The sequence below is a fragment of the Glycine max genome, chromosome 1 (genome assembly GCF_000004515.6).
Source record: "Glycine max cultivar Williams 82 chromosome 1, Glycine_max_v4.0, whole genome shotgun sequence".
In the NCBI taxonomy this organism is placed as follows: Eukaryota; Viridiplantae; Streptophyta; class Magnoliopsida; order Fabales; family Fabaceae; genus Glycine; species Glycine max.
Genome location: NC_016088.4, coordinates 50,874,386 through 50,936,301, shown reverse-complemented (window position 1 = coordinate 50,936,301; position 61,916 = coordinate 50,874,386). Strand labels below are relative to the sequence as shown.

Below are 61,916 nucleotides of genomic sequence, written 5' to 3'. Positions count from 1 at the left end.
AACTTTGTTGACATTTTAATTTTCATTAATTTTTTGTCAGTATTTTTAGTCCCTCAATTTTTTGCTCATTTTTAATCCCTTTATTTTTATTACTCAAAATTTATTCCTGTTTAGTCCATTTTTAGTCTTTATTCATTTTATATTTGAGACTAATTTTGAGAAATAAAAATAAATAAGACTAAACATGGATAAAATTTTTTAGAAAGACTAAAAGTGATGATAGAAAATTAATAGACTAAAAGTTGTCAAAAAAAATTAAGGGATTAAAAATTAGAAGCTAAAAAATTCAAGGGATTAAAAACTTAATTAACCATTTATGTTATTAATAAATGAGGGACTAAAATGAGAAAAAATTAGAGGGACTAAAAGTGATAACAAAAAATTAATAAAGGACTAAAAGTTGTTAATTATATTTTTTTTTGAAAAACTAAAAATTGAAAGCTAAAAAAACTTGAGGGACTATAATTTAATTAACCAAAAAAATTAACATATGTAAATTACATAATCAATTATCCTACTAAGGCGAGACCAACTTAACCAAATTCAAAAGTTTCAATGTATGCATAATTGATTATGTTGATAATTGATTACGGATGCAAAAAAGCACGAGGGTATTCTTAAGGTCAATCTTGACAACTTATTATATAGTGCATTGTGCAATCCTCGGTAGCTAGAACTTTTACTCGCTTTCAATCCACATTTTTTTTTTTCAAAACATTCATCTACATTGACCTCCATCAAACACCTTCATCAAAACTTTCATCCCAAATCAATTGCAATTACTTTCAGGTGATTCATCTCCTTAAACCAAACAGCCCCTAAGGGAGTGTTTGATTCTATTGAAAGTTGGAAGGGTAAAAGTGAGTAGCAATGAAATTGAGAGCGTGGGTGTAACTTAATTTAATATAATCAACAATTTTGGGTAGAAGTAGAACTTATCATTCTGGTCCCTCCCCTTGCTAGAATAGCTGATAACTTGATGGCGTGGTTAAGCAGCAAGCTGACACTCGAAAGAGCCGAAAAGTTGAGAATTGGAATCTCTTGAATAATAAAATCAAAAATTAAATTCAAAACTTATTACAAGATAGAAGTTAGAACTCTTAAGAAAAAACATCAAGCTGATTGAAAATTCGGATTGATTCAAATTCAATGCCCAAAGAACACCACAGATACATACACACATACAATAACTTTTCCTCCCCTCAACCTTTGTAGCGTTAAATCATGGGATTTGAAATTCGTAGAGAATTTGCCACAGATCCACAGCAGTAGTTCAATTTTCATCCTCATTCAATTTATTGAGAATGTACTACTTGGTACATCCAGTAAAATATCACATGGGACTCAAAATCCATACAAACTTGTAGTAGTAATAGGAGAGGGTATTTCAATAAATCAAAAACTAAACTACTTCACTTGTGATCGACAACGGTAAAGCCCAATGAAAACACTACCTGCCGACCCAAATTTGAATATGAAATATGGCAAAAGAAAGTTTAAAAAAAAAAGACAGCTAAGATACCTAACAAGAAAGCAAAAAACTGAAAGAGATTGTGACCCTTTCTGCATACCAGACAAATACTTTCAACATAAAAAGCTAATGCACCTAAGCAGTGTCTGCTCTGCCTAATACTGTGACTAGACGAACACGCCCCCAACTTGGATGCAATAGCAATAGGTTTATACAATGCAAGTATTTGATTCAGATTGAGGTTACTCCATTAGGCTCTTAAGCATGCCTGGCCTGAAAATCCTTCATGAAAGCCACCAACTTCTCAACCCCAGCCAAAGGCATGGCATTGTAAATAGAAGCCCTCATACCTCCCACTGACCTATGTCCCTTGAGCTGCACCATCTTCTCCTTAGCAGCCTCCTTGATAAACTCACCCTCCAGCTCTGATTTCTCCAAAGTGAAAGGCACATTCATCAAAGACCTCACAGACTTCTCAACAGGGCACTTATAAAACCCTTTGCTCCCATCAATTGCACTGTAGAGAATCTCAGCTTTCTTCTTGTTCCTCCTCTCAACCTCCCCCAACCCACCTTGCTCCAACAAGTCCTCAAACACCAACCCACACATGTAAATCCCATAGCAAGGAGGGGTGTTGTAGAGTGAATCGTTCTCATCATGGATCTTGTAATCAAACATCACAGGTGTGACACCCTGTGCATTCCCAATGAGGTCCTTTCTGATGATCACAATGGTGACACCAGAGGGCCCCACATTCTTCTGGGCCCCAGCATAGATAACCCCAAACCTTGACACATCCACAGGCTTGGAGCAGAAATTTGAGGACATATCAGCAACCAAAACACCACTCTTGGGAACAGGGTAGTCCTTGAACTCCACCCCATGGATGGTCTCATTGGCACAGATATGAAGATACCCAGAATTGTTGTTCTGCTCCAAATCGTGAAAAGATGGGATCTTTGTGTACTTTTCGGGTTTCCCAGACCAGATCACGGTGGGCTTGCAGTACTTCTGCGCCTCCTTGGCGGCCTTGTCGCTCCAGGAGCCGGTGACGACGTAGTCGACGGCGGAGTCGGGGGAGGAGCAGAGGTTGAGGGGGACGGCGGCAAACTGGGAGGTGGCGCCGCCCTGGAGGAAGAGGACGGAGTATTCCGGAGGGATCTGGAGGAGGGCGCGGAGATCCGATTCGGCCTTTTGGATTATGGAGAGAAACTCTTTGCCGCGGTGGCTCATCTCCATGACGCTCATGCCAGATCCGTGCCAGTTGTAGAGCTCGGATTGGGCGCGGAGGAGGACGTTTTCCGGGAGGGTGGCGGGGCCGGCGGCGAAGTTGAAGACGCGATCTTGGGAGTGGGTGAGGGGCGGAGCTTGGGTGTGGAGTTGGGTGGCGCATTTGATGGATGTGGGTTTGAACTTGAAGGAGGAAGAAGAGAAAGGAAAAGAAGGTTTGGTGCGGTTTTGGAAGAGGCCGGTGTGAGGGGATGTTGTTGCCATTGACATGGTTATGGTTATAGAGAGTTTGGTGTTTTCTTTTTGGTAATGGAAATGAAGAATGGAGGAGGTAGCTGTTGCTGTTTGTTGTGGCAAAGGTCTGAGGCAGAAAGATGGAGGATTTATATTGAGACAATTATTAATAAAAATACTTGAAGCAACTCATCTAATAGATATATTATATTATAAATAAATAGTATCATTCTATTATTATATGTAACATTAATGATAGGTTTAATAAATATTTATAAATGTAAAAAATTATTAAATTTATTTAATTATCAATTCCTATAAAAATATATTTAAATATATCATTAAGTTAAATATCAAATTTTGTAAATAAAATAAATGAATAAAAATAAAGATATGGGATGTAAGTATATATTCAGAATTTATATGTTTAAATAATAAAATTCGTTATGTTTTAGAACTTACGACTAGTTCTCTTTTGGATTTGGGTAGGTATACAGTGAATTTAATGCATTAGTACTAATCTTTTTTATTGTTTTGTTTTGTGTGTGTATTAGTTTTAAATTATATCTTAGATTGTGTCAATAATTGTGCATGGTTTTTTTAATGTAAATAGCCAATGTTATAGGTTTTATTAATTAATGTATCAAGGATATGGTTAAGAAATTAATTAAAAATTATGAAATTTTTATCTATAGTTTCTTAATTAAAAAAGCATTTGCTATAATTTTAATAAGAAAAATGTTAGTAATATATTTTTAACACTTTTTTATTGATTAAATTTATTAAAAATTACATAATTTGGTAAGTTTTACATCTTATTTAATTTCTCTCTCATAATTTATAGTTTTCAATAATTAAAAAAAACAAGATAAATATAATATTTAAGGTCTAAACTTATGATAATATTTATATAAGATTAAACGATAGTATAAAATATTTATTTACAATTTATCTTTTCATCTCTTTTATTGTGTTACCCCGTTTTATTTTATTATTTCTGTCTTTTTCTTAACTCCTAATTATAAAATAAAAATTATGAATAGAAACAAGTTTCTGCTCAAAACGTTGGCCATCAAGCAAATGTCACAATCGTATCTACGAGTGCAATGCAATTTGCGAAAGATGCTGTTGGTGGTACAAAGTTGGTGTGTCGTGTGTAATTGGAGAGTAGGAAAGAGGGAGTGAGATATTTGTTTTTGGTTCATAATTTTATTATTCTACTTTAGACTTCAATTTTGAATTCTCCTCTTTTAAAAGGAGACGAAGTTGAGAGAAACATTAAAAAAAACCTCTCATGCCAAGATGACTTGTTAGCGGGTTACATATTCAAATATCAAAACTCAACCTTCCGTATCACATAATTTTATGTTAATTAATTCACGCGTTTGAGAGTTAATATTTTATGATATATAAAACTTTTTTTTTATTCTTTTCTATTTAATAACCAAAAAAATAAAATTTCCAATCACTAATCATAAATATTAAAAATTGATGTAAAATAAATGTTGAATATAATAATCAGAAATATTTGTTTTCTAAAAATAATTTAATATTGATAAATAATACTATTAAATACTTTTGACCTGTGTGTTTAAACACTAATTCCCAAAATTAATAAAAGAATAACTAATTTAAATTTTGCAAAAATATTAGTTTTGTTTCTTTTCTTTTTCTTATGTAGTGAGAATTAAAAAATATTTTTTCTAAAAAAATTATGGTTTACTTTTTTTTAATTTTTTAGCCTCTAAAATTTGTTTGTACTGCACTTCAAACTTAAGATTTTTATATTATTTTTAGTTGGTAAACATTAGATGAGTTACTTAAAGCCAAAAAAATTTTATTATTATTATTTAAAATTAGTTAAACAACAATATTAATATAAGTAACATCATGTCATTCACTCTTATAGTAAATTTTGTTAAACAAATTGCTTCACTTAAAGCAACTCTTAGAAGCAACGTCAAATATGACTTCACAAATTATGTTTGACAAAAAAATTTAAATTATTATTATCAAACTCAATAAGCTTATCAATAATTTGTAATTAGGTAAAAGGATAAAAATATTTTACGGTATGAATAGATATCCTATTTTCTCTATTCATAAATAAAAATAAAAGGGGTTGATGTTTCTTTCTTGGATGGAGAGTGTGGTGATATATAAATAATAGTGATTTTTTTAGCAACCTACACACACATACTTAAATATGTTAGTTACCATAAAAAGGATATTATAAATAATGATATTTAAAAGTAACATAATAAATCGTGAAGGTACTTACTTTATTCTGCTATAAAAAATTTATTTGATAAACTTAATTTTTTTTTCAATAATTATTTACACATATTTCATTTTATCAATCGGATCTTTAAATTAAAATTCTTATTGAATAATTAAACATAAATTTTTATAAAATGTTAAGACACTATTTGGTATTTAATTAAATAAACTAATTGAACGTAAAGTGTATTCGTAAAAAATATAATTGAGTACACTATCAAAATATTTAATGATAATTTATAATTGAGTACACTATAAGTGTATATCTTGTTTTCTATTATTTTTATCTATCCTTATTTTTTTTTATCACATTATATCATCATACAAACCTATGGGGGTCGGTGTAGTGGTGGGATAGATGGCATTACATCATGTTTTAGGTTCGTTTCCACATTTCCTCTTTCTTCTCTATTTTTTCCGCAAGGTAATCCATCCAAAATATTCAAGCCAAGCCCCATATAAAATTATAAATATTGTGTTCTAATTGAAAGCATAGATGAAAAAAGTAGCATTGCCAGGCAAGGTTGCATCTTGCATTTGTGGCATGCTCTCAAAACAAACCACACTTCCAAAAAAAATTTCAGCACGAAGGTTGGTTCTATATGCCGTATATACATAAAAGGAAAAAAATTATCAAATACTTCTTGAATGAATGAAATTATTTCTATGCCATCGTTTCAATTATTTTGTTCAATGGAAACAAGAGAAATACAAACTCAAATGGACGAAGTATGTTCTGTTCAGTTAGAACATAACAGAAAAGAAAAAAAGGTGGAAAAATAACAGAACAATAAATACTCTTCAGAGAAAAAAAAAAACATCAGAGGATTATGAAAATCCTCTGAACAATATATGTGCAACCCAAGTTGCTCTCACATGTGGGCCCCCAATTATGAAAAGTCATATGTATGATATCATGGTGTTGTTAGTGGCTGTACGTACATGGCCTGCTACAATGGTTTCTCCAGAAGAAAACGTGGTGGTTCACATTTTGCAGTATAGCTAAATTTAGATGAGCAGTACTTCCTATGTACCCCAGTTAGTTTCCCATTCCCAGCCTTCTGATGAAAATCAGCCATTAATGTTGAGCACTCTCTGTAAGTCACAATTAACCACACATTAGTATTTAGCATAGCATGTCAAACTACTGGATGAATGGAACATGAAAAAGGCACTGAACTCAATGCACACTTACAATAGCTGATCTTCTGAGTAATTGGAGTGCCATTCACATGTTTTGTTCCATTGTTTGAAACCATAAATTGTGCATTGGGCTGTGTAGACAGCAGATGCTGCTAGCAAAGATGGAGGGAACTTCAGCATCTCATACTCCACAAGAGTTAGCTCTACCAGGAAGAAAGCCAATAACTCAAGCTGTTCCATGTTGAGGAATAGAGGAAACAAAGTTAGTAATTATGACATTGCTGGTTTTGATTTAAAAAAAAAAAAGACTTAAATTTTTGGCAGAAAAATGAGTACTGACCTTTCTGTCTGCTTGAGCTGCCTTTAGGAACCTTTTCATAAAAACATATGCCGTTGGCACAGACATGTTAAACTGCAATGTGTTCACCATCAACTTCTCCTGCAGGGTTTACAATGAATTTAAGTTAGTTTAATGTTACAAATGCAAAAGTTAAAGGTGTTGTCACAATGAGGCAAAAAAATGATACCATTTCAAGAACTTCCTTCCTTGTGTATGCTTTGTCTGATATGAGAATTAGATCCCCCACCACAGGTACAGAAACTTCTTCGTACTTGCATGCCAAAAGCATGGCAACTAGACCAACCAACTGAAGCTTCTTTCTTACCACTGTCTGTTTTGCCAAAAATCGATCTATAAGATTGACAGTGAGAAACAACGTCTCGTGCAAGAGGTCAAATTTGTCGTGCACCTGAAGGATCGAAACAAACATATGAATGTTTAGGAATTTAAGATTATATTGTATTTGATCCATAAGGCTAAATATATCAGCATTTTTTAAGCAGTGACTCAAGAAGGAACAGTTAATATACCTCAATTAGCCAGTCAATCAGTATAGCCCTCATCCTTTCATTAATGTCAAATTGTTGTGCCATATAATCCGGCGAGACACAGCTAGTACCCTGCAATGTAGTAAGCCCCATTAGTCATCAAAATTCATAAGGCATTCCCATATAATTTTGATTTCCAAAAGTAGTAATGTGAAATATGCTCTACTGGGTAAGATTTAACAAAAAAATGCAAATTCAACATAGTGCATATCGTCTGCGGGATATAATAGGGGGGAGACAATAGTTGGTGGTAAATATTCAATTCATATAATTGGCGCTTTGCGAAGTCAAACTACATTTCTGAATGAGAAAGGCTTTTAGTGGAACTAGAAAATGCAACTTCTGGAGAATAAGATGAGGATGGATCTATAAGAGAAATTAGGACGACACAATGGGGGTAGGAGTTCAGATGCAGTGCTCTCACAAGTTCAATTGACAAATTAGAATTCAGCCAGTATCCCATTTAAAGTTAAAATGATTCCAAACAATCAGAAAAGTGTACCAAATCCAAACAATTCATTCCAAATGTACCTCCATTTTTCTGTAGTGGGCATAAAGATCTTCAATATAGTCCACGACTGCAAGAGGGTTGTTTGCATCACAGGTATCAATGTCCAAAACAGTCTCTTCAATTATATCCTCCATCTCAACTTCCTCCTACCAGGCCAATTATTGCACCATCACCAACTAAATTTCGAAATGTATTTGCGGTACAAATAATAAACAAAATCGACATTTAAAAGAAAATACCATCTGATCTGATTCACTATGCATTGGTTCTGTCTGCTCTAAAGACATTGGCACTGGCTGGTCATCCGTAGTTGGCTTGTGTTCTTCATCGACAAATATGCTGTCTCCAAATCCATTCGAATTTGAATTCCCCAAGTTTGACTTCTTGGTTCCCTGTTTCAAATTGACCGCCGCCACTCAAAAATCTCAGTTTCATCTTTCAATTAGTCAAAGGATCTGTGCAAAGCATCAAATTTCATCATAAAAAAGAGTCTACCTCGGCACGATTTTTCTGTGTGCTAGCAATTTGTGCAGCAAACCTCCTAAAAGCAAATCAAGATGAACAATCCGTTACATTGAAACTTATAATAAAAAAATCACTATTCCATTTCCTCCACTCTAAGAAAAACAATCACTTCAATTTCAAAATTCAAATACTTCACTTTTTTCACCAAATCAAACAAAAAGGATCACATCCTCTCACCTTGTGATGGGTCGATGCCCTGGATCCGCCTGCTTCTTCTCACAAACATCGTGTTTTCTGCGCGCCCCCACAAATCAAAAACCACACCATCAACAACACATTCCATAAAAGACTAGAAATTCAAAAGAAAAAAAGAAGAAGAAGGGCACGCATAATCGGAGAGAAAAAAAAATTACTCTGCCAATGCCCTTTTGTTAACAACACAAGGGTAAGGTCTCCCTTCCGCCACCAGATCCTGATTGATCACGCTCAAAGCCCTTCTGTTCTGCCCCATCTTTCTGTTCCCCACACATTCTATCCCTCCTATTACCAACAACCCATAAAAAACAAAATAAAAATCAAATCTTGTTATTATTATTATTATTAAATCTAGAATCTTGCTGCCTTAACATTGGAACCGAAACCGAAACCGAAACCTCCACTTAATAATACCTTGAAAACTTGTGGGGTTGATTGGTTTAGAACTGTTCTCATCAGATATCTTCATTGTTGATGAACAAACAAACAAACAAACAACCAACCACACACACGCACTCACACACCCCAAATGATCAGAACAAGAAGAAGGGCATGCAGTGAAATGCAAGGTTATGTAATATAGGAAGGGGATGGGAGAAGATAGGGTATTCTACAAACAGTGACACGACACTTACAATCACTATTACACTGAAAGGACATTCAACGGGTATTTGTCCGGGGACACCACTTTTCAAAAAAAAAAAAATTTAACGGCTAGCTATTAGTGGCCGTTGGATCCTTGAACTTGTTGGCAAAGACATTACTTTATTTTTTGTTTTTTTATTTAATTTTGTTGTTACGTTTCCACCCTAGCAATAACGGTAATAACATGTGGAGAAGCGTGTCCCCGTAAACAACCCTTCAGCCTCTTTTTTTTTTTTTTTCAAATCACAGTTTACGCTTTACCATACTTTCTTGGATCTTTAGTTTAAGGTAAATAACATTATTCACATTAGAATTAACATTAATAGTAATAATAATATCATAATAATACTTTCTTTGTAATATTTGATAGAATTATTCGACACAATTTGTGTTCATTCATTGCAAAATCTGCAAGGGAGTGTGCCAGGTGGGTCAAATATAATAATAGGACAGATTTATGTGCACAAATTGGGCAAATTGCTTAAAGTAAGTCCCTTTAGAAACTAATTCATTAAAGGGGGCTATTTTGAAACTTTTTTCAGGGGGTCTGTTTCTGAAGGAGACTCGCCAGTGGAGTTGGCGAGTTGGACACGTGGCAGCGCCTGGTGGACTCACCAGTGGAGTTGGCGAGTTGTTGTCCACGTGGTGGGTCCCGCGACTCGTACTGGCGAAATGTTTTTTTTACGGAAATTTTTTTTTAACTTCAAACGGGTATAACTTGTGGTAGGAATGTCTGTTTGAGGTCTATAATATGTTAAAATGCTCCGAAATTAAAAATGAAGAATCTCCTTGGCAAAATTCCTTGAAAGGGGATTTTGGTCAAACTCATTTTTTCCAAAAAAAATGGAATTTTTAGATTCAAACCCCCCCATTTTTTTAATCTTAAAATCCCTATTTTTGAGCTACTTAGAGGCATTTTTTGGAAAAATGAGTTGACCAGATCTCCTTCGGGAATTTACCAAGGGATTCTTCATTCAATTTCGAGCATTTTGACATATTATGGACCTCAAACGGACATTCCCACCAAAAGTTATACCCGTTTGAAGTTAAAAAAAAAATTCTGTAAAAAAACATTTCGCCAGTACGAGTGGCGGGACCCGCCACGTGGACAGCAACTCGCCAACTCCACTGGCGAGTCCACCAGGCGCCGTCACATGTCCAACTCGCCAACTCCACTGACGAGTCTCCTTCAGAAACAGACCCCATAGAAAAAGTTTCAAAACAACCCCTTTTGGAAATTAGTTTCTAAAAGGGACCTAATTTGAGCAATTTGCCGCACAAATTGTACAACGATACATGGATATTGTTTAATATTTGTTTCATGTTGAATTGTTTCTTATTTAAGAGAGGACATTAAATAAATTCCATTTGGAAATATTTTCATTTGTTTCACTAGATTATCTTATCATTTGTCAGTTTTTTAATTTTTATTATTTCTATCCTAATAATTATTCACTACTTCTTTATTTTTAATTATTTCTAATTTTTACTTCTATCCTAATAACTACCCGCTACTTTTTATTTTTAGCATAGTGTCTCTCTACTAGTTTTAATAAATATTTTAATAACTTTGAAAATCTATAAATGTTTTTCATTTTTTTAATGTAATAAATATTTTGATAAAATGTATTTTAAATCTCTTGAGATTTAGTTAAAATTAATTTTAGTCCCTATATTTCAAAAAATTATGATTTCCTATATTTCAAAAATTATGATTTTGATGGATTCGATTCCTCCTTAAATCAAATTTAAAGACTAAAATATATGGTCAAAGAAGATATACTAAGATGAAAACTATTATTTTTAAAATGTAAAAACTAAAAGTAATTTTGACTAAATTTTAAGAAACTTAAAACACATTGATAACTTTTTTTTTTGGGTAAAGAATCACATCAATAATTTTAACAATGATGATTTTGGTTTGCATGATTTTAGTTCTTTTATTTTTTGAAATGTTATGAATTTCACATTTCATATTTGGTTAAGTCAAATTGAAGTGTAGGATTAGAGATGAAATCTAATCCATTTGGGAAACAAAATTATCATTTTTAAAATATAGGAACTAAAATTAATTTTGACCTTTGAGAAACTTCATATTTTATACTATTTTTAGAAAAATAACCTTTAATACGGACAAAATTTAAAAGTTCATAGGTAGCACATGGGGACAGTTTTTAATTATTTTGTACATTAATATCCATATTTAAATTTATTAAAATAAAAATTATATATAAAATATAATATCTTGGGATGGACACTTTTTTTTATGAAAGTAAGTACAAAAATTTACACATAATTCATTGGAATGATTTTTTACTATGACTTTTGTCAAATCAAAATTAAATTTTTTTTACCTAATTAATATGTGTTTAATAACATAACAAAAAATAAATTTAATCACCATTTTGTGTCATACACAATGTCAAGGTTTTCATTTTGACATCATATATATTGTTTTTAATAATAGTTTCAATTTATTCTTTTATTAATACTAATAAAGTTATATTATTTTTTTAATAAATCACAACTCAGAAGTATGTTCCATTTGAGACAAACCTCAAATAGAATACAATCACTATAGATAAAATCAAATGAAATTATATTATTAACACAAGTATGTTTTAGTCATATTTAAACAATCAAGTTGATAAGTTGTACAAATGTTTTTCATATTAAATAATAATTTTGGTGTTTTTATCAGTATTTTTTAGATTTAAATATATTTTTAATCCTTATAATTTAATATTTTTTACTTTTTTTGTAAAATTATTTTTTTAAAAGTTCTTATAAATTAAGTTTATTTTATTTTTTATTTTTATAGTGTTTTAGATAACACTTTTTTATTATTTAAAACGTATTTTAATAACAAAAAATAAAAAATATAACTTTATAAGAACTAAAAAAATAATTTTAAAAAAACATATAAAATTATAAGTACTAAAAAAATATTTAAATCTAAAATTTCTTATATTATAAAGACAATATATATATATATATATATATATATATATATATATATATATATATATATATATTAGTGTTAACATCATTTTCTTAATGTATTACTCTATTACAATTTATTTGGGCATATTAGAGTCTCAGCACGTGGTCATCATTACTGTGCTTTTCGTTGAAATTCATACATCTTGTTCTTAATATTCCCATTAGACTTCGGAGCTCGTAAGTACGTGAATCCTGCATAATAGTTAGTAGGTATATTTTTCAAAAATTATTGTTTTTGTGTGGAATAATACTTACTTTAAAGAGTGACTTATTTATGAGATAACGAACTATTTTTTTTTAAAAAAAATAAAAATATTTTAAAAAATACATTACTAACATTAATTTAATATAATATAATATAAATGCTAAAATAACTTTAGAAGAAAAAGAAAAGAAAAGAAAGGAGGACAAAACTCTAGAGTCTGAACCCAATGATTGGGTGTTGAAATTGGCATTTTTTGCTGTGGTTTTCCTTTCTATTATTCTCAACGGTCACTTAAGTGCGCTCCTATCTGCGCTCTACCGCACTTGGCTTTTCTCTTTTTTCATTTTCGGAAGAAGATTCGCACGTGAACCAAAAACAATGGTGGTTTTCGTAGGTTAAGGCTATCAAACTACTTCCATAATGGAAGTTAAATCTGTTGGCTGTAATAATAGATTAGTAAGAACCTTGCCACTCAAATATTGTAACGTTTGTACAAAAAATATATTGCACGTTTCAGTTTATTCAAGTTTGGAGGCACACATTGAAATTGCGAAGAATAGTTTGAACTTTCAACAACATTAATGGCATGCAATTTTCCTTTCTCCCTTTCTTTCTGTTTTTTTTGGATCTAATGGGGGGAAAGAAAAGAAAAAAAAATTGTCTGCTCTAAAGATAAAAATTGTATTTGGAATTTTCGATTGCAAAGGCGGGTTAAGCCATAATTAGATTACGTTTTCTCTGTATGAATAAAAAATTAATGTCATTTTTTTGTGTGAAATTACTTTAATTTTTTATATGACTAATATGCACAATAATAATAATAATAATACATTTGTTCCTTGACATACATAATATGTTTTTATTAAATTATGTATTTCTTTTTGTATTTTACTAGATTGTTGATATGCATATTTAACAAAGCTAAATAAATATGATATCTTACCACCAAACACATAATCTTGAAGGATTCTTTGAGTGGAGTGCAATAAAGTCTTAACAGGTTGCAAGTTCGAGTTTTCATTTATTTTCTTGGAGCGATTGAATCAACCGGTGTACGTAGAATTATTCATTCTAATTTAATCGTTAGTCTCGAGTTTAAATCGTGATTTTTGAATTTGTGGTTGCAAAATACAAGCTAATGATGACAAACAATTTGGGTAACAAGAAACTCAATTTTCATTAAATAAGAAAATCTTAAATTTAAGTTCGGCAAATAAGATCTTTAATTTTAGATATTTGTGAATCTAAACGATGAAATACTCGGTTGAGTTCTTGTGTATTTTTAAATGTTAGATATCCGCACATAGATTTGATTGATCATAGTAACAGCCACTCAATTATCGAAATCCAACGTTTAGTTAGTTTAGTTATTTCTTCTTGTTTGTATTAAAAATGCAATTATTCAGAATCAGAACACCAGGGAATAAAAGTCTATATAAAGTATGTAATAATTTTTTGGTGTACCATAAAGTAAAGTATGAAATATACTAATTATAAATAAATAAATAAATATTGTTATTTTGATAATTCAACAAAATTGGCATCATAGTTTCTCAGCAGTGCGTTTAGGATTCATCAACGTCTCTTCTTTCTCTTGTAAAATACAGGAAAGTGAATTGAATGTCATTAGCCTCCATAAGCAATTTTCAAGTAGCTTTGATTATATTGAAAGAGGTAGAAAAAGGAAAATTTGATAAACCTGTTGTCCTGACTCCCAAATTTGTGTTGCCCTTAAGGATGATTTTATGAACAATGGCGACAATTTTGGGAAGTTTGCAAGTTTTATTACAAGAAAAAGACAAAGACACAGAAGTCCTGTGGTTTAAAAGAATATTATTCAAATCAGTAATGTTTCAAAAAGAAAAGAAGAATTTTCTATCTCGGTAGTGGTCATCAATAAGTTTTGATTTTTAGCCAAATTTAAAACTACTACTAACTTTCTATCCTTGCCTTTTGGGATTTGAATTCTGATCAAAGCCAGCGATATTCTGATGTGTTTAATTCTAACCAAATTTAATTAGTTATTTTAGTTTTGATATTTATGAAAAAAATTGCATAAAAGGTTCGAAGTAACTTAATTTTATTTACTAATTTTAATTAATATTTCATTTAATTTTATTTAGTTATTTAAATTTTTAATTTAATTTTATTTATTTAATGAATTTATTTTTTAATATCATTTAATTTTTATTCATTTCATTTAAATTTTTAAATTTTCGCATAAGTCTTCATGTACACTAATGTCATTTACATAACACATTATTAAAAAAAAAGACACTTTCTCCCATATCATAATCCCTCCACGTGTCATGTCAAGACAAAAACAATCTCATTTTAATACATAACTCATTTTCATTTATTCGTTTATAATTTTGTCCTACTTTAATCAAATTGCCTATTTCTCTCCGTTAAATTAAAATTTTAAATATTCTTCAAAAAGTCAAACAGTATAAATTTGCGCAAATATCAACAACCACTCTATGGATGTTTCGCCACATTAATAAAACGTATTTTCCCCTTTATATATTTTGTGAAGATATTTAAAGTTTAAAATAGATAATCATAATAAAAGAGCATAAATCAAACTAACGCCATATTATTTGAGTAGCAAGAAACTCATTTTTTATTAAATAAATTAATTAAATTTAAGCTTTGTATATAAACTATAAAGAATACCATAAAAAACTATAAAGAATAGACATCGAAAAGATTTTATTCTTTTAAAAACTCTACTAACTCATTAATTGAGATCCGATATGAATCCCAACAACACGTACCAAATAAAAGAATAAAAATGAAGTTGGAGGTTAAAAGCAAACTAACCACTAAAAGCAAAAGGATACAAGAGAATTTACAAAAACATAAGGATCTAACAACATGGAAATATAGCTGTTACAATTACAAATATGACATATCTCGATAGACAATACTAGAAACAATTGATAGTAGATAATACCAGAAACAATTGATAACGCCTATGAGACAAAAATAGAGATAGATTAAAAAAATAGAAACAAAACTTAGATATAATATCATAAATATTATTGAATTGTTCTTTATTGAAAATCAGTATTTCATTTTGATTAGTTTTATCTTGATAATTACAATTAAAATAAAACGTTATTCTATTCACATCAGGAATCGAACAACAATTATATGCTTAAAGGACCCAAAGCACTGACAACTTGTTTCATACGTTGTGGGTTAAATAAAATATTGATTTTAATTAAAAGAACATTAATAGTAAAAGATGGTCTCTAGAGCTCATCGCGTTAACAAGATAAGAGGACATTTTACATTACATTCATTAATATTTGTTTGGGCCATAAATTTTTATCTTCAACTAGTTAAATAGTTGATACCTAAAAGCAAGTGCAAGTATTTCTCACTATTCAAGCCACCAAACAACATACACAATGTGATTTTCATTCGTCCCAGCGCCACTTCCATCTCGTTATAGGTTTACATCCTTTGGAATTAATTTACATAATGAATCATGTAACCAACCATATAGTATTGTTTTGTTCGACTCCCATCCTATTGCGTTATATTTCATACAATCATACACATATCCAATAAAAGCTTCCCTCGGATTTTGTCACAATAAACGGTGGAGGGAAAGGAAATCTCCCAATGGAGACAATAATGATATAGACCCAAGAGAGCCTTAAAAAATATAAGCATAAGATCAATCTAGAGGAACTGAATGCAGTTTTAAGGGGAAAAGAGAAGTAGGAAGCTAAACTCTGTTTCTAGTGCTTCCTTTTTTTTTTTTTTTTGTCTCTGAACTATGCTAGGAAATAAAACATCTGCTGCTACCAAAAATTGTTATCCGTCACTCAGAGACGGGGAGTGGAGACTTACTTTGCTAGTTTTTCACGTGGTTTCTGTCTTTATTTCCCTTTAAACATTTCAACTAGTGATAAACCCTTTTTCTTCTTCTTTAAGTTCGACTCATTTGTTGTTTTTGCATTCACGTCTATGTTGCTGTTAGCTATCACCTGATGATTCTCGGATACCGTAGATTGTGATGGCATGCATGTGCTGTCTTCATCCGTCTTCATATGCTTAGCTTGGTGTAGAAAACTTTTATTGGCACTGGTGATTTTCTTCCTATCACTTATCAACTGTTTTCTGTGATCATTTTTCTTTTTGGGCAAAGAATCCTCTGTAGACATATCAACCTTCTGGCTTAACTTAACTAGCTTCTGTTGCTCCTCTTTATTTTCCTTGTATTCAAATTTCTCAGATAATTCTTGGTTCCCGGAGCTCATTTTCTTCTTTGCAATGCATCTATTCTTAACCAATTTCCGTTTCTTGCTTTTTCCTTGCCTACATTCTGAATTTGGTATTGATAAAAGGTGTCCTTCACCATTCATTGCCGCCACTTCATGGTTTACTAGATCTGGAAGTTGCGATTGAGCAATTTCTTTGGTTCCCTCAGTCTTAAGGTGGCATTGTCCAGCTTCAGAATCCTCCCCATCCCCAACAGTTCCACTACTCATAGTTTCAAGAACAATTTTGCCCAAAACAAATGCAATCTCTGAAAGGTGTCCCTTCCCAAGCATGCCATAATTTATCTTTGAATTTTTTCTTCTTTCAGTCTTGTAAAATTCAACATCACTGGCCAGCATTTTGAAAATCGCAGAAGCAAGTTTCCCTGCTTTCTTGGGTACAAATATCTGAAATCCAAAAAGATTCAGTTGGATTGGAGCCTTGTGAATTACCACAGAATAACATCTTCAAAAGGATATAATGGTTGATTTACAGAGAGGTAAAAGATGGCTTGACCAAACCTATGGAGACAACTTTATAATCAGGTTCTATACCAGTTTGGTAATAGGGCAGAAAAGGATAATATCTCAGTAGAAATACCAAATTATCTACTACCTTGTTCCAATTTCCAATAAGCTACATGATGTCCATTGACTGATGGCCACTTACATTCAAATCTTTATTTCTTCATCAAAAGAAAAATGCATAATGCTTTCTATTTTCCCAAGCTACATTTTCATTAACAAGTCACTTAAGGAAATGCAAATAGAGTAAATGTCACACACCATGAAATGAAGCTTTATTGGATAAAGTTTTCTCATTTTCTAACTTTACAATATCATTTGAAAATGAAACAGTGAAAAAATAAGGTACCAAATGAGTTTTCAAAATACAGCAGAAACATTTTCTTCAAAGCTGAAATCCAGAGATCATCAGAAACACTATTGTGGGAAACCAACAACATTCCAAAGTTTCCATTTTTGGACATTGATATTTTCAAATTTTGTTTATAACCCTTTCCCATCCCTTGACCTTGTTATAAGGGAAAGGGAACCAAAGGAAGATTTCTGTCTAAAATTGGTAACTTCAGACTGAACACTAACTCTATCCTTTTATGCCTAAAATAAAAATTTAATAAAAAGAACCCATGAAATTTGATGCACGAGATGACAATTTGAGTAAAGAATGGCCCAAAGGATTGACACATCCAGCCTCTGATTAAAAATTATGATAGAATTATAATGCATATGGTACTACTAGCCCATCACCAGATTATCTCGATTAAAAGCAAGGAAACTGCCTAAAACTAAAACCTTTGAACTGAGGTCATAGAAGTAGTATGCTTTGGAGCACATAAGCTGTCATATTTGTGAATTACGTCCAGTTAATTATACCTGTCCATGTAGTATCCATTCATTTAGTGACGTCGTATATAGTCATGTTTTATGATTAGCCACACTGGAATTGAATTTTCTATTATTGTTTCTTTACATGATATCAGAACTACTTTAATTTCAGAGCCCAAAATAATTAACAGTTAACAAGGTATAACTAGAAACAAGGATGTATCATAAACCCTAACTATGGCACGATTGAATAATACAGTCAATTAGAACAGAACCAGATCCTGTTGCAACTTACCAAAATAGATTTACTTACCATGTCAGATTGTGGAAAAGATGGGTATCTAGACATGGATTGAAGAAGACTGTTGCTCTCAACCAGAGCAGGTATGGAGTGCATCACCAAAGATGCCAATTTAGTGACTGCTTTTGCAATTTCTTCATCTGATTTGTATATACTGGACGTCCTTATTTCAGGTGCAAAATTAACATACATTTTTGCATGTTCTTTGGCAAATTTAATACCTTTTTCCCACTCCCCATGATATAGAACAGAAGCAAATGCCCACACTACTAGAGCATCTTGAGGATTATTTACTAATGTCAGGTGAAATGCTAGCAATCCAACCCTGTAACATATACAAATATACAATGGTATCACAAACACCCTTCACTTAGAGAATATAAATTCACAAACAACATCCATCCAAGTCAAGTTAATTCCAGCTATAAGAGAATGAGTTTCAATAAACCAGTTATTCTCCCTCTCCATCTCCACGCACAAAAATATGATTAAATCCACTTTCTAGGCTTACCTTGTTGGTTGTTTTTACTTGCCAGAGTTGATGGCACTACTTAAAAGTACTTCTTGAAATGGGTCTTAAATTTCCATGTCAGGGGCAGTCAGCTCACGGATGACTAAAAATTGCATTAATTGTCTGTTACAGACAGTTTCAAGAAACCAAAAACTGTCTACAATATATGGTATTAAACACCCAATACTCAGTTACACAGCAAGAGCATCTGATGTAAGAAAATTAGATTAAATACTAATTCCTCAATTCCCTAAAGACTAGCGAGGAGAAAAAACACCATACAAGCTGCAAGCAAAGTTTCAGAAGTTAGCTCTGCTTCTTTATATGTTCCATCAGATATTTGTTCTCAGACCTACATCCTAAAATTGTCCCTACAACCTTGGATAAAGGAAAATTAATCCTAAAATCTTAGGGTTAATTAGATTTCTTTTCTTCTTTCTTTATATTTGCAGTTGGATAGGGGATTCTTGTAACAAACAGAACTAACAACCACTCACCATAGAGTGCAATCACAAGGTCGATCGCATGCAACCAAATTATCGAGATAGAAGAATAATTTCTGCAAAAGTAACAATAGAACAATAAGTGAAAGCAGAGAAGTTTGATGCCAAATGTACACTTGTAATGATTGTCATTAAGGCCACACTCATTTGAGTAGGTGGAAATGATTAAGAAAAAAATTAAGTATTTGGGCACAATAAAAACTCATGTTTCCATTTTTTATATACCACTTTAATCTAGACTTTATTGTGCCCATAAATACCCAATTTTTTGCCCACTCAAGCATGCCTAAAAATATGTGAGAATCTCTTCATAATCATACTACATTTCTTAATGTTAGATTAACATCATGTAACCTACTATCCAATTTATCCTTAGCTTTAAAAAGAAAAATCTTCTCCAATTATCAGGAAAGTAGTAAAAATAATTAGAACATTCTTCTATGTCCTTAGGGTTCAAAGTTTTTAAATGGCATTTCAGTTAGTTGTGTGCAAATAATTACAGGATTACTCAATCAAGTTCACTGATCAATTTTGAATGACAACAAATCTTTCATTATTAATACCAATATTTGTCTATAAACATCAAAACATACAAATACTGATCCAGTTTACAGTGAACTATCAACTTATTGTAACATATTCCTTCAGCTTGTAATAACTTTAGCATTTGTATTCATACAATAAAATAACATCATCAAAAGCTTGTTGTACAATTCTTTTGCAAATCTACTTACCATCAACATATTGGAAGCCGGAGCATCTTCTTTAATAGCTTGTTCATCAAGATATGCTGCCTATAGCCAATTAATGAGCAACAATTGTATTTGGCTGATAGGCATATTATTGAAAGAGTAAAATCAGAAACTCAAATCCACTTACATGCACAGGAAGTAAAAATTCAAGTAATTTGAATTTCCAAAGTAGATGCAAAGATGGTTCAGCAGCGCCATAAGACAGCATGTAGTTCAATTCAATCATAATTTTATTCTGAAATATATAAAGAACAGAAGCAAGATGAGTGATAAAACAAACTACAATTAATTTGACATCCAAAAATAAAACCTCGTTGTGTAATGGACTGATTTACTTTTCTGATTGCCAATGTCAAGAAAACAAATGAAGTGCAATAAAAAGGGAAGCATTTCTACACAACCCAAGGACAAAAGATACGATAAACAATACCATTAAAACTAAAAGATAGAAAATTTCCTATGCCAAAATCAGGCCAGTACTACAACATCATAAAATTTCAATTGAAGTACCTTGTCCAAGCTCTTAACAAGTGAAGAATATTTCCACATTGCAGCCTCAGTCTCCCTTGATAATGATAAACCAAGACGAGCTGCAATTCTGAAGCCACGTAAAATTCTCCCTACATACAGATTTTACATGTGACTTCATGTTCATAGTGCATGCTAATCAATGTGGTTCAGAAAGCCTAATTTCAAAGATACAATGAGAGTACGATGCTACCTACCAGGATCCTCTTTAAAGGACATCTGAGCAGGGATAACAGTTTCTAGCTGAATCCATGTTACCAACATAATTATATATTAGCATACTTACAAATTACACTCATGCTTAGGGCTATAAAAATTCATTAACAAGTCACATAAAGAGTACCTTTAAGGACCTCAAATCAGCCATTCCATCGGTATAATCGTAGATTTTATTGGCAAACGGGTCATAAAATAAACTGCTTCCATAATCAGAATTGGATTAATAAAGCAGAGCTACAAATTAAATAACAAAGATAAAAAAAATTACTTGCTACTGCAACTTCCTACCCTTGCAACATAATCCAAAACCACATTTTAAAGAGAAAGTAAATGTTTAAAACAGAAACTACACACAAAAAGAAATAGATTGCCTACAAGCTATAAAAAAATAAAAAAAATAAAAACCCTCCAACAATACCTATTAATTGTGAAGTCCCTGCGCAAGGAGTTTTTGCAGCGAAAAAGGTCCTTTTTATTACTGCATTTGGGCAACAGAGAGTATAAAAATTGTTCCTTCCTATTGGAAGTTCGTGCCACTGTCTCAAAACTGGTTACCTGATACGATATAAATAAATAGATTGATTAATTTATTGAAATAATGTTACTCAAAGAAGAATCTCCAAAATGAAGTGCACGTTAAATCATGCATGCAATTTGTAGATTAAAAAAAAGACAAAGGTAATCTTGTATAACTACTCAGTAGACAAACCTCAACTACAGAACCTTTTATATGAACCAAGCATATTGGAAAACGACGTCCAACAACTTCGGCACGAGCTAAACCACGAAACTGCGCTCTCACCTGTTAGAAATCATTGAAGGAAAAAAATGTATTAAAACTCAATACAAAAAGTATATAGTGCTTCTAATATAGATAAATTGAATCATGGTCATAAAACCTCCATCAGCTTTGCTGTGGTGATAACATCAAAATCTTTTGGAGTTCTATTCAGTAGTAGATCTCTCACACACCCACCTACTAAGTAGGACTCAAATCCTGCAATTCATAAAAGATGAAAGAATGTAGATATTGAAAAAAAAATAGGGGTATAACAAAACAGAAAAGTTTAAGGTAAATGAAATTTTGTACCAGAATATGTGTGTGTGTGTTTGTTTGATATCCTAGAATGCCTTTAGAATATATCATGGGATCAATTAGTTATCTAATTGAGGAAGCAATCTTAAGAGTTGTTTCATAGTTATTATGATTTATGCTTTGTTCTCTTACTTAAATGGGGTTAGTCTTCTTATTGCACTGATGGTGTGAGCTTTTACTAGCAGTACTATTATAGTACCTAATTACTAGCATAAATGGGACCATTAGGTCAGTATTTTGTATAATGCTATTACATACCATGTCAATATAACTTTCTCATTTTGATTATTCTATTTCTCTCTGGTCCTTTTTCTCTACCAGTGCACTACATTTCAACAGAATTATCCTTTAACCTCATTGAGTAGCAATTCCACTGGCTCAAAGCTGAAACAATGGTTCATAACTGCAGGGTGTCTACATCGTTAGGAGCAACTAGTAATGGTACTCAGTTTCTAGGATTAAATATGTACAAAAAAAGTGCTAAAATCAGACTTTCAAAATCAAGGCACAAAGAAAATAAACAGGCAAGGCAATGCTCATCTTTTATCATTATTCAGGAATAAGAGTAGGAAGACATTTTAAAGGCCTGTATACAATCTCACCTTTTCTCCGAAGAAGTTTCAGGACAAACTGAGATGGGTATGAAATCATAGAACTAGTTATACCAAGCTCCTCTGCATCCAAAGTCTTCCATTTTGAGACGTCAATGCGGCCTGAATAACAGCTCAAAATTGTTAGCAGTTCTCAAATGAACATGACCAAAACCTTACTATAGGTTTCACATATGGGTCTGTTTAGATAAACTTCTCCATAAGGACTTATAGGAGAAGAAAAAAATTAAACAAGCTTTACCAGAAGCTAAAACTAACCTATGCATAAGCTAATTTGTAAAAGCTCTCACAATAGCTTCTCTAAAAGCTTATTTTTAACTTATACACAAGCTAATTTTAGCTTATGGAAACGCTTATTTCATTCTTTCTTCTCCTATAAGTGCTTATGAAGAAGTTTATCCAAACAGGCCCAACCAAGTTTGAAAACTGATTCTAGGTAACAGCATACACTCAGTATCAGATATTATTAGAGTTACAAACGTGTGTTTCTGTGCATTCTGCCTGACAACATCAATGGCTCGATGAGAAGAATAAATTCAGACAACATGAAAACGCAGGCAGAAGCAGAGTAAAACTAAGCAAATAAATAAATAAAATGTAGAAGCAGTAATTTTACCTCGGCAAACAGAGTAATCTAAGTCATTTTCTGTTGACGATGGATCTTGCTTTGGTCGTTTGGGCGCAGGGGAGTGGAAGCCCTGCATCAACAAATTCAAGGCGGAAAGAGTGGGTTTAGAGAGAGATTTGAGAGGTCACAATGTGTTTGAGAAATTGTCTCAACCAAAGTAAAAGTGCACCTGAGAGTGAGAGTTGACGAGAGTCTTCAAACGAGTAAGCACGCCTCGTTTGTTGTGGTTCATTCTGAAATGAAACAACCTCAACCTATTCACCGCTTACTGAATCCTACCTTAGTTCATTTCGCGCGGCACAACACAGACACGATTGTTCTATACCTTCCAACTGCCTTTTTTTTTTTTTTTTTTTATCAAATTAGAGTTTTTATTTTGTTTCTTCAGATTACATAGCCTTCTAGGATCTGCATACTCAAGAATTCGACACTATTGAATCAATTAGAACAATCTAAGCCATAATTTACTTCATTAAGTGCCAAATTAGAGTAATATTTTTTTAAAAAAATATAGTATTTTTAGCAATAGTAAAATTAATTTTAAATATATGAAAAATATTTAAAATTAACTTTTAGCAATAGTAAAAAATACAATGAATAATTTTAAATATATAAAAAATATAACAATTGAAATTTTTGATAAATAAATATTTTTAATATATAATTTATATTTTACATATATGATAAATATTTTATATTGTGATATAATGATATTTTTATTGGTTGATAATTTATTTTAAAACAAATAGTAAAATTAATTTAAAGATAAAGATGATAATAATATATTTTTAAAAAAATACAAGAGCTTAAAAATATTAAAATACACTCTCGTTGAAGAAAATTCATAGAAACCTCTTGTTAAATAATACTTTTAAAAACATTGTTGTGTAATGTAATTATTTAAATTTATAGAGAGAAACAAATTATTTTTTTAAGCTTAAAACTTTACTATTGGCAAGTTAGATTTGAGAGTTGCGGTCAATTCTTAGGGTTAAAATGTAATTTTGTTCATCCTAATTTTTTCAATCCTTCTAACTTTGGTTTCCTTTTAAAAAATAAAAATATTTAGCTTCCAATTTTTTAAGAAATTAAGAGATTTGATCTTACCATTCAAACATGCATCATAAATTAAATAAGTTGTTTTTTCATAAATAAATAGAAATGAAAATAGGTCAAGTCAAGTTAGGCCTAACTTAAACTTAGTGCATGTTTGGAAACACATCCATTAAGAGAAAAATCACATTATTCCAAGTTTTTGATGTGAAAGCCACACTTTGAAGCATTAGTTTGAATGCACGTGCATAAAAGAATGAACACAAATTCAAACATGCTACTAATCTATTTGGGTATATTTAGATTTTTAGTTAAATCTTGCTAGAAGAAATTCTAATGCTCTTCAATGGAAAAATGTCAAAGGGGATACTTCAACAAATGTGTGTTGGAGGGAAACTCAACAATAACTCAAATATGTACTTAGTTTGTTATAAACCATTTTAAGCTCGACTTTTTTAAGTAAGGTTAGTCTTTAACTTTGTTTAAATACCTATTTCATATTAAGGCTTTAAATGTGTTGACATATTTATCCTTAAATAAATCAATACACTTACATCATAATGGATCTATCATTGAAAAGACTAATAGATTTATTGACCATTAAACAATGGGAAGATGTATGAGGCAAAATGCATCATCCAATGTAATGGTCTTCTTTTTTACAATAAGGTGAAATGAGATGGTGTCCCTATGTCACCGTTCAACAAATGTAGACAATGTGGCTTTATTTACCATGTCATATATTGCATGTGTGAGAGGAACCAATCCTAACTCGTTGACATACATCAAAAGTCCAAATATGTGAGAAGAGCTTGAGGAAAGAATAATTGAGAGGAAGAGGCTGAGAGAAGAGAGGAAAGCTTGGAAAAGGAATGCATAATAATAATTAGGTGGGGTGGGGTTCTGGCCGGGGTAAGGATGGTTTCTGGGATGTGGTAGGGTAAAAGGTAGGGGTAGGATGGTAATTTCAAAGGGGTGGGTGTCAGTAGTAAACGTGAGAGGTGCCATTAGTAAACCTCTTTCCTTAAAGGATAAATAGTCATTTTCGTCCTTGAATGTAGAATTCGTTAATAAATTTGTCCTTGAAAGATAAAAATACAAAATTTAGTCCCCAAAAGTGTAGAAACTGCAAAAATTTTATCTGATAGTTAACTTTCGTCCATTACCGTTAATAAAATAGCATATATGTCATAGAGAGACGAATTTTTCACTGAAATGATTGTCAACATGGTCACTTCTAATTGTCAACATAGGGACATATTTGTCATATAATATTTTATTGACTTTTCGTCTTCCCACACTCTGGGAATAGGAATATCTTGTGACATTAATAATTTTAAATAAAAAATCATCCTTCACGTTGCCTCTTCTTCTTCTTCTGGCACAGTTCCTTTGTTGCCTCTTCTTTTTCTTCTTCTTGCACAGTTTCATTGCTTCCTTCCCCAAGGTGCTTCCTTTTTTAAAGTGATGTCTTTCCGACAACAATCACCATAGCCAACGACGATCACCATAACATTTTCGTCTTCTCTATCACACACCCAAGTTTGCATTTTTTTCGTTTGTTCACTCATTTTTCTATGTCTTTCTTCACTCTTTTTTGTACATGTTTGTCGTTTTTTATGTCATTTTTGTTTGGCTATAATAGCATCATCGCCGGTTTTTTTTGTCCCCTCTCTTGGTTTTAGGTTTCAAAATCTATAATGGCATCGTTGTTATTGCGCTATCCATCGTTGTCATCGTTCATTTGGATTTTGAAATCTGGAACACATTGATTCATTTTTCCTTTATTCTCAAAATTAAACGGTCATTTTATTGATGTTGTATTTAAACAGTGTTTGTCAAAATACAAATAATGATTTTTATCTTTACCTGTAGGATGTGTGATTAAATCACTCTTATTTTGCACCATGATGGTAAATTCATACAAAATGCAAATGCAACACTGAAGTATGTCAGTGGTGAATTTTGTTTCTCGGAAGAAGTTGAAACATATTTGGTTAATGTGTGGATAACCCACAAATTAGGCAAAACTTGGCACAACTATGTGAAGTTTGCTTTAGTTTATTATTTGGTGCCTGATATTAATGATCGTGATGTGTTGTCTATGTGCAAAATTGGGCTTACTAATCCAAAAAAAAAAAGAAGTGCATGCATACGTAGAACATGCTAAGCCAAAGGGGGTCCTATTAATGAAATTGGGCCAAATATTGAAGTAGATGCATTGCCTCTAAATTGCAGTGCAGAAAAAGTGGTTGAGGTTATTCCTAAGGACTCTACTGAGAATAATATTGAAGATATGAATGTTGATGGTGCTAACGGAGTGGGTAAAGGTGGTTTAGATGTTGAAACTGAATTTTTTGGAGTTGAAACATAACCCGATGTACAAGATGCAAAAATTGAAGTTGTTGGAGTTGAAACTCAAGTTAACAATGGTGCAAATGACGATGAAGTTAAAGAACATGATGAGGATGCTGACTTTTCTGATCATTTTGAAAGTGACCCAGACTATGTATGTGTCTTTAGAAGATGATGGACAATCAAGTGACATAAGTAATGATAGTTGCCACTCTGAAGAATTTGAGTCTCTTCCTAATAGTGATGATGAAGGGGACACCAATTCTAAAATCGTGTATCCTTAATACAATCCTAGAAGTTGTTTTGGACAAGTGCATTTGGAGGTTGGGATGGAGTTTGATATTATCAAAATGTTTATTGAAGCTGTAAGAGACTATACCATTTTTCATGCCAGAGATCTGAAATGGGTAAAAGTTAACACCATTTGAGCTAGAGCACACTGTAAACAAATTGGATGTCCATAGGAAATTTTTTGTTTATGGTGTGAAGTTACAAGAAGCTTTCAAATCTAGACTTTTTTGGAGGAACACATATGTGGAAGGGTCTTAAAAAATAAGCAAGCTACAATGAAATGGGTGGCAAAAAGGGTGACTGATAAGCTTAGGGTTCATCCAAACCTAAATCATGTAGAGACACATGAACATCTTAGAGAACATTATGGTGTGTACATTGATGAAAGAAAGATGTTTAGGGCTATCAAAGAGGCTCAGTCACTGGTTGAGGGAAGTATCCAATTGCAATGTGCTAAGCTTTGGGACTATTCACATGAGTTAACAAGAAACAATGAAGGATCAACTGTGAAAATGAATTGCATTCCCATACTTAGATCTTCTCCACAATTCCATTGAATTTATATATGTTTAGATTCATGCAATCAAGGATTCGAGGCTGGTTGCAAACCTTTTATTGGTCTTGATGGTTGTTTTCTGAAAGGGTATTATGTCAGTCATTTACTTGTAGTAGTAGGACAAGATGCAAACAATGCATTTTTTGTGATTGCATATGTGGTAGTAAATGTTGAAGATAAAGATAACTAAAAGTGGTTCCTCACATGATTACATGAAGACATTGGAGACTACAAGCAATATGGTTGGAATTTTATGTCAGACATCCAAAAGGTGCAATTCAATTGTCTTGCTTTCAGTAATTATAATGCGAAGTATGGTTTAGATATATAAAGTTGTTATTTTGATTGCATGCATGCATATCTCATAGTTTTTGTGTCATGCTAGCAATATCATATATGTTTATGTCGTGGATATTTTTGGTCAGTAAGTAGAATTTTTTAAGGATACAAATGTCAATAAGTTATAAAGACCAGGGTTATATTTGTCACTTCAATAAATTGTTCCTCATATGATTTGTCAAACTTTTTATTTTCCATAGTTGTTGCTTTTATTAATTGGTCCTCGACAAAGGCTGATGAAATTGAGAAACAAGGAAAAAAGTCTAAATTGAGACACTATTGCTTTTATTAATTATTCCTCATACTATTTTGTGTAAATGTCTTTTTCTGTTTTGATATTTTATTTTTTATTTTAAAAATCTTTATAAGTGTTTTGTTGTTGTTCTTGCCAAAACTGCATTAGTGTCTACATTATTGTCTAAATTTGTCTCACAAGTTGCTTAGTTGGGATTGCTTTGAGATGGTTGAATATATATGACAATTTTTGTAATTGCAGCTATTGGTCCCCTAGTTATTTTGCACGATTGAATATATATGTTAATCTATTATCTTAGGTGGCTTTTGGGTGAATGACATTTTAATTTGCTATCAATTTGCACGGTTTTCAAAAGCTATTAGTATGTAATGTTTATTTATATGCTATGTGTAGGGGTTGCTTCCTACAATGCAGGAAGTTATGCTAGGTGTTAAACATAGGTACTGTGTTATGCACTTATGGAGGAATTGCTCTTAGTAGTGGAAAGACAAAAAGTTAAGAGGCCTGATCTGGAAGTGTGCATGGTCTGCTACTGAATCAAAATTTAATGTTAGTATGGAAGTTGTTAAAAGGAAGAATGAAAAGGCATGTGCTTATTTAGACAAGTGGCCCCGTGAATCATAGACCAAAATCTACTCTAGTGAAAATTGCAAAGTTGACAGCATAACCAACAACAATTGTGAGTCTTTTAATGCAAAGATTCTAAATTTAAAAAATAAGCCAATTTTGAGTCTTTGTGAGGATATAAGGACCTATATTATGTGTAAGATGACAAGTGTTAAACTGAAAATGGCTACAAGATTAGGATCATTGGTACCTATGCAACAATCAAGGTTGGAAAAGGAGAAAATTGAATCCAACAAGTGGACTGCAAACTGGGTTAGTGATCCTGATGTAACTAGATTTGAGGTCTGTCATTACGAAACAAGACTTGATGTTGATCTACAAAACCAGTCATGCACATGTAGGATGTGGCAACTTACAGGTATACTACTAAGTTAATTAAATTTGTTAAATTTGGATATTATGTGTTGCATCACTATGAAAATTTTGTTTATATACACAGGTCTGCCTTGTAGGCATGCGATTGCTACCATCTGATACAATAACCACATATCAGAGGACTACAATGGTGGTATGTTGACCATTGTATCTTGTAATGCAACCTATGAAAATTACATACGCCCAATCAGAAGTCAACAATAGTGGGAAAATACACTTTTTGATAGGCCAACACCACCCTATGTTAAAAAGAGACCTGGTTGACCCAAAAAATGTAGAAGAAAGGATCAAAATGAGGGTCAAGTCAATAATAGTAGATTGAAAAGATCCTATAAAGAGGTTACATGTACTAGATGTGGTATGAATGATCACAACAGTAGAAGATGCATTAATGGTGGTGTTCCACCAAGACCAAAAAAGTGGAAACCGACTCTTGAATAAGAGACTAACTCAAATGCAACCACAACAACACTAGTAAGACATTTCTAAAAATTTGATTATTTGTTTTATTGTTGATTACAAGTTATTCGCCCAATAGTTATTCAATATTGTCCTCATAGATACTGGATTTTTGGCTTCAAAATTCAACTTATATGAGTTTGGTTGTTAAAACTTAAACATTTTTGTTTGTATATTTGTTCACTTATATGAAGTGTATTTAGGGCACTCTCGGTAGCTTAGAGTCTGGTTTTGATATAAAATTCTTTCATAGGATAGACAGTGAATTCCTCAGGCATGGTTTCCAAAGGATACCTTGTATCGATTTTCTTCATATTTATATTTATTGCTTACTTTTATCTTACTCTTTCTCTATACCTTCTAGTTTCAAATATCTTTGCTTGTTATGTTATATCTTTGGGTTAGATGAAGGTATTTGATTGTTCTTTGTTCCTTTCGGCTCGGGGCAACAACTTAGTGGATTTTATTGCATGTACAATTTGGTAAAGTTCTTCCAGAAACTTTGTATCGAATTGAATTTCTTTTTGCATATTGGACTTCAACAGCGGAACTTTGAATAACCAAAGGCTATAAAGAATACAACCTGTACATGACATATTTTGGTGATCATTCTCTATATTCCACATACTGAATAATTTGTGAATGATTGAGGATGCATTAATTATTCAGCCATTAGTTTCTTCTAATATTTTGTAAAATCTGTTTGCAGTGCAAATTGCAAAACTCTAAATCCAAGTCTAATTGTATAACTTCTGTTTGGGTTTGATCTAATTGGTTTCACAAACTAGGCCTAAAAAAGTTATTATAGAGGCAATTGCTTCCTCACTTTGAAAATCACTTCTCTACACCTTTTTAACCTTTCGAATTTTTGCATTCTGGATTGGTGATACCATTTGCATTCTAGATTAGCCAATTTTTTTATTGTTTCTTACAAATTATTTATGTTATATGTTACATATTTGTAGGATGAGATTAACTGCTCTCTATCTACTCCACGAGTTAAGCAATCTTCAACTAATTTGGAAATTACTCAAACTCCTAATGTTGAAAGTGCTCTAGCTTAAACTCCAACTACCACTCAAAGTGTTCCAACTCCAGCTATTGTGAGTGATTTTTACATATAATTGATGAGTTAATGTTAAATTATGTTATGCATAACTAATCATTATTTATTATTGTTGTAGGAAACAATGTTCATACCTCCACCAATGTCAATTGCGTTTAACCACCTCCAGTTAGGCCTCCAACACCAATTCAAATTATATTCCAGATGGAGTATTTCATAACAAGAACCAAACGTATTACATGAGCTTCATACCCATCCTAGGATTGTCCAGCCGTAAAGATTCGAAGAAATAAAATATGAGATATATTTATTTTTTATTTATAGTAGATTAATATTCATTATTATAATTTGGATAAATTTGTAATGATTGGTACGTTGTTACAATATTTATTTTGGATAATTTTTATTGTGACAGACAAATTATGGTTAATAATCAATATTTTCATTATTATTATGTTTGTTTTAAATTATGTTTATCAATATATTTTTTAAGTGATTATTTTTGTAACATTATGTTTGTAACGATAGAAAAATGGTAAAAATTTATCCTAAAATTATATTTTACCCTTAAATAAAAAGAAATTTGAGATCTAACAAATTAATCCAATAGAAACATATTCATATTTAGGTCCAATAAAAAAATACTGACATCTTTGTCTAATAATGATAATTTATTGACATTTTGGTCCAATGAAACGTATTGACATTTAGGTCCAAAAAGAATTATTGACATTTTTCTCCAATAAAAAAATATTGACATTTTCTTCCAACAAAAAAATATTGACATTTATGTCCAAAAATTGTATTTTACTAACATTTTCGTCCAATCTAGTCAGCATGACCATGTTAGTAATCAATTTTGTGACAAATTCGTCTCTCTATGCTAAGTAAGCAAATTTATTCAGTAACGGACGAAAGTTGATGGTCAGATAAATTTTTTGCACTTTTTATATTTTCGGGGACTAAATTTTATATTTTCATCTTTCAGGGACGAATTTGTCAGCAAATTACACATTCAGGGACAAAAATGATCATTTAACCTTCTTTGAATATGTAGCAACCATACGTTTGGAGCTTACCCAACCATTCAAAAACATTGTGCTTAAGAAATCGTCATAGATTAAGAGACTATGATTGTCCTCGCTGCCATACTTTTTTGGATTTTTTTATTCACTCTAGTGTTGGGAGTCAATATTTTGGCATTAGGCTCCAATTTTCTAGTCTTGTGTGCCAACTACCCATTCTTACTTGTACAATTTTGCACTTTGTCTCATTATAATGTTTCTTTGGGATCCTTGCTGTCAGGATGGATCCACTTAGTGGATATTGAGGGCAATTACTCCCATTAACTTTTTTAACAAAATATATATGTATAATTTTAAATTACCCTCATAGTTTGAAATACAATATAAAAATTTAATCTATAATATATTGCTCCCACAAATTTATGCATGAGTATTGTCCCCACAATATAATACTTTTGGATCCATCACTGCTTGCAATTAAAAAAAAAACTTTTTGTATCGTGATGTTGTCATGTTTTCTTACTCATGCCTCTTACACTTAAACGTAAATAACTAAGGAAAATCATGCAAATTTCAATAAAAACCTTAAGAATAAGAATCACATAAATTTCCTATTGTTGGGTTGTTTTCTCATAATTTTTTCATGAACTATTTCAACTATCAAGCAAAAAAAACTCTATAAATCTACATGAGTGGTAGATTTATTAGTGTTCGTTTAGGTAACTTGTTTTGAATTCTTAAATCTGTTCAAAATGGATCCATTATGCCGCATCATATTAACAAATTTAACTACCCACATTTTATTCCAACTCTACAATTCTTAAGAATTCCACAATTTAATACTTTTTATTTGTGCTAAATTTTATTCCATCATTAAAATATTATTTTTTATTTATAAATATTTGTTTCTTACATAGGAAACAATGCTTGAATTTAAACAACCCTCCCCCATAATTAGACAAAATTTAATAAAAAATAATAACTCTTTATCCTAAACAACTTACTTAATCTAACTCTATTGGGGTTGCTAGGGTCTTCGCTAGCCGGTTCAGGACGATTTTGGTCAAATTTAAGACTCATCCCTATTAAATTTGATCGGTTTGGTTTGGTTCAGTTTTCACAATTTTTTTTTGAAACTCAATCCAACCCATTTATAAATGGTTTGGTTTAGTTTGGGCCAACAGGCTACCCATCTATTTGATCTTTTTTTTTCTTAGAATTACTATTTTATATCATGATTCATTCAAATATCCAATATGATTAACACAATATTATCAAATGTCTGAAAGCACTAAAATTGATTCATTTAATACCATCAACATAATATTCTAAAATAGACTAATATAAATTAAAACAAAATAGTCTTCGACAAGATCCAGTATAATAGTCTGAATCACAACATTTCCTACAAACTAATTTCTTGCAACCAGCTTTACTGTAACTAGATTTGTTACGATTAAGTGTGCTGAAATAAATAAACAAAATATGATTCATTAGTATTATAAATATGGCAGCAAAAATAAATATGAATAAAAATGTGAAACAAATAAGGATGTACCCAAAAGTAATACCTTAGGAAGTTCCAATACTAGTTGTCCAAACACTTGCCCTCCAACACTTGGAGTTCCAATATTAGTAGTATTTAAAGTCAAATCGAACAACTCTACTTTTGATCGGATCTATAAATTTAAACCCGTGACTCAACCCCTACAAGAACGATTTGAATCGGTTCAATTCGATTTAAACCCAAATACATAAATGATCCAACTCAAATTGTTTGGATTGATTTGGGTCAATTCAGGTTTGTGGGTGACTGATAATTACTAAATATGAGTTATTTTGATAATAAAAATATATTGAAAATATCTTTAAAAATTTTTATTTAGCAGTTATCTTTGGCTTAAATATTAAGATCTGATATTTTTCTTATTTATGGCTTGCAGATATGGGGAAGAGAGATTAAAGGAGAAAAAGATCGAGAAAATATCTAAAGTATCAGGAAGTCTCAGGAAGTCTCAGGAAGATATGATTACAAGCAACACAAATCCAAAAGATATCAAAAATATCAGAAAGGAAGCTTTTTAGCCTCAAGCCAAGCAAAACACCACAGAATCCCCCTCTTCTAGGGGTTTCATTTAATCACTTTCTTTCACCCCTCTTATCCCATCACTTCTTATACCTCATCCATTTTAAAGCCCTCAATGGTCATGAGTGGGTAGGCTAAATCTAGTTAGGGTCTGGCAGGCCTAAAAGTCATGTGATGTATGATGTACTCACTATTTAGGTGTTTTCTATTCTATTATCTTTTCTGCTTTTAGCTTGCATTATTCATCTTTATATTCTGTTATGGGTTAGACGCTCAGGAGAGGATAACTTCTAAATAAGATTTAAGAAGAAGGTATGCATGCATTGGTTTTAGGGGTTAGACGTTCGGAAGAGGATAATTTCTAATAGAACAAAAAGAAAGGATTTCATAAGAAAATCATTGCTAGGAATAGAATGATAATTTTATGCCCATGCATTCTTGCAAACATCTAGAATTCATACTTCATGCATTTGTTGAGTCTTTGCAAATGAATTTGGAAGATAGATAAAATAGGCTTGTCATTGTGAGGAATCAAGGGCAAGTAATTGAACAGATGTAGGTAGAACAGAGTCACCTAAATTGATAAAGAAAAATCATAAACTGATACATTCTAAGCAAACAAGGCAGACCAGGTCCCAACCTTATTAAATTCTGATTTTATTTCTTTTATCTTCTATTTTTATCTTTTACTTTTCTTATCTTATCTTTTATCTTTTATTTTATTTTATCTTTATCATATCTTAATTTAAATATTTTATCTTTTCTATCTTTTATTCTTATCTTTAAATCTTTTATCCTTTCTTTTAAATCTTTATTTTATCTCCTATATTTTCTTATATTTATTTTAAATTATTTATCTATTGCTTTTAAATTGGGTTTGTATTAATCTAAGTACAAACAAAGTTCCTGTGGATTCGACATTTGGACTTCCGAGTTTACTACTTGTGACAAATTTGGTACACTTGTCAACGAGTTAACAAGTTTTTGGCGCCGTTGTCGGGGATTTTGTTTTTCGTACTTGATTATTTGCATATTCCAATTTTAAAGCAATTAGTTTTCACTTTTTATTTTACTTTCTTTTTTTTTTGTTGATTCATTTTATTTTTCAATTTTTTCTCTTTATTATTTTCTTTTATATATATAAAAAAAAATTTAAGTTTAATTTTTGTTCTGTGATAACGTGCACGGTAGTTGTTTCTTTTGTGAACAATGCACATTCTTTCTTTAAAGAACGCATCATGGCAGAAGATCGTCCACAGAGGATGACGCTAGAGGATTACTCTAGTCCTATTATACCTCAATACTTCACTAGCATAGCCAGATCAGAGGTGCAGGCGGCCAACTTCTCATATCCATATTCCTTCATCCAGTTGATTCAAGGGAATCTATTTCACGGCCTACCAAGTGAAGATCCATACGCACATCTGGCCACATACATTGACATTTGCAACACGGTGAAGATAGCAGGAGTGCCAGAAGATGTCATCCGCCTCAATCTATTCTCTTTCTCCTTGGCCGGTAAAGCAAAAATATGGCTTCGCTCGTTTAAGGGGAATAGTAGCCTGCGGACATGGGATGAGGTGGTGGAGAAATTCTTGAAGAAATACTTCCTAGAATCAAAGACCTCTGAAGGGAAGATGGAAATCTCTTTATTCCATCAATTTCCTAACGAATCCCTCAGCGAAGCGCTCGACCGTTTCCATAGACTACTCAAGAAGACGCCTACACATGGGTACAATGAACCGGTGCAACTGAACATCTTCATAGGTGGCCTGCGACCACAATCAAAGCAATTACTAGATGCATCCGCAGGAGGGAAGATCAAGCTAAAGACATCGGAGGAGGCAATGGAACTCATAGAAAACGTGGCGGCTAGTGATCACGCCATTCTTCGTGATCGCACATATGCACCAACAAAGAGAAGCCTTCTAGAACTCACCACTCAAGATGCAACCTTAGCTCAGAACAAGCTGTTGTCCCGACAAATAGAAGCCCTAACAGAGACCTTTAACAAGCTTCCACAACAACTACAAGCGGTAAGTCCTTCTCACTCTTATGTTATACAGGTAGGGGGATGTCACATATGTGGAGGAACACATGAGTCAGGCTTATGCATGGTCCAAGATGACGCATCCAATGAAGTTAACTACATGGGCAGTCATAATCATCAAGGATTCCATCAAAGAGGACCACCAGGATTCTATCAGAGCGATAATTTTTTGTAGGACCACGATTGGAGATATTATCCAAGTAATAACTTCAATCAGCATCCTAGCCAGGGGCCGAGTCAAGAAGAGAAGCCCACCAATATAGAAGAATTGTTAATACAATTCATGCAGGAAACAAGGTCACATATGAAGAGGACTGATGCAGCAATAAAAAATTTGGAGGTACAAATAGGCCAACTAACTGAGCTAGTTGCTGAAAAGCCCACTGAAACCTTTGCGGTAAATGCTGAGATGAAGCCCAAAGAGGATTGCAAGGTAATTTTCACTAAGAGAGAAGAGAAGGAAAAGAAAACTGAGGAAGATGTGCGTGATGAGGGAGGAGAAAAGAATGAAGAAAGAGAAAGAAATGAGGAGAAAGCACAACAATGGGAGAAGTACTCACAAGTAGAAATTCAACAAGAAAGTATTCTCTAAGTCAATACCCCTCCTCATCAATTGATTGTCAAGGAAGAAAGGCATGGAGAACATGATAAAACCTTAAGTGTCATTCTTTCCTTGATCGCTACCACTTCTCTTGCAATAATGTGGAAGGTGCTTCCAGAATATACAAGTTTCATGGTGTCTCTAGCTAAGAGACGAAAATGCAAGGAGGATGTGTTTTATGTGACCTTCATGCCACCTTGAAGGCATTGGACCCGTCAAGCTAATGACGTTAAAAAAACGCTTACTGGGAGGCAACCCAAGATTTCTTACCCTATCTTTCTTTTAGTTAATTGCATTATGTGTTTTGTTTTTTTAGGATAGTTGTGTTATTTCTTTTCTTTATTTTGATTTTGTGCATTTTAATTTCAACAATTTAATTCCAGTAGTTTAAATTTAGTCATTGAATAAAAACTGCATGATATTTGTGAAGTCACTATTTAAGCTTTTTCTGAAGGATTCAACACTTGAAATGCTATATGACAATTGTGAGAATATTGATTTTTTGAAAATAAGAGTCAGTCAAACAGTGAAACATGACTCACAAAGAGAGAAAATGTTAGCTTGATGGAAAGAGATCATGGTCTGATAAACCAATAAAAATACGTAAATTCAATAGATTAACTCAATCCAAGTCAGCTATTGACGGGTGGAGTTATTATGTTGTAAAATTATACCAGTTAAAGAGCATTACTATACAATACTCTATTTATCTCACATGTTGCACAAAAAATAAATAAATAAACGATGGTTATTTTTTTATAATAAATATCGATTTAAAAGATTAAAAACATGCAATGTGAGATTTGCTACAAATCAATTGTCGTCCGATTACACGAAAACATACATTAATACTAAATAACACTTTTCGTAAGTCAACAAAAATCAAAATGTTGAAATACTTGACCCAACCCGTATTGATGGACTAAATAGGTTGAACAGCCAGATTTACTTATTTTAACATTCATAACACACAAATATTTGTTCCACCTCAAACATAAAATAGGTCAACACATATATTATCTAAAATCTAGTGACCTTAAATATTAGATAGAATAAGAGCTTACGATGCTTGTGCTTCCCTAGTTTTATCAAACTCATTATTTTATCCTATTTTATCTTCATCATCGAACAAACCCTAAAAGTTATAGTGAGAATGATTTACATTTAGTTTGTAATAAACTTTATAAATAAGTATATTGTAATAAGAACACTATATGTATATATATATATTTTATATGTTACTATGTATTGAATTTAAACTTAAAAAAATATAAAATTTATATTAAAGGTACTGCGTGTGCAACTCCAAACAATCATCCATTTCAGGTGTTTAGGTAATACCGTAATAACCACACCAGAATTTTCATAAATTTTTTCATAAAAAAGAGAATTTCTACAAAAGTCTCATATTTATTTTATATTTATATTTAGTTACTTATCTATATCTATATTCTAAATTTATATGTTTCCTCTCTCTCTCTCTCTATATATATATATATATATATATAAATTTGATTTTATGAGATTATCTCAGATCATAATTTCATATTCATTTCCTCCAAAATTAGTAAATAACATTATTCAATTCAATTAATTTATTTTAATGATATTATTATTTCATTAATTGATTATGATATTATTAAGTGAAATATTTATTCTATTTGAAAATAATTATAATTTAAATGATGTATGAGATTGAAAAATATTTGAATATTGAATTGATTATATTATATTTTAAACTAATTACGAAAATTTTATATTATATGATATTTAATTTATTTTAATTTTAATTTATTATAATTATGATAACTTTTTTGATTAATTATCATGATTTTTTATAATTTAGATGTATTATTAATCTACCGATTGCACATTTTTTTGTCAAGTATAATTTTTGTTACATTTTACGAGTTTTCAAATTTGATATAATTTTTTCTAACCCAAGTATATAACTTTCTTATCAATATTAAATATAATTGTTCTATTAGTATTTAGTATAATAAAATTGATTCATCTTTTCTAACACATAATTATTCTTGTATACAAAATTTTCTAATATAAAAAAATCCTATATGATTATTTTCATATAAAAAATTTCTAATTTGATACATTTTTCTTTTGAAAATATATTTTAAAATTTTTTAAAACTTTAATTTAAGTATTCTAATTAATATATTATTATTTTAAAAAATAAACATTAATTTTAATCAATTTACAAATTATTAGTTATATTATTAATTCCTAAATAAAACAAATAAATTAAACTACATTATATCTATAATATATTAAACTGATTCTATTAATTTTTATCATTATTTGTAATAAATTGATCCTACTATTTATACTATTTTTTTTATATAAGATAACTTTAACATATTTATTTAATTAATTTAATTTACAACCTGTTAGAAAAGAAAGATGTGTCATGTAGATAGATATTATTTTCTTATACAAATTAATTATTAATAAAATTATTATATATTTTATATTCATAATACAGTTATCAAATTCTGATAAATTATTTATATAAATTATAAAATGTGAATTTAATAATCCTCTGAAAATTAGTTGAAAATAAAAACAAACTCATGACAGGAGATTCTCACGCGCGCTTCATAAAGAGTGTGCTTGTTTCGACAACCTTGTCCAGCGTTACGAGAGGATAACAGTGCAAAGAGACGGTTGCCATCTTTGGTCACGCGCAGGTTTAGCACGTGGATCCAACTTTCCTGAAAAAGACCAACATCAATTCTTTTCGGGCTTAGGTGGGTTAAGAAGTGTGGGGTCCTTCGGTTCTCTTCTCTCTCGGCCTAGCAATACTATCTTATTTTCCTTTTTCTTAATTTATTCTTCGTCAGGATTTCTCTGTTATCTCTCAGTTCTCCAACTCCCAAATTCTTCCCAGTTTGCTTCAATTGTTTGTTCTAGGGTTAGGGTTTTCGATCCATTTCCCCCTCAAATTTCAATTATTAACAAGTGCAGAGCCTGATTTTCCTCCCGTCGTGCTTTGAGGAGGCCATGGGAGGTGACGCCACTGCCGCCGCTGAGAGTGCGACCGCGGAGTCGAACGCCGCAAATGGAGTCAACATCAACATTCGCTGCTCCAATGGTTCCAAGTTTTCCGTTCAGATTGGCCTTGATTCCACCATCAGATCCTTCAAGGACGCGGTTGCACGCAACTGTGACATATCCGCGGATCAACAGCGCCTGATTTACAAGGGCCGGATTCTCAAGGATGATCAAACCCTCCAAAGCTATGGTATTTACCGATCTTGCTGTTCTCCGTGTATTTCTCTTTTGTATTGACTTTGATTTGAGTTTTTTGCAGCATCGATTTAGCGATTTTGCTCATGTTTCATATATAAATTAATCGAAAAATTATATATATCATGTTTAATATATAAATTAATTGAAAAATTATACACACATGTTATCTGCGTGTGTGTTTCTTATTGGTATGCTGATTTCATTTTTTTTTATTTAAAATTTGACATGGTTTTATAACTTTCATACTCTTCGGTCTCTTGTAATTTGTTTATTTTCCCTAGAGATTTTTGCGAGCGTGTAATTAAGTAATGAACCTCTTCTTTGCATTTGTATGGCTTAATATTAACAATAATGTAGGATTAATTTATTGAGGAATTTGTGGTATTTTCTACGAGTACTGCTTCTGTAAGGTGTTATAGGAAGAATACATGCTGTATGGCTTGCATTCCTCTAGGGCGATAAGTGAGGACATAACATGGGGAATTGTTTTTGATGCAACCTAGATTTTTTCACTGGTGTTTTGGAGAGTAGTTCTTTAATGAGTGAATGACTAACTTTTCAATTTGTATTTGTAGGTTTGGAGGCTGATCACACTGTTCATTTGGTTCGTGGTTTTGCTCCATCTAACACTACTGGTGGAACTAATAGTGTTGGTGGCGGCAATACCACAACTGCTAACACGAGAGGGGCTGGTGCTAATGAGGGTGGGGGTTTAGGAGGGCCAGGATTTGGAGCTTCACTGTTTCCTGGACTTGGTGGTAACAATGGGATGGGGGGCGGTGGTCTCAATGGTCTATTTGGAGCAGGCTTTCCGGATCTTGAACAAATGCAGCAACCATTTTTGTCAAATCCCAATTTAATGAGAGATATAATGAACACACCTGCTATGCAGAATTTAATAAATAATCCTGACATAGTGCGGAATCTTATAATGAATAACCCGCAGATGCAAGAACTAATGGATAGGAACCCCGAGCTGGCACACATACTTAATGATCCCAGCACTCTTCGTCAGACACTTGAAGCTACAAGGAACCCTGAGATCATGCGCGAAATGATGAGGAATACAGATAGAGCAATGAGCAACATTGAATCTTCTCCTGAAGGATTCAACATGCTGAGGCGCATGTATGAAAATGTTCAAGAACCGTTTTTAAATGCCACTACAATGGCTGGTAACACTGGAAATGATGCTGCAGCAGTCAGGAACCAATCCACAAATCCCTCAACTACTAATTCTGAAGCTACTTCCCCTGTACCCAATACGAACCCACTTCCTAATCCTTGGTCCTCTACTGGAAGTAAATTTTCTTACCATAATTTTCTCCTCAAATACAGTGACTGAATGACTCTTTTTCATCTAATGTTTTAATTTTTTTTTACTTCTGATATTTTGGTCTATTCTCAAGCTGGTAGCTACATTGTTGACTGGCTTGTGATTAATACCGGGTTGATTGATGTTGAATATTGCAGCTGGAGGAGGCCAGAATAACACCAGAAGGTCAACTACTACTGGTGGGGAAGCTCGACAGTCAACACCCACTGGTCTAGGAGGGCTTGGACTGCCAGATCTTGAAGGCATGTTGGGTGGGACTGGGATGCCAGATGCTGCTATGTTGACCCAGTTAATGCAAAACCCAGCCATTTCACAAATGATGCAAAGTATCCTTTCCAATCCACAGACTATGAATCAGGTATTTACCTACTGTCTGTGCCTATAATTTCATGTTTTGAACTGATCTCTCTAACATTTTTATTTACTTTTAGATTCTTGGGGTCAATAACGAGCAGCGTGGCATGCCTGATTTGAATTCTCTAAGGGAGGTGATGCAAAACCCAGAGTTTCTACGCCTGTTTTCCTCACCCGAGACACTGCAGGTAGACAGATTCAGAGTTTTGTATCTCTTAATATTCTCAATCATAGGGTTGCATACTCATCTTTGTGTGCATTAATAAGTACATGGTCCAAATGTCCAATATCGAAAGTTCTAGTCATGATTATATAGAGTGTATGAAGAATGGTAATTGTGAATGTTTGTACAGCTATTTTCTTTTTTGTTTCTTCAGTGCTAAATTCTAATAACAAGCATCAGATCTAACTGGAATGAGTGTTGCATAGGTAAAATGGTTGGATGATGGTCTCCTAGCTAAAGGTTTGGGAAAAATTGACTTTGACATTCCATGATTAAAGTGTGAGATTTTTTTTGTGCATTGAAAAATTAGATTCTCTAAAATGTGATCTAATGAGGATGATGTTGTGTTATTTTATTCTCTAAAATGGTAATGTGATCTAATTTGACGCTTGTTTTAAGTAATTTTCTCACAACCATGTGGTCTTATTTGCAATGGCAGCAACTCTTGTCTTTTCAGCAAGCTCTTCTGTCTCAGCTTGGTCAGCAACAATCAACACAGTAAGAAATGGAGCAATCTTTGCATTTCTATTTTCACATGCCTTTTGTTTTTTACTCCCCCAAAAGAAACAATAACATCCTTTTATTACTGCTAACTTGTTTTGTACTATAATGCAATGTGCCAATGCCTCAATCCTATAGTTTAATGAAGTAGTTATTTGTTTGTCCCTAGTACATCTGTCAGCAACTAAGATTAGGCCTAGACATAATCTGGCTTCCCATATTTAGTTGGATGAACTTTTCTGTTAGATTTGAGAGTTACACACGCAATCTAGATAATGTTATTTATAATTTTTTCTGAATTAAACCAAAAAAGGTTTCAACAGATACCAGATAGAAAGTGTAAAACACAGGATAAGGGCCCCTAACAGAGAGTAACTTCTCTCAATACACAATACACAGGCTTCTCAATCACACCCAAAATACAATACTGAATGCAGAAACTGACACACCATATGCATTAGAGAGAGACATGCATAACTGTAGAAAAGTTACTAAACACAGCTGCCCTATAAATTATTAAACGCACAGATAACTGCCATACTGCTCACATAACTGTCCTAACATTTTCCATATATATCATTGTTGTTGCTTTTTACATTTGATGATCATTATTGACAGAGGCTATGCTTGAAATACAAGATTTTGGATTCTGTCCAATAACAATCCTTAATGCTATGTTTGGATTAGGAATGAAATAGAGAGGAAAGAAATAGGAATGATAGAAATATTGGAGAAATAAAATGAAAAGAATATGTTTGGATGGATAGAAATGAGAAGGAAGTGGAAGAATTTCTGTTTGCTTTTTTGGATGGGTAGAAATGAGAGTGGAAAGAAAGAAATTGTAAAAAGTTTATACAAATAAAAAAATAGATTTATTTCCTAAAAACCTGAACTTTTTACCTCCCTTGTGGCTTGTTTATATTTAACATTTTTTTAATGTTATTAAAAAAATTATTTGATTTTTAAAAACTTAAAACAAAAATATAAAAAATGCTGCAAACATTTCCACATGATTTCATGCCTCTTGAGGAAGGAAATGGTTTTGGTGGGCCCCACTAATACAAATTCCATTCCTTCCTCTTTTATCAACTCATCCAGACAATGGAAATATTCTACTTTTTCATTTCTCTTCTCTCTAATTCCATCTTCCATAATTCACCACATCCGAACAATGGGTAAAGAGTAGATTTTTTATTTGTTGGTTTTTACTCTTGCTCATCATTTTTGTCAGATGCTATGCTTGAATTATAACATTCTTGGATTTCTGTCTAATAACATTCCTGGGAATGGGACAACCTTCTCTCACTCTAAACTTTTGGTACCAAAGAAAGGGCCATGTAGGGCTTTGTGTTGGGAATCTGGATTTGGTTAATGAGTTTTCAGGGAAAGTTGAGAAAAAAATGAAACAAAGGAAAATACTTTGAAATATTTCCCCTTTATAGAGTTTTCCCTTTCTTACAACAGAGCTAATACTCAGTTCTCATATCATGAAACAGAATGAATCATCTTCTACTCTCCTATCTAAGCTAACCACCCTACTAACTTCTCTTAACCAATTGCTTTATTTCCTTTAGATGCAATTATTCTTACGAAACCATCATTCATTATTGTACTATAAGTAATCTGCATACAACACAGCCAACGTGGGTTTGGCCCATCTGGTTGACCTTTTGTTCATAACAATTGCATGACCTGGATTTGAGATTCCTCCCTATGAAATTTGAATCCCACTGAAAACCATCGCTGAGGTTAGTGATTTGAGTTGCAGAGAGCCTTCCTTCACCCTACACTTTCTTCACTAATAACAAAAACAAAATCTGTGTACAACACAAGCCCCCTGAATGGGAATTTTTCCTGGTGGCAAAATAAGTAGTTATTGCCTGAATTTTACTGTGTTGTTTAATGCTTGTTGCTAGCTTAATCTTCTGTTTATCTGGATGCTTTTTCAGGGAACCAGGTCAAACAGGTGGAGGCACTGGTATGCAATATGACTCTGCTTTCTTTTTGTTTCTGTTTAGTACTAGAAACTATGCTCAGTTAGTCTTATTTGGAATATTTTTTGTGTCTATGGCTTTGCATTGGCAATTCAAATTGCTTGGCTATCATGTAAGATCATCTGCTGGTACTTGATTTAGTTTAAATTATAATTTTTGAATCTGTTGAAGATTTTAATGTGATAAAATTTGTCTATTTTGTGGTGTGCTCTGAGATCTTTGTCCTGACTTTAAATGTGAATCATAATTCATAAATCAGAGGGATATGGGTGTTTAATAAATGTGACATATGAGTAAAGGCTTTGCTTTAAATCCTTCTAAACAAATTTTAAGGCCCTCCAAGCTAAAAAATCCATTCAACCCATTTATACATGTGCAACCTCTTGAAGGGCCCCATGCATCTTTAGAGTAGCAATGAAGCATAGATTATTAGGTTCTAAGGTGGCTGCTGCATGGTGCAATTGCCATTGGATTGCATGCAGAAGTTGTGCTCATTTTGGTAATTGCTATTGAATGGTTTTATTGGTAGGACCGATGAACAACTTGGGGCTGGAGATGTTATCAAGCATGTTTGGTGGACTCGGAGCTGGTAGCCTGGCTGTTCCTAACAGATCAAATGGTTAGCATAGTTTTGTAATTTTCTATATAGATTTTATACTCCGTTGTTGTCTTCTGTCCAATTAGTTTTTATATTCCCCTCCCTGACTTGCGTGACTTCATTGTTTAATCAGAGCCGCCGGAGCAATTGTATGCCACCCAACTTTCTCAGCTTCAGGAGATGGGGTTCTTTGACACGCAAGAGAACATAAGGGCTCTTATTGCTACATCAGGGAATGTTCATGCAGCAGTTGAGCGGCTTTTGGGGAACTCCGGACAGTAGCAGGTAATGTTGGTTGATTTTCTTTCATGAAGGTCCTTCTGTGGATGCTGAGTTTGGTCCCTTCAAACTCTGTTGTTTTCAAGCGCCTTGTTGGGTATTTAAATAAAATCAGAAATCTGTCCAAATTATAATGGTCAGAACTCTGAATTTACATGGTGATGTAGGTTATACGTTGGACCAACTATGTGATCATCCATTCTATCCTTGAGTTCTGATAGCATACTTATTTTCTTCATGTACATATATCCAAACTAGCGTCAGACATGTGGCAGCATTGCTTAAATATTTTCAACTGAATTTATTTCAATATTGTTGATGTACTAATTTTCTTTTGGTTCTACGTGTATCAATACTGTAATGACTTATAATTACTGATTTGGCAGGTGGTAAGAAGGGACACAAGACTAGCAATTAAATCCCAAACACTAGAATCTGGTGTGAGATATTTGTCCATTTAGCTTTGATTTTCATCATGGAATTATGTTCAAACAAATCTATTGATTTTTTTTTCATTTACATGATATCCAGAGTTTAGTATTATATCCAATACTCAGATGTCCAATGATTAATTATACCTTCAGCTACAAGAAAGTACAAAGCCTTTTGTACCATATATATGTAATTCTAACTTGCCTGTTTGCAAGGATTGGGTTCACAGATACATTCAAAGAAGGGGTTTATATTGGAACATGAATTTAGACATATGATTATGAACTTTTGTTTGTCATTTAGTTGTTAATCTTGTTGTAAATTCCATAACAATATTAATGACCCGTGGCAACCAAATCTTTATAAATATTTGGATTAAACATATAATATAGTCCCCATACGTGTAGAGGATTCTTAATAATTTGGTCTCTACACAATTAGCGGATTCCCAAACAATCATATAATATTTATATGAGCAACTCTTTTCAAAAAGTGTCTCCATATATGTCCGTGGAGTTTTATAATTTATAGTTGTAATTTCTTCCCTCTCTATTGTGATGAAATTTGAAACGTCTTTCACTAACTGAACTTAACAGTAAATTGACGAATTTTCGTTTAGGCCCAATCTGTTCTGTTGGTGGATTCAACTAAACGTCACTCTGTAAATATAGTTTACTAATAATACTGTTAAATAAATGAAAATATTTAAGTTTGAAAAATACTGAATTTTTAAGAATAAAATTGTGGTTACCTATTTCAATTTGGTGAAACGGCAAATTCAACCATATTCTGATTAAATGTTGCATTGATTTGAGTGATGTGGTTGAAAATTCAAATATAAACATGCATCATAATTTTACTGAACTGATAAAATTCATTGATCCGATCGTGACAAGTGACAATAATATCTCCAATACAAAAAATAAAATAAAATTACAAATATTAAAGGGGTCACACAAGTCAATTCATCCCAAGCCTACCGATCATTCCCATTTATTTGATTAATTTTAAGAAACAGTTTGAATCATAAGACTGAATCACCAATTTAGTCTTTAAAATTAACAAGATGGTCAAATAATTTCTAAAATTGTAAAATTACCAGTTAATCTAGTCATTAAAATTGCTATAGCATAATGATATTTTAAACCATCAATTTATTTAATTCCTCTGTTATGCTAATGTCATATAAATGTTAAAAAAAATGAAAATGACTAAATTATTGTTAGAATAATAATAATTTTTTCTTGACATCGTTTTTGTTCTTTTTTCGTCAATTAGTCTTTTGATCTACTTTTTTTTAAAGGTGATCTAAGTGTTTAATTATGCATTTTCTACAAAAATTGATTTTAGATGTTAATGTGGTGATACTTTTTCAAAGGGTAGAAGAAAACTATCGCAAAACTAATGAGCAGAGAAAGAACAAAGACGAAGGAAAGGAAAAAAAATATTATTTCACCAATGTTTTGATCATTTTTATTCTTGTGACGTGACAATATGCATGCGTAACTAGTCAACTATCACTCAATCACTTAACATGCCAGTTCAACCAATTGTAATGGTCTTAAACAATATCAACAGAGAAACTAATTACAATTCACTACAAGAAAATATATCTGTGTGATGAAAAAAGTTGACTAAAACCTTAAAAAATCGTTACTAGTAATATTTACTTAAATATGCCGATCTATTAAATTTAAAAGATTTTTTTTAATGATCTAAAGTCTGATATTTTTAACTAAGACATCATATATTTAGTTACATGAATATAATAATAATAATAATAATAATAATAATAATAATAATATTATGTGGCATTCCTTCTCCTTTTATTTGTTTACTATGTATTATAAGCAATATTATATGGCATAAATATTTGTGCATAAAAATAAAAATAAAAATATGAAAAATATATTAAAAATTATAAAACGTAAACTTAAGATTTGTGCAAGGCACAACTTATTACACTAGTATATATAAATATAATACAAACTTACAAAGTAACGCAACATCATTTATATTTTTATTAAATATCCGTTTGACTTGAAAAATACATTTTTCGGACAGATATCTTTGAGCGCGCATTTGAAATTTGAATTTCACCAATACTAAATAGAATAAGTAAAACACATAGAAACTATTAATGTCTTAATTGTTTAAAAGGGAATAATAAATAATCTTTAACTATGTCATTTAGTACATACTTTATATATATATATATATATATATATATATATATATATATATATATATATATATATATATATATATATATATATATATATATATATATATATATATATATATATATATATATATATATATATATATATATATATATATATATATATATATATATATATATATATATATATATATATATATATAAATTTGAATTTCCCCAATACTAAATAGAATATGTAAAACACATAGAAACTATTTATGTCTTAATTGTTTAAAAGAGAATAATAAATAATCTTTAACTATGACATATAGAACAAACTATATATATATATATATATATATATATATATATATATATATATATATATATTCACTAGCCATACATGAGCATAGACAAGGAGCCAAAAACGATCTGCGTTTCCCCTAAAAGGCAGAAATAGTTTAGTTTCTCTTTAAGAAAAAGCAAAAATTTGGATTTCACAATCCAAATACATGGTATTTTCTTCCCAGAGTTGAATTGAAAAGTATATAGAAATTCATTTTAAGTAAATTTATCAAGCATTTTCCAATTTTTTATTTTTATTACTTATTTTTATTTTTTTTGTCCCCCCGCCCAAAGAGAAAATGAAATTTCGTTCATACAAGCTTTGCCACCTAAACATTTGTCAACCTTCTACGTAGCCTACATATAATAAACCCGAAACCCTACCCTCAACATTCAGCTATCCATTTCTTGTGTTTCTCTGTGTTTTCTTGATTCTAAAAGATTGCTCTGATTTTCAGTTCATTAACCATGCAGAACTCTGAGTTAGTCATGAAGATCGACGCCACCATCATGGCCACTGCTTCTTCTCCCATTCAAGGGTCTCATGGAGTTGGAGAGAAGGCACTTTGCCTCTCACCACAGTTGGAAATTAAGAGTGGTGGTGATGATGCAGTTGTGGCGCCTAAAGGGGACGAAGAAGTGGATCAGAAACCCACCTTGGTTGGGATTGATCACAAGAGAAAGGCTTCAACGGAAATCGATCCGTTTTGCGAATCCGATCCAGATAGCTGCCACGGTTCTAAGCATCTCAACTCTCCTCCTGTTTCAACCCCAATTGTGGAACAAGAACAACAAGTTGATGAAGAAATGCTGCCTCTAGGTAAATAAAAATTAATCCAACTATACACACACACATGTGAATTTCTAGATTGTCAACCATTTTCCATGGCTTAGTTGATCTGCATGAGAATTGTTAGTAGCACACCCTCTGAGATACAATTTGGAACACTCAATATTTTTTTGTCGAAATTCATTAGAAATTATAAAATTTTGTAGATCCCACTTGATATTTAATGAGACGCACTTGTGTTAATTAGAAGTAGATTGTTACAGATTGAGTGTGTTGTTAGCTCTCCTCTCGGTTTGTTTGATTTTGTGTTATTTAATATGTTCACTAAGAAAAGATAGGATGGATGGGAATATATATATATATATATATATATATATTTATGTGATGCTGTTGTATATGTTCACTAAGAAAACATAGGATGGATGGGAATATATATATGTGTATATATATATATATATATATATATATATATATATATTTATGTGATGCTGTTGTATATGTTGTGTGTTTAGAAGTTGGAGACGACAACGAGAAAATGGAAGAAGACAAGGGCGTGTCTGATGGAGGACCTTTGGAGATGGACTCGGACCAAAACAAAGGAGAAGGATTAATAATGAACTCACCCAACAATGTTGAAGAAGAAAAAGTGGAGACTGAAGCTATTGAGAGCATGAATGTAGAGCCTGAAGGTAACAAGGGCAAGAACAAAGAAGGAACAGTGAACTCACCCAGTAACGTTGTTGTTGAAGAAGAAAAAGTGGAGACTAATGCTACTGAGAGTATGAATGTGGAGCCTAAAGGTGACAAGGGCACGCCTCATGGAGGAGAAGGAATAGTGAACTCACCCAGTGATGTTGAAAAAGAGAAAGTGGAGACTGATCATGCTGCTATGAATGTGGAGCATGATGGTGACAAGGGCACTTCTCATGGAAGACATTTTGAATTGGACCTAAACCGAAGAGTTGAAGAAATAGTGAACTCTCCCAGTTATGTTGAAACAGAAACAACAAAAGTGGAGACTGAAGCTATAGAAAGCGTGGATGTGAAGCCTCAAGGAAACAATGGCATGCCTCGTGTAGTGAGACTTTTGGGGATTGATCTAAATCTAGAAGCTGATCAAGGAAACAATGGCATGCCTCGTGTAGTGAGACTTTTGGGGATTGATCTAAATCTAGAAGCTGATCATCAAGGAATGATGCAGCACTCCTCCAATGATGTTGAAAGAGAAACTACAAGAGTGCAGCCTGAAATTGGACACAAGGGCATGCCTCATGAATGTCATTCTTTGTTGGACCTAAACAAAGGAAAACAGATGGTGGAACATGATTCTGTGGATCAGAACATTGAAGTTGAGCCTTATGTTGCAGAAAACATTGAAGTGAATTGTGCAATAGAGAAAATGGTCCAAATGGGAGTGGAGCTTCTTTGCGACTTGAACGAAGAAGCAGACCCTTTTTCTGATGAAAATGAGATTGAAGCTGAGCCTGCAGCTAATGCCGGATTGAAGAAGAAGACTGAAGTGGAGTCTTGTGGTGCTGATAAGGTTGAAGTTGAGCAATGTGCTGAAGAGAACAATGAAGAGGAGGATGATGATGGTGTAGAGATGGAGAAGAGAGAAGTTGTGCTTGCACTTCCTGCTGTTATTGAAAATGATGAAGTGGAGACATCTCCTCCAAGGGACTATGTTATTGATCTCAACAAAACTCCTCCTGGATACAATGATGAAAACTAGTACTGAGAAATTAACTATTCCATGCAGGTGTACTTGATGATTGAGTTTTTGTATTCTAGTTTTTAGATAATGGGAGTGAGAGAAGAAGATAAGACTTCAATTATAAGGAACAACAATAATTTAGAGATGTTTTTGTATTTTCAATTGCAAGAACTAAAGAAATAAATCTTGTTTTTAAAAGTGCTTCTTGTTTTGCTGAAAGAAACACAAGTAAACCCTTTGTGTTAGCGTTTTTGCTTTCAGCTTTTATTTGTTTGTGAGATATGATGTTGCTTGGTGCAGGTTGTAAAATTCTTTTGGGTATTACTTAGCTGTAAATATCAATATTTTTTTTGGGATATATGGATTATAAATTACATGTTCATACATTCTTCTTGTGATATTGAGAATCTTATTGTCAATTCAAGTGCAATTTATTCAGTAACTTTTTTCTACTTTATTTTAAATTACAATATGCATGTTTGATTGGATGATAAAATCTCAAAATTTATAAAATGGTTGTTTTGGGGAATTACTTTAAAAGAATTATTTTTTATTTTAAACACTCTAGTTGAAAGATAACATATATTGGATGCTTATCTATACACTATCTTAGATCTAGAGAGAAAAATATATGTATAATAAAATTTACAATGTGATAGAAAAAAATAAATAAATAAGAGTTATAGGTGTTGATAAAGTGTTTAAAATAAAAAATAATTTATGTATTATTAGTCCTTTTAAAAAATGAATATGGAGTGATAATAGAAAAGAATGACAACCATGATACAAAATAATTAATAGATATAAAATAACATTATATAGTGAATAATCTAGAAATTTAATGTGATGTGAGTAATATAACACACATCCATGTACATGTACGTACGGCTACACACATGCCTTTTTTATGTGAATATTTAAATAGAATTAATTATACTTTTGATCTCTTTATTGTTGTTAATATTTAATTTTGATCTCTTTAATTTTTTTGTAATTTAGTCTATTTATTATTTTAATTGTGTAATTTTAATTCTTTTCTTAACTTTGAATTGAATGTTGAATATTGAATAGAAATATTGATGTAACAATGCATGACAATGTAAGTTAGCATTTCATTAAACATCAAATGTCAAGTTAACAAGTTGACATAATTAAATTATATTGCACAATTAAAATAATACATATGACTAAATTCATGCATGAAAAAAAAAATAAGAATAAGAAGAACAAAATTAATTTTTAACAATAGTATGAGACTAGAAGTAAGCTTATTAAATAAATAATTTTATGATACATTAATATTTGCATAAAAACATGATACATAAATATTCAAATATAAAAATATATTTGGATTAATAATGAACAATTTAAATCATAATATAAGATTATTTTGATTATTATTAATTAATTTTATATATTAAAATTCAATTTTTTTTTAAAAAAGATAAAAGATAACTTGAAAGAAATATACTATTAAGAATTTCAAGCAAACAAATAAAAATATTTGAAATTGCTAAGAGACAAATTTTCATAAGTTAGATGATAATATGTGAAATACACATTCAAAAGAGAGAGAAAAAAGATAATATTATGAATGTTCATTAAGAAAATGAGATTAGGAATAAATTAATGAGAACAATATTTTTATTATAAATTAATCATTTAGTACATTTTATACTACAAAACTATTTATAATTACATATATATATATATTATATTAAAAAGAATTAAAAATTTAGTGGAAATAGTTACCTCACATTCTCCTGAATGGATCTGTCCACAATTATGCATACTCTAATAATTTGTATTTAAAATATATTATAACATTTTTTTGAATTACCTTATTATATAATTTCATATTATATCAAACACAGGGTTTTACAAGATAATCATCAATCAACTTGTAGGAACTATAAATAAAAGATACATCGACACAAAATAGTAGATTGATATTATCTAGTATTTGTAGTAGAGGTCCAAGTTATTCTACATGCTCTACTATTCTGTGAAGCTAGAGTTTAAATTTTGTAATATATAAGAGAGTCTCTGCAAGGATGAGTGTTAAAATCTAGAAACAATAGATCTTGGTGCTGCAAATTAAAGTGTGTTAAATCTGATATGAAGGAGAGCTATATATTGCGTAGTGTGCTAAATTGGACAACACTAATTTCTGTTCCCTCTCTCTATATATTTCCTAGTTATGAAGGAGAATGAAAGTGAAATTAATTACACATATGCGCAATATAGATGTGAATTATCCTTTATCATTTTTAAGCTAGAGATTGTGCAAATTTATATCAGGTATAAACTGGAGTTTTATTAATTTGTGATATATATTGCTTCGAATCTTAACTTCTTGTTCATTAGATATTTACTCAACTAAATAAGAAAAACAATTCGGTGTGCATGCTATTTAAGTAAATGTTGGGTTTTTAAACAAAGAGCCTATGATTAATTATTGGATCGAAGAGATTTTTTTTTATGTAAATGGCTCGTGATTAATTCTTGGATAAATTTTGGTGGAAATGACTATATCTATATATCACTTTAATTAAGCTTAAATTAATCGAGATTTTAATTTATCTGCAAATTCAGGACTCTAAGTTTGTGGAGACATAAGAAGTAATCTATAAGCAAAATATATATTAAAAGGAGTATAAGAAGTGTACTCTATAATATTCTATTTACACGTCAAGAGACTGGTCTTGCCCACTTCTAACTAATTAGTACATCAATTATACGCCAGATAAAGCACCAGTCCACAAAAGAAAAAAGAGGTTTTCTGTATCTTAAGCTAATAGCTATGACTAAGACCTGAATTAATCGATTCTAAAAGGTATAGGGTTTATTACCTGCTGATATTTTAACATAATACTTTTTCTGAATAACAACCATATATAGAGACCAAAATAGAGTTACAAGACTTTCCAGACATATTTTACCTTCTTCCCTTTACCAGTCCTAGCATGTATGAACTTAATGTTTCACATTCAAGGGAAGAATTAAACCAAGCCATGTGTAGAAATCTTTCCAAACCCAATATGCCACTGCAAATTATAAGAGTAAATTATTAGTATTTTCTTAATGGTTGTAATAGAAATCACAAATTAACTTCTTTATTTTTTTGAGGAAGACAAAATAATTGTATTATTCTTTTGAATACAAAGGGTATACTCAAAAGTATGAACAAGAGAGAGAAATCTATTACATCTCCAAAACTCAAACCCTTGTTTAAAATTCCTCATACCTTTAAATAACTCAGTCTAAAAGACATACACCCTCATTATTTATAAGTTACATGATATGCTATTCCCAGAAAGAACAGAAACCAAACCAGTTATTGCAGGTTAGTATTCTTCTATGTTTGTTGTCAAATGTCAAATGTGAAGTTCTCGATGAAGCCATCTTAAAACCTGTAAAACACCAAGTTACTTGCTCAGGATATGCAGCCTCCACGTTTTTTGTTTTTCTGTTGTCTAGCTAAGGCGTAAGGCTATCCCACAAAAGTATTGCTCGAAGCTGCTGCCTTGAAGCTGCTATGATTTGATGTTGTTATGGTCATCAACTCATCATGTTATCTATATGTTTGTCATATATGCAGGAAATTGCTTGATATGGGGCCTTGATGCTGATGACATATTGTGGTTTTAGAAGTAGTGGTACACTGGTTTAACTATGGTTTGCACAACTTTCTTTTGTAATCCTTGATTATATTGCTCCTAAACTTTGGTATTCCTTGTGCTGAGTTTGGCGACAGGTTACTAATAGTGATTTTTTCCTATAAAAAGACTGAGCAAACAACTATTTTAATTCTTGAAACTGAAAAATCCTCACAAAATGATCATAAAACAAAGAAAATGTCAAATAAATTCTCGAAGTGTCAAATAAATTCCTAAATTTAATGTTATTTTATTCCCTAAATATTACCGTTTAAGTCATGTTTTTTTAATTAATGTGATTCTCAATTTGCATTTCTAGAATTTTTTTGATATATATATATATATATATATATATATATATATATATATATATTTATTTATTTATTTAGGGACTAACAAGACAATACCTTCCAGTTTTAGGAACTAAAATGAATGAATACTTAAATTTTTTTTTTATTGAAATTTAAGCAAATTGTTGGGTTTAATTAATGCTAGCTATTGAAAGAATATATATTTAGACATCGATACTTCGGCTTTTATCCAAGGCCAGTTGTCTGAATTTGATTAAATCTGATATTTCCTTTAACACCCACAAGCATCTAATTCTATTATCTGATTTCTAGCAGTCTAAATAGATTAGATTTTGGTATACCATATGTTTTGCCACATGTCCCTAGTTTCTGAATCGCAGCATAATAGTAGTCCCAAGAATCGCAAGTAATTAACAATACATTCATCACATATATGTTGCATTTTGAGCATAGTTATTTTAGCTTAATCACTAGTCTTAAATTTAAATTTTAAATATATTAAATAATTAGAGAAAGAACTTTATAACTTATAATCGCCTTATCAATTCGAATAGATATCTTGTAATGAAAAATACATATATATGATCTGCCTTTAAAAATAAATTGCACTTAAAAAAGATGTAAGATTTATATTTTCCTTGTCTTTGAACAACCTAACCATGAAGCATCTCACCTATTAGAAAAATGAGGCATCTCTAGATTGTATGATCATTCTCCTATTTTAATCAATTGAGTACAACCCGATCGAGACCAATGCATCAGCCTTAAATGACACGAGCTTATCTTCTAAATAGTATAAAGGTTTTCTAATTGATGATGAATGAATTACTTTGTTTGATAAATACATTAATTTGATATATATATATATATATATATATATATATATATATATATATATATATATATATATATATATATATATATATATATATATATATAATGATTTGTGTATTTCACCCCCATTTATCCAAGCAATTCTTCTGCGCGTGATCTCCAGCACGCTAACTGTTTTAATTTTGGTCATATATCACATATTCTTGATGGTGAATAGTTGTTTGGTTTGGTTCTTTCAAATAGTTTCCCAATTTCATCTAACTTTGAAGCCTTTAATTTGGAGGAGTTGGGGCACCAAACAAAATTCTTGCACCAACTTTCTTAGCTAGAAAGGTGATTATTAACCTTCAATATGCTGCTTGCGCTTTTTGCAATGTTGAACCGGAGTGCTCACATGCATGTTTTTAGATTTTATAATTTTTAAAAATGCTGCCCAGATGTATTTTTTTTAATCAACAAAAACAAATATATTAATAAAACGGCACAATTGTAACTATTATATAGTGCTTTAGAGTAACAAATTACATCAGGAAATCTGTATACAGTAAATGCAACATGCCCCCCCTCCCCGAAATAACCAGCATCCTAACTAGTATATAGTGCATCAATTTTCTTAATATAATTTTTTTATCAATAAATATTAATTACTAGTTTATTAGTTTTTTTAATCGAAAGATATCAAACTTGCAACCTTTTTTTCATTTTTTTTAATCACCAAACTAATTTTATATCTTCATTTTTGTATGTAATTTTTTTGTCTACAAGAAGATCCTGACAATCCCCTAACTTAAGCTCCACACCATCACGTACGTGCTAAGCAATTCCCCATTACAAACATGCTACGGCCTAGCCAGCAAACAGACCAAACCACTCACAGGTTGCAGCAAATTCAGCAATTAACACTCAAATCAGAAATAATTCAAGCTCTTAAATTCGAAGACCATTGCTGAAAAGAATAACAAAGATCACGCTCCAATCCTTTTAGCCACAACCAAGAGTAAAACACCGAATCATTGATGATGGTTGCTGTATCAAACTCCGCTTCCTGGAATTTGCATTTATTCCTGTGTTTGCAAATATTCCGGTGGATCTGTAGAAATAGACGTGCGAGAAAAATTACATGATAAGTTTCAAAAAAATTATATGAATAAAATCACAAACACAAATACTTTAATACGTCAATAATGTATAGTTGTTTTTTAATTAAAAAAATATTAAAATTATTCTGTGTCCTAGATAGTATAATAGATAAATAAAACTTTAACTTTAAGCACAAAATAAAATTGACACTATTAACGAAAAAAATATTCAAAAGTGTTATAGACGCCGAGAATATCAACCTCTTTAAGAATTTAATTAGATTTTACTGAACAAAATATTCAAAAGTGTTACGAAGAGAAGTTAATATTTTTTTACGTGTATGACACTTTATTTTAAGAATTTCACTCACTTCACATATCCTTATGTGTAATAAGTTTAATAGCTGGACTAAAATTTGTAAACTTAAATTTATAAAAGTAATTCAAGTCTCACTTTATAAAGCTAGGTTTTCAAACAAAATTTTCATGTAAAAATGTATTTTTGGGGTAACCAAACCTATAAATAAAATAAATTTACTCTATAAAATGAATTGAGTATCATTGATAGTCTTCATAAATTAATTCCAGTTTGCCTATAAAAAAAATCTATTTCATGAGAACTTTAAGTTTAATAGTTGCATTCATAAAATTTATTTTTGACAATGAAATTATTAAAATTACTATTTTACTAAGTTTTGCACTTGATATTTTTTAATCACACCCTTATATGTGTGTTATAATCAAATAATAAAATGTGCCTAAATATTGTAACGTTATTTTAAAATATTCATTAATAGAAAGTAAATGTTGAAGCACGAAAATAGTGTGCATTAATTTTTTAACTAACAATATATGATAAAGGATAAGTGGGTGCTTATTGCTATCTATGAACTCATTTTCTGTAAAACGATAAAAAGTGCTATAAAAATTATAAAACCCATTTTTTAATAGAATTATGTAAGTTTATTTTTACTTATCATAATCATCTTTTACTGGAGATAATTTTATTTGAATCTGATGAAATAATTCTGTTTCCTCTCTCCAAGAGTTTGGGGTTTGAAGATAATTGGATTTAAAAGCACTCTTCGAATGGTACATAAGATTTATTTGGATAAACTTATCTAAAAATACTTTTAGTATAATAAAATAAGAAAAAAAATAATAAAATGAATTTTTTCATAAGTTAAATGATTTCTCTTAATGTTGGTGTACTCACATATTTTTAAAGAAGTTATATAAAAGAATTTTTATAAATTAATTAATGGTTAACTAATAGATAATTTATTTTAACTTATGAAGAAATTACTTTTTTTTTTTCCTAGTACGGTAGGCTGTAGCTTCTGCTTACTCGTGGCTTGGGGATAAAATCATGTTGCTCAAACTAGCCACGCTGCTCTCTCTTTCAGATGGCTTTGGAAACTTGTTATTCCGGAAAATATTCGTATTTTTTACTGGCTTATCCTTTAGAACTCATTGCCCACTAATGCCACGAGATATATATCACGTAACATAGCACGTGAGAGAAGTTTGAACTCACCTCAACTTCCTCTCCCAACCATGCATATTAATTGGATTGAGAGACAAGCCCGAGGGAGTAATGGATTTCTATTTATCGCTTCTTCCTGGTGGATCTGGAAATGGCGTAACAATATATATAATCGAATCTTTTATGAGGGTGTCCAGATCCACCTTCTGCATCATGATGATATGATCCTTTATGCTCGTGATTTAGATGTTGTGGCCATTATCAACTCTGGACAGTGTCCTCCTTTGCACCAACTTAACATGCGGGGTTTAATTATGCAAAATTTTCTGTTTGTAAACCGTGGCTGGTCTCTCTCGTTTTCTCATGTGTATAGCTAGAGAGGCCAATGAAGCTACTCATTTTCTTGCTTCGGGTGCATCAAACCTAACAGTTTTGTTTGTGGGATGTCCCCACCCTTGCCTTTTGAAACTATTCTCCTGAATCGTAGTTTAGGTGGCCAAGTCTAGCATGGGAGAGTTTGTCAAATCTGGAACACTGGGAAACAAATCTAGGGTTGTTTTTGAGATATGTGTAAGACTATTGTGTGGATGTTCACATGGGATTAAATTAAAATATGTTTTAGAAAAAATGAGTGGTTCCCTCTTCCCCTCGGATTGCCATATTCTTTTTCTAATTATGGCTTCTTGTGTTTGGATTGTTTGCATATCAAAAGATCGAGATGTAGTGGCAGAGATGGTTGGCACGGTTAAGGTCGAGACGACGAGGGAGATAGAGAGGGACGTTTTGCAGCTTCTCACCACTTGATTTTATTTATTTATTTCAGTGTAGGCATGCCCATGCTACTCTCTCGCATATCTCGTGATGCATAGCTTACTTGTCCACGGTGAGAGATTTGAAAGGCTTTCCCATGTTAGTTTGGCCAAGTTTAGGGTAGTTTCTGTTTGTTTTCCTTTCCACCAAATGAAAAAAACATAATTGTATATCTAATATTTAAATTTTTTAGACTAATTAAAATAAAATATTTTTTTTTCTTAACCTTTCATTTTATTAGAAAAAATGGATCATAATTAAATCCAAATTCGATTAAGAGATAAATAAAATTTGACGAAAAATTATTTTCATAAAAGATCAAACTCAGATACAATCCAACAATTTAATCTTAGTTACTTCTATCTAATCACTTAATCACTTGATTAAAATAAAATAGTCTTGGGCTAATTGTTCTGCACGCTTACTGATTTTCTAAATTAGTTTGATGGAGAAGAATCTTAGAAGAGGAAAAAAATGTAGTCAAATAAAAGTTCCATTAATTTTAATAATTATTGTTAAATAAAATTTGCATTAATTTTAATATATTTATAAACTTTAATGTTAGTTTAATGAATTAATATCTTGAGAAATTAAAATTATTTGATGAATTTTTTTTATTGAATCAAATTGGCTTATTTCTGGTCGAAAAAAAGGAATTTTAAAGGATAAAATCTATAAAATGTCATATCAGCTGATTAATATTTCATGTGGATACTTCCATCAAGTTAAAAAAAAGCTCTATTGAAGAATCTTTGATTATATTTTCTCCCACCTTTCACTTAATTGCAATATTTAATAACATAAATATTTCAAACTCTATAATTTGTAAACTTTTTACATGTATTATCTTCCCATGTAAAGTTTATTTTTCCGAATCTTAGCAACTTTTGATTAATAGTATCTTTTAAAAACTAAACTTAACGCAAGGGAATGATTGTAATGTCAAGATCTAATACACAATCATATAAGAGGAAAATATTTTTTTATGAAATGATATCATTAATTAGTATTTATGTATATGAGATTGAAATTTTTATAAAAATGTTTAAATTTGATTAAAATATAAAAAATGATTTCATGCATCGCACTAGTTTTTATATAATTTAAGACTTGAACTTTTATACATTAATAGAGTAAATAGTTTTTATACTATTAAGTAATTTCAATTTTTGGCAACTATAAAGACTTAATTTCAAAGTAACTTTTATAATAAAAAATAGGTTATGAAATAATAGTGTAAAATAGTTTTACACATCATTCAATCACAAATTATTATACATAATAAGTTTTTTATTTTTATAATAAATATCTTTTGTAATTAAATGAGATCATAAAATTTTTGTACAATATATATAATCATTAAACTCTTTTTATAAATGTCAACAAGTGTTTTTTATTTTATTTTTGTTTATGAAATAAAAATCTATAAATTTATCATATATAAAAATTTTAACTAAATAATAATATAAAAAATCTTTATATATACTATCAATGTATAAACTATTTTCTTATTATGTAATCAAACAATAATAGCTATATAGTTTAAAAATCATTTGCGTGAATTCGAAAGTGCGAGGACCCGTCACTTTTTAGTTATTGAAAGTAATAGCTATAATAAGTTGTATGATTCAATTTGAAAGTGTGAGGCTTTGTCACTTTACTTATTGACTTTGAAAGTGTAATTAATTGTCACTAACTGTAGTCTAAAATTCCAAAAGCTGTATGATATAATTGATAATATATAGTCAAGTTGATGGACTAAAGTAATAATATAAAGACTTATTTTAAAATTTATTACTTTTGAAAACTAAAGGGTTAATATCTCACACTTTCAAAGATCGATTTAGATATTCATCCACATACCTTAAGATAATTAAAATGGGCCAATAAAGTATTATCAAAAGTGTTATTTTACTCAGTTTTGTAGTTACCCTTATGTGTGTAATAATAAAATAACAAAAAAAGTGCCCAATTATTATAACATTCTTTAAAAATAATTACTAATGTAAAGCACATAGTTAGCCGCAAAAATAGTGTGTATGAATTTTTAAAACAATGATAAATCAAGGATTAGTTGGGTGCTAATTGTGGTGTCCACCTCATTTTTTCTAGATCCTTCTAAGTTAGATTGTATTTAGTGTGTTGGTGGGAGAGCTCCAAACTCAATTTGAAAAGTTAATTCATTTTGATGGCATGTTTGATTATTCAGTCCCAAAAGTAGTTTGCATATGAAAATTTTGTTTAAAAACTCGGTTTTATAGAAATAAGACTTGAGTTGTTTTTACAAAATCAATTTATAAACTTAAGTTGATAAATTTTAATCCAAACATACATTAGTTTGATGGAGATGAATATGGAAGGGTGAAAAAAATGTCAGATAAATATTTACACTAATCCCTTAAATATATAACTAAATTAAGCTTAAAAAGGTTAATGGCCATTAAAAATGACATTGACTTTATTTTTTTTAAAATTTACTACTAATTTAATTATTAAATTATTTTTATTTATTTAATTAATTATTTTAATTATTAAATAATTAAGGTCATTGAAAAGGTATTGACTTAAACTTTTTAAATTATAGAATTTAATATTAATTTAATTATTAAATGATTTTTATTTAATTAAATCATTATAATTAATGCCATTAATAATGGTATTGACTATAATATTTTAGAATTTAATATTATTTATTTATTTTATTTTATCATTTAAATATTAAATAATTAATGTCCATTATAAATGAGTTAAATGAATTTTATCTCATACATTTATGATATTTTCATTTTTAAAATATAAAGCCAAAGGATGTAGACTTCCCCAATTATTTTTAATATTTAATTTGACATTCATGACAGCTTTTTTAAAAATCTATTTTGTAAAAAGGCCACTAAACAGAATTTTTTTTTATCTTTCTATAAGTTTATAGATTTGACTCATCATGTAAGTCAACATAAATAATATTGAAAAAAGATAAAAAAAATAAATGATTTAATACATTAGACCAAATTTAATATAATAATAAAAATACTAACAAAATATCATCATTTATATTCTGCCGACTTGTTTGACTTAAAAGACTTTTTAAGTGATTTATAATATTACTTTTAAATTAAATAGAATTTTATAAAATCTTAGACCATGTTTATTTCCTAAATAACCTTGGCCTAGTCCGAGTTTAATATAAGCTAGGTAATAAGTCTTTATCGTATATCTAATTTTAGCTTTGAATTGAGGGCTATTCTATTTTCACCATTTTTTCTTCGTCACACCCTTATTTTTTATTCACTACAAATAAATGAAAGTATGAGAATAATGAGATGCTAAAGGTGTAACAAATTAAGAGGCTTGAGACAGAGTCTCATCTAGAATTTACAAGGAGAGGGGTGTGATTTTGTTTTACCATTCTGTCCTAACTTAAGTAAAACAAAACAAGTGGGAGCATAAAGGTAAAAGACAAATAAATGAAAGTATGAGAATAATGAGAAGAGTTGATAATAATAA

The 61,916-nt window shown here is 31.1% G+C and overlaps 4 protein-coding genes across 6 annotated transcripts; 1 reads left to right on the top strand and 3 right to left on the bottom strand.

Annotated features, from left to right (window-relative positions):
* Positions 1-1,269: 1,269 nt before the first annotated feature.
* Positions 1,270-3,116, bottom strand: LOC100798600 (phosphoserine aminotransferase 1, chloroplastic). The gene has a single exon (XM_003517092.5). It carries the CDS (start codon positions 2,969-2,971, stop codon positions 1,730-1,732), a length of 1,242 nt encoding a protein of 413 aa, XP_003517140.1. The 5' UTR covers positions 2,972-3,116; the 3' UTR covers positions 1,270-1,729.
* Positions 3,117-5,859: 2,743 nt separating this feature from the next.
* Positions 5,860-9,120, bottom strand: LOC100798068 (G2/mitotic-specific cyclin-1-like). Its single transcript, NM_001365106.1, has 11 exons — positions 8,892-9,120; positions 8,636-8,762; positions 8,460-8,516; positions 8,253-8,298; positions 7,997-8,149; positions 7,778-7,903; positions 7,229-7,318; positions 6,886-7,107; positions 6,699-6,797; positions 6,411-6,589; positions 5,860-6,310 (listed from the first exon to the last, which is right to left on the bottom strand). The coding sequence occupies exons 1-11, from the start codon at positions 8,944-8,946 to the stop codon at positions 6,166-6,168; spliced, it is 1,299 nt and encodes a 432-aa protein (NP_001352035.1). The 5' UTR covers positions 8,947-9,120; the 3' UTR covers positions 5,860-6,165.
* Positions 9,121-15,880: 6,760 nt separating this feature from the next.
* Positions 15,881-23,514, bottom strand: LOC100794882 (uncharacterized). Of its 2 annotated transcripts, XM_003516480.5 has the most exons (14): positions 23,270-23,514; positions 23,089-23,170; positions 22,464-22,574; positions 21,665-21,762; positions 21,475-21,567; positions 21,184-21,320; positions 20,890-20,962; positions 20,744-20,789; positions 20,529-20,638; positions 20,146-20,253; positions 20,001-20,060; positions 19,261-19,322; positions 18,265-18,577; positions 15,881-17,012 (listed from the first exon to the last, which is right to left on the bottom strand). In XM_003516480.5, exons 1-14 carry the CDS (start codon positions 23,330-23,332, stop codon positions 16,224-16,226), a joined length of 2,145 nt encoding a protein of 714 aa, XP_003516528.1. In that variant the 5' UTR covers positions 23,333-23,514; the 3' UTR covers positions 15,881-16,223. The 2 variants fall into 2 exon arrangements, with proteins under 2 accessions (XP_003516528.1, XP_014631094.1); XM_014775608.3 differs by lacking the exons at positions 23,089-23,170; positions 23,270-23,514 and adding an exon at positions 22,120-22,264 and having other exon boundaries at positions 22,464-22,555.
* A 15,493-nt stretch (positions 23,515-39,007) lies between these two features.
* Positions 39,008-45,496, top strand: LOC100797539 (ubiquitin domain-containing protein DSK2b). 2 transcript variants are annotated; one of them, XM_003517090.5, is made up of 9 exons: positions 39,008-39,498; positions 40,082-40,807; positions 40,980-41,200; positions 41,274-41,384; positions 41,859-41,917; positions 43,870-43,898; positions 44,444-44,533; positions 44,646-44,797; positions 45,178-45,496. In XM_003517090.5, the coding sequence occupies exons 1-8, from the start codon at positions 39,258-39,260 to the stop codon at positions 44,792-44,794; spliced, it is 1,626 nt and encodes a 541-aa protein (XP_003517138.1). In that variant the 5' UTR covers positions 39,008-39,257; the 3' UTR covers positions 44,795-44,797; positions 45,178-45,496. The 2 variants fall into 2 exon arrangements, with proteins under 2 accessions (XP_003517138.1, XP_040871988.1); XM_041016054.1 differs by lacking the exons at positions 41,859-41,917; positions 43,870-43,898; positions 44,444-44,533; positions 44,646-44,797; positions 45,178-45,496 and adding an exon at positions 41,626-41,818 and having other exon boundaries at positions 39,018-39,498.
* Positions 45,497-61,916: the final 16,420 nt, after the last annotated feature.

Excerpts from the sequence above, each read along its gene's own strand:
- LOC100798600 (XM_003517092.5), bottom strand. The coding sequence starts at position 2,971 with ATGTCAATGGCAACAACATCCCCTCACACCGGCCTCTTCCAAAACCGC.
- LOC100798068 (NM_001365106.1), bottom strand. The coding sequence starts at position 8,946 with ATGAAGATATCTGATGAGAACAGTTCTAAACCAATCAACCCCACAAGT. Across the intron at positions 8,299-8,459 it reads GGGCATCGACCCATCACAAG|GAGGTTTGCTGCACAAATTG; the intron begins GTGAGAGGATGT and ends ATTTGCTTTTAG. Across the intron at positions 7,108-7,228 it reads TGATTGACTGGCTAATTGAG|GTGCACGACAAATTTGACCT; the intron begins GTATATTAACTG and ends TCGATCCTTCAG.
- LOC100794882 (XM_003516480.5), bottom strand. The coding sequence starts at position 23,332 with ATGAACCACAACAAACGAGGCGTGCTTACTCGTTTGAAGACTCTCGTC. Across the intron at positions 20,790-20,889 it reads CTGATTTGAGGTCCTTAAAG|CTAGAAACTGTTATCCCTGC; the intron begins GTACTCTTTATG and ends ACATGGATTCAG. Across the intron at positions 20,254-20,528 it reads TTGTTAAGAGCTTGGACAAG|AATAAAATTATGATTGAATT; the intron begins GTACTTCAATTG and ends TATATATTTCAG.
- LOC100797539 (XM_003517090.5), top strand. The coding sequence starts at position 39,258 with ATGGGAGGTGACGCCACTGCCGCCGCTGAGAGTGCGACCGCGGAGTCG. Across the intron at positions 41,918-43,869 it reads GGTCAGCAACAATCAACACA|GGAACCAGGTCAAACAGGTG; the intron begins GTAAGAAATGGA and ends ATGCTTTTTCAG. Across the intron at positions 44,534-44,645 it reads TGTTCCTAACAGATCAAATG|AGCCGCCGGAGCAATTGTAT; the intron begins GTTAGCATAGTT and ends TTGTTTAATCAG.